At 38.1% G+C, this 62,787-nt stretch overlaps 1 protein-coding gene across 1 annotated transcript; it reads left to right on the top strand.

Moving 5' to 3' along the window:
* Positions 1 to 17,676: 17,676 nt before the first annotated feature.
* Positions 17,677 to 42,494, top strand: Oprk1 (opioid receptor, kappa 1). The gene is made up of 3 exons (XM_013009281.1): positions 17,677 to 17,978; positions 33,516 to 33,868; positions 41,875 to 42,494. The coding sequence occupies exons 1-3, from the start codon at positions 17,722 to 17,724 to the stop codon at positions 42,405 to 42,407; spliced, it is 1,143 nt and encodes a 380-aa protein (XP_012864735.1). The 5' UTR covers positions 17,677 to 17,721; the 3' UTR covers positions 42,408 to 42,494.
* Positions 42,495 to 62,787: the final 20,293 nt, after the last annotated feature.

Here is a 62,787-nt window from a genome sequence, read left to right as displayed (position 1 = left end):
TACAAGTTGTCATGTCCAAAACGAGCTTTACAATGTCGGTGGGGGGGGGCGGGGGAAGGGGGTGGGGTGGAGGGGGGAAGGAGAAGGATTGGGATGGGGGGATGGGGGAGGCTGGGAAGGGATGAGAAGGGTAAACAAAGGAGGAGGCTGCAATGCTTGGTAAGAAATATACTCATTTTCCTGCCCATGCAATTGTAACCCCTCTGTACAGTATGTTTACAAATAAAATAAAATAAAATTAAAAAAAAAACTAAAATTAAAAAAAAGAATCAGTGTCCTAGAATAAAATGGAATGATCTATGTAGTAGTGGGTCAATCTATGTAATAACAGTTGAAAGCAGGAGAAAAAATGTAAAATAAGACAATTAGTGCCTAATTTATATTGTCTTGGAGTAAAAGACATCACAGGAGGTTGTAAAATCAATAATGAATCATAAATGTATTCGAGGTTGTAAAATCAATAATGAATCATAAATGTATTCTTCCACCCAAATGTGAGCACAAAGAAAAATATTACTGACTAAAATCGGGTAACGGAAGGAGATCAGAAGCACACCAGTTTTTATTATCTAGGGAACTGCATACACTTTCTATAGCTGCCATACTAAATGACCACAAGCCTAATAACTTAAAACCATATACATTTACTGGATGTTGAAGATCCAGTATCATTTTCACCGGGAAAGTGAAAGTCAAGGTGTTAGTAGAGCTCTGGAAGTTCTGAGGAGGAGGTCATTTTCCTTGCCTTGGGCTATCACTTTGCTTAATTTTTTACTCTATAACTAGAATTTTTTAAATGTTTTTTTCACCTTATATACATTTACAAAAGATAACCACATTTAAATGACTCTTGGATCAAGGAGGAATTATAATTATATTAGAGAATTTCCTGAAAATAAGACTGTTAGAATAAAATAAAATTAGACCTCAAAGAGAAAATTAACCTTTAATAAATTAGCCTGTTAAGATGAACTAAATTATCTTATAAGTGGAGAAGTTAAGAAAACATCAATGGATTAACTCTCCTGAAAAAAAATTAAATGAACAATGAAAGAATTATTAGGGGGTAAAAGCAGAAGTTATAAAAGTAACGAAGGAAAAATAACAATAGATTCAGATTTAAATCAATGAGATGAAATAATAATATAGGAAAATCATTACATAACGTAGTTTGGGAAAGGGAAAAAATAAAGTATAAAATTAATCATAAGGTAGGAAATATGAAATGATTTCTCAAATTTCCCAATTATAGATGGGTAAGAAAAGCAGATTCCCACTAAACAAGTATCTATGTTGCAATGAAGCTGAAGTAAGAAAAGTGAATCCTATGAAGTCATAATTCCTTGCCAACTAAAAACTATCTGAATTTCAATTTATAAAACATTACTAAATTATAATAGTTGCAAATTACTTTAAAACTTTTAGTGAGTAAGACTGATGCAATAAAAAAAGAACCAGATCCTGATTCATGGCATTTGTCAGTTAGTGTGGTATAAATTCTCCTGCTTTGGCTAAGTTTGGTCCTAAGAAGCTTGCTGTTAAACCATTTCCCCCACATCCACAAAACCAATCTAACCCCAGAACATAGATTTCAGTATAACAAAACAAAACAAGCAGGAAGAGACTCAGTTGAGTATGAGTGTCTAGTACATTTGTTTATGATTTTATTTAATCAAAGTTTATGTAAATTTAACAACTAGAACAAAAGAACCCCCAAATTTTAATAGATAATTCTACTCTCCCACTGTAGCTACTTTTTTTGTGATAAAATCAACCCACCCAGGGCAGTTTATCTTAGAGATTCTTTTATTCTTGCACAATGACAATAGTACAAATGAAACATTGTGGTAACAGAATCCAAAAACAATCTAAATTTCTTTTTCTTATTTTTTCTTTCTCTTTCTTTCTGTTTTCTTTTCCCTGAGGCAAAATATTGCTTTCTAGGCTGGTCTCAAAGTTCATATCTTTCCATCTCAGCTTCCTTATTATTGGAATTAAGTGGGTAAACTACCATGCTTGGTCCAAGTTGCTATTTGTGAAGAAGTGCTTACCTATACTCTACTATAAACATAAAGGTAATGCTCTGAAGGAGTTAAAACTTTTTTAACTGAATAAAAAACTGTATCTTCTGATAGTGCTAACTCCTGTGTTTTCAAGCATATGTTAAAAACATAACATGGAACAATGAATATGTTTGTATAAAACTGCAGTGGAGGTTTCAATTGCATTTGTAAAAAGACGTATATATTTATGTGAAAATCAAAAAAGTAGTTTACTTGGATGGGATGGGGAGAGAAAGGGAAGATGAGTATGAGAATAGAGGTAGTAAGAGAAACTTCTCAATATTTTGTGTTTTGTGTGAATACATTACCAAACTCATTAACAATCATTTAAAACCAGTAAAAAAGAAATCTTTGCTTATTCTGAAGTTTACTATCCTCAACTTGATAAACTATACTACATTTATAATTTTAGGTTTGTCTATCAAATGTGCTATATAATCCTGTTCATAACAATTTTTCCCCCAATCAACGTATTTGAAATAGCCTTTTTTATAGAGCAGCTCAATATACGGAACTAACATTAATGCAATTTTCAACAGTAATTTCCATTAAGACCATTTCTCTTTGTTCAGAAAAATGTATTAGCACATGCGCAGTAAAGACAATGAAGCTACAGTTTGTGCTTCAGTTTTAAAGGGAACACTTGACATCTTTCTCACATTTTAATTTTGCTCTTGTGACTCATCTGTGCTTTCATTTCAGCTGAAAGTTTTGCTCAACCTGGTAAGGTGAAAAGGTCACTGGGGTGGAATTCAGAAAAATGATTCTGTTCCTACTTCCTCTAGTTATTAGATGATGAAACTTGCATGGCTTCACTCCTCAGAGCCTGTTTTTTCAAATTATAAAACAGATAGTCAAGATTAAAAAAATTTTTTGTACAGAATAAGGAAATTATCATGACCAAATGAAGTATTATAGGAAATGCTTTGATGAAATCAAAGGCATTTTACAAATTCATGAGCATCTCATTTCCATGACCACAAAGAGGCAGTTTAATATGTCATATAGATCTTGCAAAGGAAAAAAGTACCTTTGAAATAAAGCTAGATTCAGATTTTTGCCACACTGTTGAAAATACTTTTGTGAGTTCTTTTGCTTACTTTTATCTCTTTAGCAAAAGTATTATTTTACAGTACCTGCTACCTCTCGGTCCTATGACTTTATTTTCACATTCTGTTCATTTGAGAGGAAAAAGAAAAACATAAAAAGATCAAACCATTCACGTCTGCCTCATCGACACCATTGTCTCTGAGGATAGAGATTCAAACATTCTCTATCTTCCCTCTCCCCTAGTTTGTAAAACTATGCTTTGATCTTTTAAAATATCACTTTGAGTGCTTTTGATTTTGATGGCAGATATCGTAAACTGCTGGAAATTGAAGATCTTTATCTCGTAAGACAAAAATGTCAGAGATGGTGTATGTGGCTGTCACAAGCAACTCTAGTTTCTGCACTCAGGGTTTTTTGTTTCTAGATGCTGAGTGCTTACTGAAAATCACTGCCATGAGTAACATTTTGGGCAAGCAATTTCTTTAGATACATAGCTTGTTCTGAGTCTAACACCTCTCAAGTCTTGAACTCTGGGTTTTTCAGGGCAAGGTTTAAAGAATTTATTGATTTTTCTTTCTGTCTGTCTTTGTCTGTTTCTCTGTCTCTGTCTTACTTGGTGTGCTCTTACTGGGACTTGTTGAACTCAGTGCCTTACTTTCTTGGCTTTTTCACTCAATGCTTGTGCACTACTTTGAGCTACAGCTCCGCTTCTGGCTTTTTGCTGATTAACTGAAGGTAAAAGTCTCAAGGACTTTTCTGCCTGGCTGACTTCAGTGATTTTCAGATCTGAGCCTCCTGAATAGATGAGATTATAGACCTGAGCCACCAGTACCTGGCTGAACTTACTGATCTCAAATGTACACAATGGTAACTAGGACTCAAAGAAATACACCAACTTCTTTTCTCTATATTCATTAGAGTTTTATTACTTTATAATTTTGCCTGATGCTGTATGTAAGAAAAGGAAAAAAAATAAGTTCATAAGTCCAACCAAAACACTATCTCAGGGTAATGTCACCTTTCAGACACATGCTAATAGTGTATTACCTTTGTTTCTGGCCCCAAGCCTATCTACTTTCTTTGACTTCTTCACTGTAACATTATTCTTTTTCCCCCCACATTATTTATTAGCATCAGTCATTTTTGACATATCCATATGTGATTACAGTGTACCTTGGCCAGACTCATTCTCTCACTATACCAGTCATCACTCTTCATTCAGTCAATATATGTCTTGCTCAAAGGCCTAGTATCCAAAATGTATGAGAAGATCAAGAAATTAACCCCTTCCAAAGCTAATAAACCAATCACAAAATGAGCAAAGGAGCTAAAGAAAGACTTTTCAGAAGACTTTAAACTGGCAAAGATACACATGAGAAAATACTCATCATCCCTGGCCATAAAGGTAATACAAATCAAAACATCAGTGAGATTCCATCTCATCGGTCACCAATGTTAATTCCAACAATAATGTTGGTGGAAATATAGGGGGAAAAGGAACTCTATTCTATTGTTGGTGGGAATGTAAACTTATAACTCTGAACAGCAATCTGGAGGTTCCTCAAAGATCTAAACACAGACCTTCCTTATGACCCAGCCATACCATTCCTGAGCATCTACTGAGAACATCATGAGCCAGGATACCATAAAGACACTTGCCCATCCATGTTCATTGCTGCACTATCCATAATAGCCAAGTTGTGGAAACAACATAGATGCCCTACAATAGATGAGTGGATCCAAAATTATGTAACTTATACATAATGGAATTTTACACAGCCATTAGAAAGAATAATATTATATCATTTGCAGAGAAACCTAGAAGAAATCATGTTATGAGATAAGCCAAGCAAATGGCAAATGACGCATGTTTTCTCTCACATGCAGAAGCTAGATCTAAAATTGATAATTATGCAAGTCTTGAGGCATTCACACACAGTGAAATCAAAGGAGAACTCTCTTAGAGTAGGAACATAGACGTGCAGTCTTTCTGCGCCTCTGAACATATAAAGTAATATTTATCTAAAGGAACTCCAGGAAATGAAAACAAGGGTGTTTTTTTCCTTTGTTGTTGTGCTTGTTTTAATTTCTTTTTTTCTTGTTTGTTCTTTTATATGTCTTTGGGAGGGTAAGAGGAGAAACAGAAATGGAGGAATAAAGGGTAAACAAATGCAGTAGTAGTGCTCACTAGATAACATGTTGAAAATGAACTCTACAACTTGTGAGTGGGGAAAGGAGAGGAAAAACTAGGGGAAAGCAAGGGAAAGGATGACATTGTCCAAAAAGAAATATACTCATTACCTGACTTATGTAACTGTAATTCCACTGTATATTATCTTTTTAAAATTGTTATTGTATAGTTGATATATAGAGGGATTGCAGTTACATGAATCAGGTTCAATCAGTACAATTCTTTTTGAACCTTGTCTCTCCTTTCATCACTCTTTCCTAGTCTTACTCTCGTGTCTCCAACCATAAGAGATCCAGTTCATTTTCCACACAGTATCTAATGAGTATCACTGTTTTATTTGTCCATCCCTTGTTCTACCTTTTATGTACCTTTCCTTCCCTTCCAAAATATAAATAAAAAAGGAAACAAAAACAGCAACAACATCAACTAAAGAATGTCTCTGGTTTCCTTCTCTTGGAATTCATTTCATAGAATATTATTTCATATAATCATCTGTCCATAGCTATTGAGCTTTTGTTCACCATGCCTATGTATAACCTCCTTTGGAATCTGTATGTTAATGAGTAAATTCCTATATAATTTATCATGTCCTAGTGTTACTTATTTTAGTCATTCAGTGTGTTTATTTGTAGATTTATAGGCACATTCTAGTTACTACAAGTGAGGGGAAACATACAGCCTATGTTTCTTTGGCTCTGGCTCACTTTACCTCATATAATTTTTTCCAATTCTTTCCATTTCCTTACAAATGGTACAATATTATTCTTTCTGATGGATGAGTAGAATTGTGTGTGTGTGTGTGTGTGTGTGTGTGTGTGTATGTATGTATGTATGTATATATATATATGTATATCACATTTTCTTGATTTATTTATCCACCGATGGACATCTGGGTTGATTCCCTGTCTTGGCTATGGTAACCAATGCTGCCATTAACATGTTTGTGCTGGTGGCCTTGGTGTGACCTGGTTTGTGGTCCATTGGACAAATGCTCAAATACTGGGTCATAGGGAAGCTCTGTGTTTCATTTTTTTTTTAAGAAACCTTCATACTGCTTTGCAGAGTGGATGAACGAGTTTACGTTCCCACCAGCCAACAATGTAATAGAGCTCCCTTTTCACAGTATTTGTTATTGTTAGTTTTCCTGATAATGACCATTCTAACTACAGTGAGTAGAATCTCAATGTTGTTTTGATTTGCATTTCTTTTATAGCTGGAGTTGTTGAACAGTTCTTCATGTGTCTATTGGCCATTTGTTTTTCTTTTTCTGAGAAGTCTCTCTTTAAGCCTTAGCTTAAAGAGATTGTATTGTTGAGTTTTTGATGGTTTACATTTTCTGGAGTTTAATTTTTTAGCTCTAAGTATATTTTAGATCTAAGGCCTTTGTCTGATGTATATGTAGTGAAGAGTTTCTCCCATTCTATAGGCTATTTATCTTGCTAGCTATGTCCTTTGCTAAGCAGAAGGTCTTCAGTTTGATACAATCCCATTTATCCAGCCTTTCTTACATTTTGTTGAGATTCTGGATCTGTGTTTAGGAAATATTTCACTGTTCCTAGAAGGCTTAAGTTTTCTCCTACCCCTTCCAGTAATGTTTTCACAGTGTCTGGCTTTAATAGTAATTCTGCCAAAAGCAATATATAAACTGAATGCAATACCCATCATAATCTCAACAACATTCTTCAAAGAAATAGAGAAATCAATCCAAAAATTCATATGGAATAATAAAAGACCCAGGTAGCAAAAACAATATTTAGCAGGAAGAACAGCACTGGAAGAATATCAAAACCAAACTTAAAGCTTTATTACAAAGCCATAGTAATAAAAGCAGCTTAGTACTGGCACAAGAATAGACCTGAGGACCAATGGAACAGAATATAAGACCCAGAAATAGGCCCACAAACATATAGCCACCTAATGTTTGGTAAGAGAGCCAAAAACACAAGTTGAAAGGAAGACAGCCTCTTCAACAAATGGTGATGGCAAAATTGGTTATGTGTAGAAAACTGAAGCTAGATACCCATATATCACCTTGCAAAAGAACCAACTCTATATATCACTTTTATAATAACAAAAAAGAATTCATTATAGTAAAAAGAGCCAAAATAACTATCAAAAATATATGTCTTGGGGCTGGAAATGTGGCTTAATGGTAGAGTACCTATCTAGCATGCATGAAGTCCTGTGTTCAATTCCTCAGTACCACATAAACAGAAAAAAGCCAGAAGTGGTGCTACAGCTCAAGTGGTAGAGCATTACCCTTGAGCACAGAAAGGTTCAGGGACAGAGCCCAGGCCCCAAGTTCAAGCCCCAGAACTGGCAAATATATATACATACATATATATATATATATACATATATTATATATAAATAAAATGTGTGTATATAATCAGATCAATACAAATATTTATTAAGTCAACAAACATTTTAATATTTACACACAAGATAGTAGTTTTGGTACATTTAAAGCAAAAACAATGAATGGAATCTCAAGTTCCAGATGAGTAAGTTTCCTATGCTTGGGAGAGAAACAGTAGCTATGTCTTCCCTCTACAGAGCTGCTAGTGCACACCACTGTCTTGTCTGAATATTTTTCATACCAAAAATTGTCAGGAGTTACTGGGTGCCGGTGGCTCACACCTGTAATACTAGCTACTCAGGAGACTGAGATCTGAGGATCACGGTTCAAAGTCAGCTCGGGCAGGAAAGTCCATGAGACTCTTATATCACCAGAAAATTGGAAGTGGCACTGTGGCTCAAGTGGTAGAGCACTTGCCTTGAGCTGAACAGCTGAGGAACAGAGCCCAGACCCAGTGTTCAAGCCCCACAGCCAACAACAACAACAACAAAAAATGGTTATCTTCTCATTAAGAGGTAAACCAGTTGATGTGACCATCTCTCTTGCTGGCTGGGCCATGCACCAATAATGGCAATAATTCCTGAAGATAAAAAGCCATGATCTTCTTGTCTTCCCTAAGACTCACATCTTCATAAATAAAGTGAAACCCTAAGATTTTCATGTAAACTATGGGCAATGCTTTCACTTAATGAGTGGGCTGTGCACTTTCAATGGCTTTTTGGATTCCATTTTCAGAAGCTGAAGAAGAGAAGTATCCACAGCTGCCTCCAAACTGATATTGTGAAGGCAGTAAAGATAGCAGTGGAGAGACAGCCCTGTCTTCCAGATCTCTTTGGGAAGGACTACATCAGAGGTACAGGATGGATTCAGACAACATTAGTGAAAAGAATCCTAAGAGTACTTACCTCTTCACCTGATATCTCTTCTTAGGCAAATGAAGAGCCTACAGGTACTGGGAAAGAGCCTCATGCCCAGAAAATCTTAGGAAAAGTGAAGGTAAGGTATTGATTGGGGTTTGGTATAGGAATAGGTAATTATTTTGACCTGACCATAAAAGGAAAAAAAATCCCTTGGAAATCTATCTTTACAAAAGGATTTCAAAGAAATAAAACAACCATCAGAACACTGAATCATGAGGAGCTTTTTCTTTGTCTCTGCAATAACAAAGAAAGGCACCAGTTGGTCTCTATCCAGGCTAGGAATGACCTATAGTGTGGACAGTTGACTATATTTTAACATCAAGGAAAACAGTGAATACCAACAATTAAAGGGCAGCATAGGCTTCTACTTTGGGCCATTTCTATTGACATTGTTTTGTAGCACTAGTGAATTCTTGTTACTTGTCCATAGCAAGTAACTCACTAACAAGCTCTTCCTTCAAGGAATTAAAAAGGGACATAACAGAATCTTCTTAGGTTCATTTGGGCTATTCCAAGATAGATGACCAAACACAAAATTTTACTCTTTGGGGCTGGGAAGGTGATTCAATGGTAGAGTGCTTGCCTTGCATGTATAGGGTCCTGGGTTCAATTCCTCAGGACCATATAACAGAAAAAGTCAGAAGTGGAGTTGTGGCTCAAGTGGTAGAGCACTAGCCTTGAGCTGAAGAACTGAGGGACAGTGCCTAGGCCCAGAGTTCAGGCCCCATGACTGACAAAAAAAAATTTTACTCTTTGGAAGTGAGCTTAGCGAAAGCCACACAAAGTTACTACTTTTTGAACGTGGGTTAACAATGTCCAATGCTTGAGTTGCAAGGCTGCTCAGTTCCCTCTTTGCAACAGGTGAAACGCCAAATCCAGGTATACCAGAGAACACAGGCCCTCAGTCTGGACAGTCACTCCTCACAATCAGCAACTGAAAGGAGTTTAATAAAATGACATCTATTTTTTGGTGCCAGTACTAGAACTTGAACTCAGGACCCTACACTCTGGCTTGCCTTTGTCACTCAAGGATGGTGCTTGAAAAATGGTAATTGAGCCATATTTCCACTTTTGGCTTTTGGCTGGTTAATTGATGAGTCTCACAGACTTTTCTGCCCTGGATAGTTTCAACCAGGATTCTCAGATCTCAGCCTCCTGAGTAATAATAAAGGGACTATTTTTTGGGGGGACGGTCCAGTCGTGGGCCCTGAACTCTGGGCCTGGGTGCTATCCCTCAGCTCTCTAACACTTGAGCCACAGCGCCACTTCTGGCTTTTTTTTCTCTGCTTATGTGGTGCTGAGGAATTGAACCCAGGGCCTCATGCATGCAAGGCTAGCACTCTACCACTGAGCCACTTTCCCAGGTATTTTCAGGTATAGTAGGAGCTTGAGAAAACCGGCGAAAGATGAATTCCTTCTCCCAGTAACAAAAACAAAAGCAGTTTTAATAACTTTTACTTGAAAGAAGAAGGAAATATTGGTGTTCTGAGCAGGTTACAGTACTTGTCTGGAGCTTTGCCCTCCAGGTGGATGTGAGGGCTGAACACAGAGCTCCATCTGGAGAGAACTGGGGTAAACAACTTTGCTCTCCACCTGTCATCTGATGTCATAATTGGCCCACTCCATTGCATGAAGAAACTAGAATCTTCACCAATACAGGGGAGGAAGAAAAGATGGGAAGTACATTAGCCAGGGGCAGTAGTCCTAAATTCCAAACATTACATAAACCCATAGCCTGTGACCTTGTCTGGCAGAGGAAAAGCATCTGCTACTCTTAATCACCTCTTTGGATCTAAATGCCCTTAACCTTTCCTACACTTACTCTTCCAAGCATTAAAAAGCCCTACATCATGCACATACTTAATTCCCTCCCCAATGCCTCCAACATAGCCTTCCAGAACCAGAGTTTATTAGGTTCTACCAATGCTTGCTGTGATTTCCAAATTTCCTATTTCAGTTAATGATACCATCCTTCACTTGGTCACCCAAGCATAATCTTAAAGAAATTCAAGGCTCTTCTACAGAAATTCAAGGCTCTTCTACCCTCTCTTAACTTTGAAATGCATTCAAAACTGCAAGTCTTGCCAATTTAATCTCCTAGATCATTCTCAAAACTGTCATCTCCTTAGTAATTGTGTTGTGTTAGTGCTGAGTTCTCTCTCACCTAGACCATTAGGAGAGCATTACAACTGTTCTCTGCCCAAACACGAAACAATCTGCCCTCATCCATCAACCTCCCTTCTTCTTCACAGCCATGCATAATCCCTCACAATCTGTTCTCTGCTCCTGCCTGAGCCCTGCTATCCTGGCTGCACCACTTCTGGCTCTTTCCACCCTCTTCAGCTGGTATCATAGTAAGTACTGACACTGAAGACCACACAATGTGCCCAGCCCTCACACCTTGGCATGTGTGCCTCTGATACCTTTGCTGCTGCTGCTCCTCCTCCATCTCTTCCTCCTCCTTCTCTTTTGTCTCATTATTTGACAGCACTGGTGTTTGAGCTCAAAGCTCAGAAAATACTAGACAAATGTTCTACCTTATTTAACTACACCTCCGGCTTTGTTGCTAATAGTTATTTTGGAGATGGAAATCTAGCAAATGCTTCTGCTCAGACTGATCTCCAACTGTCTTCCTCCAGATCTCAGCCTTTAAGTAGGGAGGATTAGAGATGTGAGCTACAGGAACAGCTTGGTGCTTTTCCATTATGGTGAATTATTGCTGACTTTTCTGTCCCCAATTAGTTAGCACTATTTTCCACTGCCATGGATATGCCTGGCCTTTGGATGAATTCTGCCCATGTCGGCTGTGTCCTTCCTGCCTTGTGTTTTCTGACCTTCTCTACCCTGGTGTCTGACATGGGCCTGACAGTGAATTTTCACATAGATATATTCAACTCACTCAAGTTTCAGTATAAAAAATTTCAAGAATAAGTCTGGGATTATGGGAAAGTTCCTAGTTTACCCTTCATTTATATAGTGTCATCCTGAGATGACTTTTGTTCTGGAGATCCTCACATCTTTTCACACATTCAGTTCTTCCAAAGACAAGCAGGGTTTCAAAAATCCAACTCTGAGGTAGGTGCTAATGGTTCATGTCTATAAGCCAAGTTACTGCAGAAGCTGGAACTTGAGGATTATGGTTCAAGGCCAGCCTAAGCAAGAAAAAGTATGTCAGCTTTTTTGTCTTCAATTATCCACACAACAAAAAGCAAACAAACAGAATTGGGGGACTGGGAAGGTGGTTCAGTGATGGAGTACTTGCTTTGCATGCCCTAGGTTCAATTCCTCAGCTCTACACAAGCAGAAAAAGCCAGAAGTGACACTGTGGCTCAAATGGTAGAGGGCTATCTTGGAGCTGAAGAGCTGAGGGACAGCACCCAGGCCCAGAGTTCAGGCCCCATGACCACAGAATTGGAGCTGTGGCTCAAGCGGTAGAGTGCTACTCTTTAGGAAAAGAGCTCAGGGACAGCTCCCAGGCCCTGAGTTCAAACCCCAATATCTGTGCACAGGCACACACACACTCACAAACACACAAATCCAACTTTGAGCATAACTTACTCCTATCTCAATTTTTTAAGTAGCACCTTAACTCTTAGCTTGAAATCCAAAGTAGTTAGCAGGCACTGAGATCTGCAGTTTTGTCTTGTTCCACAAAGCCCTTGAAAACCAGATTCGGGGGCTTGGCATGTGGCTTGGTGGTCGAGTGCCTGCCTAGCATGCACAAAACCCTGGGTTTGATTCCTCATTGCCACATAAACAAACAAAAAGCTGGAAGTGGCACTGTGACTCAAGTGGTAGAGTGCTAGCCTTGAGCAAATGAAGCTCAGGGACAGTGCCTAGGCCCTGAGTTCAAGCCCCAGGACTGGCAAAAAAAAAAAAAAAAAGAAGAAGAAAAAGAAAACCAGATTTGGGTACCTTGGCCATGGTGCCACAAATGGGCCCTCACCGGCCTACCTTTCTCCTTCATATGTGCTGTTTCTTGCCTAGGATGGCAAGAAAATAGCCATTAAATGTCAGCTTCAATGTCACTTCTACAGGGCAATGTCCCTGATGCTCCTTTTCTGATACCTGTCTTTTTCAGCTCCCCTACACATATGTCCAAGTTGTATACCAACCGAATATGCAATATCTCTGGATGCCTTTTCTCCTGTAACAAGGTAGAATTCAATATTTAACATGAGATTTTACTGAAATATATAATTAAAATATCTTTCAGAATGAGAGCTATTTTAAAATATTTATACAAACCTGCTGTATTGGTTAAAAGTCAACTTCCTATTGAATACCCTACATTCATATTAGAATTGGCTATATTTAATAGCTATTTACAAAGTGTTTACTGTTTAGGTCTGCCTCTCATACCAGAATATATATATATATATATATATATATATGCATATATGTGTGTATATATATATTGCCTTATTGAGATTATTTCACACTCTCCTGGCTTTTCTTTTCTTCTGTCATTTGTGGACACTCATTATTATATGCCTAGGGGAGTGAGCTCACATCAACTCTGTTAGTGAGCTCAGTAGGATGGGGTGGCTACAGCTAAAGTCTTAAGAAACAGATCTGTTCCCTTCACCTCTGCCCTTGTGGTTGGTTTGGGTCTGTCAATAGAGCACAAGAAAGCAAGGTAATCACAGCTGGCTGATGAATGATCCAGTCTACTGACAGAAATGTCACAGCTGCTTACCACCCAAAGTGCTTTGAAGCATTCAATAAATTTCCAACACGTTCAGATTTCAAAGTTCTCTTCTTGCAGTTACAAGCATGTTTTCATTGAATAGATGGGCAAGTAGAGATAAAGTAATGATAACATTAATCCTAGTGTGTAATAGAGTACAGAATTTTAATAGTGTATTTTTCCCAGTGTTTTATGAGGTTTTTACCCAAGAGCATGATAAAAATCTCACCCTCCGGAGCCTCGCTTCACCAAAACAGCCACAGTCCCTGCATTCAGAGCATCAGGCAGGTTCCCCTGGCAACCAGAGCCAACTGAAGGTGTCTCAATGTACTACCTATCTAGACTTCACTTTATTTTGTCATTAATTTGGTTAAAAAAGTGTGGTGGGGGGGAATAGAGGGATGAAAATGAAACAGATTGCTTTTGTTATAATTCTTGTAATTGTTTTTCTTCAAAAAGTAACTCAAAGATTCACTATAAATAATCAGAATTTCAACCTTATCTTACAGTTTAGAAGTCTCTGATGGAGTTCTAATCCTGTGTTAGGAAATTTGTGCCATGCCTCTAAATCTATAGTCTATCCTCTCTATGTATGGGTCCCATACCTACAGATTCAACCAAATGCAGATTGATTTTTTTTATTTTTTAATTTTATTGTCATGGTGAAGTACAGAGGGGTTACAGTTACATCCATAAGGTAGTGAGTACATTTCTTGTGGAACTTGTTACCCCACCCTCATTTTTCTCCCACTTTTCCTCCTCCCCAACCTCCCCAGTTGTACAGATCATTTCCAACATATTGTCTTGTGAGTATCACTGTTGCATTGGTTCCCCCTTTGTCCTTTGTCTCACCATTCTCTTGTTCCCCTTCCCTTCCCTAAGAAAAATATTTTTAATATATGTTGTGTCATTAATTCTTAAACAATATAGCTTGTCAACTATTTAGCATTTATAATTGTTTTAGTATTATGAGCAATCTAGAGATGATTTATATGTATAAAGTATATGATTTATGCATTATATGTAAATACTACATAATGTTACATAACCGACTAGAACATTTGTTGAATTTATTATATAGGGATTCTGAAACCAATCCCTTGAAAAATGATTAGCTATATATGTGAGAAAAAGACTTGAAGAATGTGAATTTTTAGAATTGTATCATCTTAGAAACTTCATTGTCTGTGTGTGTGTGTGTGTGTGTGTGTGTGTGTGCGTGTGTGTGTGTGAGAGAGAGAGAGAGAGAGAGAATACTAGGGCTTGAACATAAGGCCTCTTGCTCATCTCTTTTCACTTACTGCTGATACTCTTGACTTGAGCAATTCCTCCTGTTAATTGGAGATGGAGTCTCAAAGATTTTTCTGTATGGACTGTCTTGGAACTTTGATCCTCCAGGTTTTAGTTTCCTGAGTTACCAGTGCCTGGTCCATTTTTCACATCTTTAAAACTTTTTCAAGAAGTTTTTAGGTAATATATTTTCCTATTTTCTTTTCTATCTTTGTTAAATATCTCCCTCTTAATTTCATTTGTTTTAAGGGGAAGAGAAGCTCTGTATTTGTTTCCTCACTGAAACAGAATTACCTGTGTTTAATCTCCTATCCAGCATTACCTGTTTGTGAACCATCAGCATATTAAATATAGAAAGAACCAATGTGGGAATGAGTAACATAGACACACTTCAAAAAGGTGTGGCACAAAGGCAATATATCTTTTTTTTGCCTGTGGGGCTTGAACTCAAGACCTGGGCCTGGTCCCTGAGTTGCTCAAAGTTAGTGCTCTACCACTTTGAGCTACAGCACCACTTCTGATTTTCTGGTAGTCAATTGGAGATAAGAATTTCACAGCCTTTCCTGTCCAGGCTGGCTTTGAACCTTGATCCTTAGATCATTCAGTCTCATGGGTAGCTAGAATTATAGATGTGAGCCACCAGCACCTGGCTGGAAATATATCTTTAATGCATGAAATCCTAAATAAATAGATAAAAAGCAAATAAATAAAAAGTAAAATGGATAGATTTGCTCTTCCCCAACATTTTATTTGATATACCATTTTGTATTTATTTTTCAAGTTTAATACTGCTTCTTTTTTAGTTTTCAAGAGAAACATCTCTTTTGGACTGGTTTTGGTGTTAGTGGGTGATCACTGGCAGGAAGTAGCAGGTAATATATTTTCCTTTCTTCTTTTCTGTCTTTGTTAAATTTTATTGGTATTGAGGGGAAGAGATGCTCTGTATTGTTTTCCTCACCTGAAATAGAATATGTAGAGGACTACTCTGGCTGCCGTCTTGCTTCTATATAGTATATGCATAGGTGTGTGCAACAAGAGATAGCAAAGAGATTTGTTAATAGTTCTCCAAAGTCAGAATTGAAGGAATATTTCTGGCTAAAGACAAGCTTTCTATTTATCTTCACATTATGCTGCTTCAAAGAGTTGTGCCTTATTAGACTATGGGACGACTCTATAATGACCAAATCTCCTTTGGGGTCAGTGTCTTGAAAGAAGTGGGTGCTTTCTCCTATGATCAGCTGGTGGGTGTATGTGCTATTATAGTGTCCAGGTGTGGACTTGAATGTGAAGCAGTAAGGACCTAGGTTGGTCAGGCTGAGACTGAATCCACTGGGGGAATCCAAGTGTCTTAATTCTAATCTGATCTGCAGTAACCACTGGGAAAGGTGAACTTCTCCATTATATCCCAAGATCTTCCTCTTAATATCTGCTGGATGCCCATCTCTGTGCTTCTATCCCTCATGTCACTTACTCAAGAAAATCCAATAAACAGAATCTGAGAAACAAAAAAAAAACCCTCTGATATACAGAGATCCTTGGGCTGCTAAAGTTACACAACAAATTTGTGTTGAGTTTCTCTACAGAGGTTAAGAATCTTAACCTTTGTCCGGTGCTGGTGGCTCATGCCAGTAATTCTAGCTACTTAGGAGGCTGAGTTCTGAGGATGGAGGTTCTTAATCAGCCAGGGCAGAAAATTTCAGGAGACTCCTATCTCTAATTAAGCCCAAAGAGAAAATATGGCAAGCAAAAAAGACAAGCAAGAGCTCCAGCCCAGAGTTCAAGTCTCAGTGCAAGAGGTGAGGGAGAAGTGGGGGAGAATATGATGCCTGCTGGGATTAAGGCAAGACAGTCTCTCCCATCTCAGGACAAGGGATAAAGCCTGGGTTAGGACAGTGCTTGTTTCCATAGGTAATATTGTTAGCATGTAATATTGTTAGCATGCAATATGCTTAGCAGCTATGAGGTGTAGTTTAAATGCAACCTGACATCCAGTTAAAGCAGACTGAAAAGGAACAGAATGCACAAAATATCCTCTGTATGCATCTTGAGTCATTACACGATATTTTATGATTGGCTCTTATTTTAACTGGATCGTTTTGCTACTTTATTTGAATCGCTCCAATAAATAACAGTCAAAATCTTGAGGACTCTTCTCCTTATCTGAAAAAAAACCCAGACATATCCTGTGAACTATGAAGACAAATTCTGAAATAATCCAGTTGCACACTAAATAGGCATGCCTTTTTCAGTGTTGGGCCTCTGGGAAGTCTTACAAAGCTATGGAAGCCAGGCGGTGTGCACCTTGGGACCGAGTCCACTGGGCGATCCCTGGGCAGATGGGGCGCGGGACTGCCGGACTGGGGGCCAGATCTGAATAGGCGGGGCGGGGATGGGCGGGCCTCAAGAGCGGGGGCGCCAGCCGGGCTCTTAGCCTCAGGTCCCCTAACGCCTGGGCGGCCACATCTCAGCTGCGCCCCCGCCGCGCTGAGCCGGCTCCAGTAGTTGGAGCCGAGATGCGCGCGCGCTGAGCAGCTGGGACGTGGATCGCGTTCGGCAGAGTTAAAGCCCTCTGGCCAGAGCTGCTGGCTGAGGTTGGACAGAAGGGGACGCTGGGCGGCAAGTGACCGCCGCAGTGATCCGAAAGACTGAGCGCTGAGCGGAGCCGGGGACGCGCGGTTCAGCAGCCTCCGCTTCACCTGTCTCGAGAAACCAGGGGTGAGCTCGGGGCTTTCAACGTGTATCCTAGCTATGGCTTGATGCTGGCTGCTCCCGGGAGTCGAGGAGGTGTTCCTTATCCTTGGAAGCCTAGTCTGGGGACAGTTCCACCAGTGCCAGGGGAGGGGGCATCTCAGCTGGAGGAGACAGGAGTTCTCTCCACTCCTGCCTGGTCCCCAGCAGCCCCTCAGATGACAGGAGTGTCAAGGAGAGGTCACTGATCCCTTCTGCCCCCCGCCCCACGCCGGGATGTGCGGCGGGATTGGGTGACAAAGGGCTGCCAGTCTGCATCCTCGCCAGCCTCTGCACGCCGGCAAAGTTTGCATCTGAGTCTAACCTGTCCTCTCTCTCTCTCTCTCTGTGTGTGTGTGTGTGTGTGTGTGTGTGTGTGTCAGTCCCGCAGGTGCTGCTTTTCCTCGCTCTCCAGCAACAGCCGCCCCACAATGGACTCCCCAGTCCAGATTTTCCGCGACACGCCAGGCCCCAACTGCGCCCCGAGTGCCTGCCCGATCCCCAATGGCAGTGCTTGGTTCCCGGGCTGGGCCGAGTCCAACAACAACGGCAGTGCCAGCTCCGAGGACACGCCGCTGGAGTCGGCGCACATCTCCCAGGCTATCTCGGTGATCATCACCGCGATCTACTCCGTGGTGTTCGTGGTGGGCTTGGTGGGCAACTCTCTGGTCATGTTCGTGATCATCCGGTGAGCACACAGCTTTGAGGATGCAGTTGTGACTGGGCGGAGCAGGGACCGAGCCAGTTGGGGTGATGGGGACTCTCTGCCCTCCAGGGCTCCGGGAATTCTAAGAGGTTGGCATCTTGAGAGGTGATGGAATTCCTGTGAGAGTTTTTTAAGTGGGGATTCTAGGCATTCTGCTACAGTGAATCTGAGAGCTGCTGCCTGAGTGCCGAGGGCGATTTAAGAGCAATCTGCACCCCAATAGAACCCAGGGCTCCAAGTCATTGCTGGAAACCCTGTGTGGGAAAGTACAGGGGTTGAGAGCAGTCTGTGGGGAAGGCAGCTGGGTTTAGGCCCTAAGTTTAAAGTCTCTTGGTAAAGAAACTAGTTGATCTGCATGGCCTTAGGCTTGGTGGCCGCTTCGGTTTACAGCACTTCGGTTTGTCCTTTGTAAATATTTCTGGAGATGAATTTGAAGTCCACCAAATGCACTGGAGACAATTCAGACTTGCCTATGAGTCATCAGACTAGTGTCATGGCTTATGAAACAGAAGCCAATATACTATTTAGGGTGGTTGATACACATATGGCACCCTTCTTATTTCTTCTGCGTATCAATGACTTGTAAATTAACCAGCTAATATTTATCTTCTAAACTGCCTCTGTGCGCATTTTCAAAAATTGCTTTACTATTTTTACTATTTTTCACCCTTTCTACCCTTCTATTGTTCCCTTGTGTAATTTTCTTAATGTTACCTTCCTCTGATAAAATTCCAACTATTTACATACACATTAACTTTCTGGTAAATGAAGTGATTCTTTTTTAAAGACAGAGAGAAAGGAGGGGAAAGGGAAGTGGGAGAGGGGGGGAGGAAAGGAAGGAGGAGGGAGGGAGGCAGAGAGAAAGGAAGGAAGGAAGGAAGGAAAGAAAGAAGGAAGGAAGGAAGGAAGGAAGGAAAGAAGGAAGGAAAACGTGTTTTGCATCAGAGAGACCCAATGCTTTGGCAATCTGAGAATGAATACAAAGCTTACATTTCTTAGACCAGTCTCCCCCTACCCGCTGCCAAATGAAGGGAGGATACAAGTCACTCCAGATTAGGGACATTGAAAGAATGAAGAACTGATTTTTTTCTTGTTATTCATTTTTATTCTGACTTTAGTCTTGAGAAATATTCTCTATCACGAATTTTTAGAGTATTATCTACAATAACATGAGTTTTTCTCTTGGGAAACCATCATAATAAAAATAACTATTCAAAATATTTTTATTTGTCTTTGTAGAGGTGGTAGGTCTTTGGAATGTTAGGCCTTTTTTTTTCCTGGGCTTGAACTCAGGGCCTGGGCACTATCCTGAGCTTCTTTTGCTCAAGGTTAGCACTCTACTACTTGAGCCACAGTGCCTGCCACTTCTGGCTTTTTCTGTTTATTTGGTACTGAGGAATCTAACCCAGGCCTTCGTGCATGCAAGCATTCACTCTACCACTAAGCCATATCCCCAGCCCATGTTTATCTGTTCTCTAAAACTAAGAACCATTATTTAGTCACATGCTAGTGGCTTATATCTGTAATCTTAGCCACTCATGAGGTTGAGATCTGGAAGATTGTGTTTTGAAGTCAGCCCAAGCAGGAAAGTCTCTTAGATTCCATCTCCATGTCTCCAAAATAATCAGCAAAGTATTCTCAGAGTTGATCACCATTAGAGAGAAGATCAAAGAAAAGATAACTATTCTAGATTACAGTTATTAAGAGATCTAAGTAGAGAAGTCATGAGGTTGGAAATGAAATATTGTTACAAAAAAAAAGAGGATTCTTGATGTAAAACATCAGCTCTCTTCCTTCTTATATAATAGTAAGTATGTAAGTGAACAGACCCAACTTATTGTTACTGGAATGAGCACCTAAACTCTTCACTTTGAAAGGCTGTATCTCTAGTTGATCTGTAACATGTGTTTGGTGTGTGTGTGTGTGTGTGTGTGTGTGTGTGTGTGTGTGTGTGTGCATATTGGTACTGGAGCTTGAACTCAGGGCTTGGACACTGTCTCTTAGCTTTTTTGCTCAAGAGTGGTACTCTACAATCCTACAACTTGAGCCCCAGTGTCACTTTTGGTGGTTCATGAAGACAAGAATGTCACAGACTTTCCTGCCCAGTAGCTAGGATTACAGGTGTGAGCCATCACTGTACCTTTTTTTTTAATGGTTCTCTAGACCAAGACTAAAAAGAATGAAAAAAATCTAAAATAGCCCTTAGATACTATGCACAAAAAAAGGACTGAAATTACAGGCATGCACCACCTTGACTTCACTTTTTTATTAGAAACAAGACAGCTGATAATGGAACTAGAAAATGAAAAAAAAAGAACAAAATATTCTGGCCCAAGCTCTTTCTAGAGTGTTTTGTTCTTTTCTTTCATCTTGGGAAGTAGAAGTGGAAGGATCACAAGTTCAAGACCACCCTAGGCTATATAGTGAGATCTTGTCTCAAAAGGAGAAAAAGTGAAGAGTAATTCACTGAGACAGAGTCCAGTTGCTAAGCCCCTTCTCACATGCATGCTGACAGCAAGTGATTCATCTCAGAGGAAAGTCACATCACTTTCCTTAACTTCTGCTCCTGTGTTTTGAATCTCACTGTCTCCTGTGGTTTTGCTGTTTCATTTATATCCTTCCTACTCCATCTGCTATCTCTCTCTGCCATCGATTCTTGTTCCTTTCAGCACCTGGACATACTCAAGTATCTCCTATCCTACTAAAAGCCCAATATGCACCAACTTTCCCTTAGCTACGGTCTTTTCATCCTGCTGCCCACTACAGGAAGGTAAGCTCTGTGGAGGAATGATCCTTCTTCATGTCCTTGTCTCCTCCCACTTTCTTCAGTGATCTGTCCCTTGTATTTGGTGCTGACCTTGAAAGTCCTTTACTATACCTTATTGCTCCTGCTTCAGCCAATTGCTGCTACCTTCTCTGAAGGGTTGGGCATAACTGACCAATCTCAGATCCTTCAGTTCTCTTACAGAATTGTCTCCTCAGTTTTCTCACTCTCCACTGCTTTGGAGGCTTTTCTTTGTTCCTCTTCTCCTTTTCCCCTTCTTTTCCTGTGATGTTTCCTATGTGATGGAATTATTCTCTGTTTTCTCCTCAGCTTTTTTTTGGTCCTCATTTGGCACATTCTCTGCTTGAGTCAAGGTTCAGCCAGAGAAGTGGAACCAATACTGGAAATATAACCAAGAGAGTTCTTGCAGAAAATTGGCGTAAGAGATTGTAGAGCTGGCAGGAAAAGTAAGCTGCCATCTGCAGGTAGAATTTCTTCTTTTTCAGTGAATCTTAACTCTGATCTTCAGGCTATATTCCCCTGATGGATCTCCCACATCTTGATGTTCTAGGACCATCTCCTTTGCTGAGTCAACTGATTATAAACTCTGATCACATCTAAAAAATGCCTTCATAGTAACACATTTGTGAGCGTGTGAAAACGTGGGAGCTATAGTCCAGCTTAGGTGACACATCTGACTGGCACTCACACTCTCAATGACTTCATCTATTGTTTTATCCATTTTTTCAGGTTCATTGTGGAAAGTCTTAAATTCCTATCTTTCCCTTCCAGTTACCACTCTCTTTTTAAAGACTCTGCTAACTCCCTCCCTTCTGGATGGTTCTATGATTCTTTATTTTCTAGGTCTGCTTAGTTAGTCTGCTAGGTCTACCATAACAAAGTACCACAAACTTGGTGATTTACAAAACAAAAATTCAGTTTTTATTTTCATTATTTTTTAATATTTGAGACAGGGTCTTGCTATGTAGCCCAGATTGTCTTTGAACTCCTGATCAATGCTGGAATTATAGGTGTGTGTGTCACCAGAGTTGGCTCAAAAATGTATTGGTTCATAGTTTTGGGTGCAAGAAGTCCCCTGAGTGTCAGTATCAGCAGTTTCTCTGGAGCCACTCGACTCTTTGTGACACTTACAGATGGCTGTATTCTCCCTATGTCCTCACATGGTTTTCTCTCTGTACACAACTGTCTCCCAATCTCCTCTTTTTATAAATACATCAGTCATGTCAGATTACGGGTTACCCTTATGATCTCATGAACTGTAAGTATCTGTTGAAGGCCTGATCTTCAAATAGTCACATACTGAGGTGCTGAAATCAAAGGTATTACTTCAATATGCAAATTTGGAAAGGACCTAGATCAGGTCCTTCTATGTGGGGTCTGTTCCTTCCACGTGTAATCTCTTATCTGCCTCCTCAAAGTATTTGTGAATATATATATATGTATATATATATATGAGAGAGAGAGAGACAAGGAGAGAGAGAGGGAGAGAGAGAGAAAGAAAGAGAGATGTAGGCATATCTATAGAGATAAATATTAGATATCTATATATAAATATCTAGTTATATGTATATCTGTATATGAGATATCTAGATATCTGGACATCTAATATCTAGATATAGATATGGAATATTAGATATCTATATATATAGATACTAGATATCTATACATAAAAATCTACATATAATCTATAGCCTATCTATATAAGCTATAGATATAGATATATCATTCACAGTCTTTAGTGTTACCACCAAACCACTGCACTACAAAACACTAAGGTACAATGGTCATTCCTGCATAATTCATCATTTTATGGTCCCTGTTGAACATCAGATACCTATTTTGGAATGTTTTTAAGCAAAAATAACAGGCTTTAATTTTCCTGAGTTCTGTCTTGGAATCAGTATCAAACTTTTTCTTTAATGCCAATGTAGCAAAAATAACTTCAAAAATAAGAGCATATCATTCATTTCTCAAGCAATTTGTACATGTTTGACAACCTCTTTAAATAGAGAGTCAGTTTCATTGCAACTGCTTTTGTGGATTAGCTAAAATTGTTTCCTTCTCTGCAGGATGCATGATCACAGATGAAGGCTGAAACCTTGTTACAACCATTTTAAGGAAACTAAACAGCTGTAGAAAGGAAAGGAAGGGGAACTAAGGGAGAAAGAGTTAGAACCTATTTATAGATTCAGTGTACAGCTCTTAAATTTTAATAGACTATAGACAAAAAATTATTTCTTGATTCTATGGACTTTACAGTTTCTCTGGTGTTTGTCTCACTAGTACCATTAGGAGGGGTTTATTTCTCCCCAAGAAGGAAGAATTCCTCTCCATTAATCTATCTTACTGCTGTATCTCTTGAGCAGCAATATCTTGGTATGACTGTGCAGTTAGTACCTCCCTGCTCCAGATTAACTTCTGGATGCACTCAATTGTTCTTGTCCCTGGAGGTTCAATGCTCACTAAAAACCTAAAATAATGATATAGTTTCAGTACAGTTGCCTTTATAAAGTTTGGTTTATGTGGGCTCAAGTGCCCAAATAATACTGGCTTAGAACTATCTTACTCAGAACAAAGAAGGTCTAGAATAAGGTTTATTTTTTCAACAGAAAACTCAGCCAGTAGGTATTTCTTTCTTTCTTTAGAGAGAATGCTGTATATATCTTAGAATACATACATTTATATATGGATAGATTTATTGTTGTTGTTGTTTTAAGACAGGCTCTTGCTAAGTTGAACAGGCTGATTTCAAACTCACTATCCTGCCTCTGCCTCCTGAGATGTATACTTCCACACTTGCCAGAATAGATTCTAGGGATGGGATAATAGTGTATAACTACTTGTGAATTATTGCTTATTTATTTGTTTAAAACTTTTTTGACTTGCCAAGCAAAATCAAATTTAAGTGAAAGATAAGGAAAACATGATGAATGGAGAAATCCCAAAGGGACTGGCTAGCAGCTGGACAAGGAGGCCTTGGTATCAGGACTGACATAATCAGGAGCATACATATATCAGCACTGACCATAGGAACAATCTTCTGAGTTCCTGTTGGACATGTAGACCACTTATTATCACTTAAAGAAATGAAACTACAGAGGGCCAAGTGTCTATCTAAGGAACCATAGTTTCTGCATTACTAATCTAATATCCAGGCCTAAGTCTGTTCAACTGTAATGCTCACTCTGTTCCCTGATGCTTTTCATCTCTCCAAAGGTTCATTGGAGAATGGGAAACTTTGGGCCTCTACTTCCAGCCTGTGGTTTGACCTTCCCTAAATTGTATGTCTGTAGAAAGACAGAGTACTATGCTTGAATACCCATATATTTCTAAGTATCCAGGTAGGTGCACACTAAGAAACACCATACGACTTAGTGACCTGCAGTTTTATTCTGGGCACTGGTATATAGAAGCTTTTTCCTGATATGAGAGACTGGATATGTTAGAATATTAGTACTGTGAGTAACATCATTATGTAGCATCAGTATGCTGCAGTTACTACTGAGACGAAAGGCTGAGTCATTCCTGGGACACTGGCGAGCCTCCTTTCCTAGTCACAGCCCTGCAGGACAGACTGCCTCTTTGGTATGAAGCAACTGTGGTGAATTGGTAACTATCTGTGTGGGAACTGTGATTCTATGGCTAGGAGCTCTCTTGCCCATGCACATGGGAGAGCAAGTCTGGGGAACTTCCAAGGCCTGATGCACATTTAGAATGCACAGACTAAGGAACTGTCAAAGTCAGGTCCTTTCAGAAACAATGACTGAATTTCCTTTCTTTTCTTAAAAAATGAATTACCTCCTACCCTTTCACAAAAAATAATTTCAACAGCAAGCAATATTGAAGAATGTTTTGCAAATTAATTTTGTAACTGAAAATATTGGAAATCTAATGGAGCAAACACCTATTTCCAAATCATTGCTGAGAAGTCACATCAAGATCATCATTATTGTCCTTGATCATTTTATTTGTATTTAATATATATTTTTACTTTTTAAAATTTAAATTTTAAAGGTGATATGCAGAGAAGTTACAGTTACATAAGTCAGGTAATGAGTACATTTCTATTTGAACAGTGTCACCTCCTCCCTCATTCTTTCACTTCCCCCTCCTACCTTCCTCAAGTTGTATAGTTCATTTCTAGCATAGTGTGTAGTGGTTTCACTGCTTAATTGGTTCGCCCTTTGTCTCAGCATTTCTGTGCTTTGTCTTCTTATCCCCAAATCAGATAAACTTATATAGAACACAAAGTGTACAGAAATAAAAAAACAGTGACAAAAGGGAATAAACCAAAGGAAAAAAGAAAAAATATATTTGGAAACTGTACAATGCAAAACCTCTTGTTTCCTCTAAACAATAATTTATATTCATAGCATCACTGACTGGCAAGTACAGATTTTCTATATACTATTTGCTCTCTCATATTCAGTCTTTTTGTATTGGGAGATGCTGTGAATATCCCTCTAACTAGAGTTGGATGTTTGTTAGAACTGATGAGTGTTCATTGACACAGCATTATCATCCTGAGTCTAGAGGTTTGTCCATCTACCCCAAGCTTGACTGAGGTTTCACAAATATTGTATGCATTCAGGGTGTACAATTGGTATGATGGCACATGTGCATACTTCCAATACTCAGAAGGCTGAAAAGAAGATTTGAAAGTTCAAGTCTAGTTTATCCAACATGCAACATCAGGTCAAGGAAAAGTGAGAAAGGAAAAAAGAGGGAGTAAAAGTGAAAAGAAACAAGAAAAAAGGAAAGAAGAGAAGAAGGGAGGAAAGGAAGAAAGGAAGATAGGAGAGAAAGAAAGGAAAGGATGAAAGGAAAATATTAAAAAAAGAAAACTGTTTACAGAAATAAACATGAAGGTTTGTGGTATAGTTTGGTTCTTGAATGTCTCTTAAAAACATAAATGCTTAGAGTGTTGGTCACTAGCCTGTGGTGCTAGTGGAAGGTGGTAGGACATTTAAGAGACAGGGCCCTGGGCTGGGAAGGTGGCTCAGTGGTAGAATGCTTGCCTTGCATGCATAAGGCCCTGGGTTTGCTTCTTCAGTACCACATAAGCACAAAAAGCCAGAAGTGGCACTATGGCTCGAGTGGTAGAGCACTAGGCTTGAGCTGAAGAGCTGAGGGACAGCGCCCAGGCCCAGAGTTCAGGCCCCATGATGGGCCAAGAGAAAGAGAGAGAGAGAGAGAGGGCCCAGTGGGAGGAAGTTAGGTCATTGAGAGTACCTTCAGAAAGGGATATTGGGACTCCTGCTCCTTCCTCTCATTCTTTTTGCTTCTGGCTGCTATGAAGTGAAGAGGCTTCTTTTGCCCTATGCCCCTGCCATGATTTATTACTTTACCACAGGCTTCTCCTCAAAATAGGCCAATCAGCCATGTAAAACCCTCCAAGAAACAGTGAGCCAAAATAAACCTTTTCTATTTACATGTTATAGATAGTTATAGATAGTTTGTCATGGTGGTTGCTCCTTTGTACATGTGAACATATATATAATGAGCACCTTGAAGAGCTGTTTTCAGCAAATTTCAAGTATTCAGTTCAGTATGATTAACCCTGGTCATTATTCTGTACATTAGATCCTCTGAATTTATTAATCTCATAACTGAAGTTTTTTTAATTTTTGACAAGTACTTTCCCTTTTTCCTACCCCTTTTTATCATTTAAAACATAAAACTTAGAACATTGTCCGTCTAGAAAACATATCTAGGAAAGTGAATTAAGCATGCTTATTACAAAGCAGAGAAAAGAGTTCCCAAGTTTGCTTCTCATCAAGCTAATTTCCCATTGTCTTTTAGAAAGGTCTGCCTTCCCTGGTGTTATATTCCTATTGAGTTTGGTCTTTCCAGTGTTTTCCAGTATTGTTATTGTTTGTGTTGAAATTGGCACATTGGGGTTTGAATCAGAGCCCCATACTTGCTAGGCAGGTATCTACCACTAGGTACTCCTTCACCCCTGAATTTTGTCGTGGGCAGGAATAATATGGTGAGAAAGCTGACAGGTCCCAGGGTTTGGTAGCATTTGGCCACACTCTGGTTTTTGGTTGTTGTTTTTTTTTAACTGACCAATATTTCTTCAGGTATATTCCATGGGACTGTAAGTATTTGCAATATATGAGTCCACTCAGAAAAATGACCACTAAACTTTAAAATTGTTCTTCCTTCTCTTGTGTTATATTGATACCAAGATTTGAATTCCTACTCTCTCAATAGTTGTGATTTTAGTCAAATTATCAATTTCCTCTGAACCTTTTTTTTTGTCTCCAAAATGTGCACAGTTGGCCTTTCATATCTTTGGTTTCCTTACAGATGTCCTATCTTGCCTTATCAAGTATAAGCTTCAAAAATCTCACTGTACTCTATGCAGAATAGTAAATGACTATTTACATAACATTTGCATTGTTTTCAGATATTATAAATCATCTAGAGATGATCTAAAGTGTAGAGGAGGGTATGTGAAGGTCACATGAAAATAAAGTATTATTTCTTATGAAAACCTTGAGCTTTCATGGATGTTGGTATCTGTGGGGGTCAGGGCACCAGCCTCTGGTAGATTCCAAGAGACAGCTGTATTACCTATGGAAATCTGAGATGCCATGTTTGTCCCACAGGGCATCCCAGTAATGCTTTATATCAGTGTTCATTCTTGGATTGTGTCCTCTCCTCATATTACATGTTTCAGATACTCATGATGCACACTTAGCTCCACTAAGCAGAATCCTTTCCAATTTTTAGCTTCCAGAATTGGCAGAATTCATAGAATTTCATTGTTTCTGATAAAAATACCTGATACCTTAAGAATCTTTGGAAATGATATCCCTGATGGATTTAATAGATAAGGATTCTGAGAACTCCTGAGAAACTTGGTGAATATTTCTAAAACTTTTCTTCTCAGACTTTTCCTTTCCAGAAAAGCAGGATTAATGTCATCCTTTGGGCTTATCCTATGAGCTGGTAGGTAATTAATAATGACAGGAAAGGCAGCAGCAGTAGCTGTAGCAAGAATCACAGTGATGGCTGGCATCCACTGAGCAATTATCAGGAGCAGGCCCTGTGCTAAGTCATTTTATGTATATGTCATTTAATCATCATGACAACTTTATCAGATAATATAAAATTCCTAAAACAGTGGCTGTCACATCATAAGTTATCAATAAATGCTTAATGAGATTGTCTCCTGGAGTCCAAGGTTATTCTTGGCTCAGTGCCATAATTCCCATTCAACAGCCTCTTATCACTTCTCAGCTGTGTGTGTGTGAACTGAAAAAAATATCACCACCCTCTATCCCCTGTGCATTAGCAATCAGGCCCTTCTTTTTGTCCAACTTGATTTCAAAGCTCTAAGTTCTGCCAGGTTCTCTCTTTTCTAAAATACGCCTTAAAATTTCAGATCCTTCTCATCTGTGTATCCTTTTAGTTCTCATTATAATTTGGACTACATTTAAAGCTCTTAAAGGCTGAAGTCTATATGTTGAATTTACTTTTCAGACTTTCTCCAATGCAACAGGTTGCTGTCCATAGGTTAGGCCACTTTGAGAATATGGTGAAAAAAATGAAGTGAGCAGACAGCAGAGAGAACAGGAACACACTGGAGGGAAGAAAGAGGGTGTGTGGACATCAACAGGGGCACAGTGCAGGTAAAGGCTAAAAGTGACAGCAATCAATAAAGCTGAAAGGATGCTGGCAATCAGTCATCATGATTAATGGGTTATTGTATTCCTGTCATGAGGGTGAAATGAAGTTCCTGATTAAAGAAGCATAAATGAAAATTTAAAAAACAGAATATAACCTTGAGCAATATGCCTCTCTAGCAAAGGACACCAATAATGCAATCCTTATGTTTTCCACTTGTACATTGTCTGAGCCCAGCAGCTACAGGGAGGGGATTTGAAGCTCTGAGAACCCCGAATCATAAGATCCACATTCCTCCTGTTTGTGCCTCAATTCTAGCATAGTTAGTATCCCAGTCTCCGATAAAACTTTGGTGGATATTTAATCCTAACATCTCAGCAGATAACTTTGTTTCTCTTACTATCACCCAAATGTCTGTGGATTCAGATTTAGAAGCCATTCTTCCTTTCTTTTGTGAAAAGAAGCCTTGAATTTAAATGTCCTAGGGGAGCATTTCTAGCTCCCTGAAACATCCTCCTCTGAGGCTCACACCCTGACCTCTCTTCTTGACCTTTCATCATGATCTGGTTTCTACCTTCTGTCCAGTGCACTACACTGTAGATTCCAGATTTGTATTACCATCCTGTTTAGTAAGGACAACTCCCAGGCTTTGCTCTTTTTGTGCCATATGCTCCTGCCATGTGTATGCTAAAAAGTGCTACCATTTGCTGCCAGACCTCCTCCAGCTTTCCACACAAGCCCAAGCTTCCCACCCAGATGATGCCATTTGACTTGACATACTTGTGAATTTTTACAAAGCTTTGTGGATGAAAAAGGAAACAATTTCATTTCCTGTCATACCAAGAAAGCTTATGTGCTTTTCACCAGTGGATCTATAGTGAATGGAAAGTTTGTTAAAGGTTTTGTTGTGGTTAAATCCAATTAACACCCAAGGATTTAACCAGACTCTGTCTGAGGGAAAGGGTCTTGTTTTAGATTCATATGGTCATAGTATACAGTCTAGTATAGCACGTAAAAGACTATCAGCAAATACTTATTGAACTTCTGGTTTATTTGTGTGTGTGTGTGTGTGTGTATGTACTGGGGCTTGAATTCAGGGCCTGGATGCTGTTTCTTAGCTTTTTCACTCTTGACTAGCACTCTACTATGAGCTACAGTTCTACTACTGGCTTTGTGGTGTTTCACTGGTGATAAGAATCTTACCACTTTCCTCCCTGGGCTGGGTTTGAACCAGAATCTTTGGATCTCAGCCTCCTGAGTAGCTGAGAATATAGGTGTGAGCCATCAGTAAGTACCAAGCTATTCATTCATTTTAATTATACCTGTGGGAGTCTCCTCTTCCCGTGTTGCAGGTTTGTGATTTGTGCCATTAGACCCCTATTAGAGCCAACCTCTAACACCTCTCCTAGCTTCTCCCAACCAAGGTTCCAACTCAGCTACCTAGGCTACAAAATCCTCTGTGTTTCCCAAATTTGATTTTCTTCAGCTATCAGGAGGAAATCACATAAATCTAAAGGGTCAAGTACAAGGGCAGTTGTAAAAGTCAGATATAATACATGGATATTAAAACACTAAATCTTATAAATGAAAAAATGTTGAAAAGAGATGTAGGAATATAAGAATTCCTATTAAAATTTTAGGACTTGAATTTCTGTTCTGCCTTTTATAACTATTACTTGGAGGAATTTTAAGAAACTTCTGTAATTCTTATCTATAGACTCAGGATATTAAACCCAACCATGTGGGACTTATTGTGAGAAGTAAATGAGATATACTGAGATAAATAAATAAATGAGATAATAAATAAACAAATAAATAAATGAGATAAAGTCCATAGAACAGTTCACAATGCCTGAGTAAGTTGTCATTTGATACTAGTCATATTCATAGCTCTCATTCTGAGATCTGATGACATAATTTGAACTCTTGATAAGTATAGATCTTATGTAGTTTCGTATTTCTTTTTGTTATAAATATGTAGAATGGCAGACTGCAAGATATCACTTAATATGTGATGAAGACTCATGTTATATTTTATCAAATTTATATATTATTCCATTTATATTCTTCCAGGATATCAGCTCCCGGGTTCATTTTTACGTCTATCTTTTATGTGAAAACTAAATTGGGTAAATATAACCATGAGCATTACCTGGAAGCTGTATTTCCATCTGTTTCATGTGCTATTGTGTCCACCGAAGAGGAGGAGGAGGAAGAGTTAGGAAACATTAAATAAATTAGACATGTTCTCTGGGTCAGGTCATTTTCATTAATTATCTCTACAACTTTATGAGGTAAATATTATTTTCCATTTTATAGATGGGGAAAATGATGCTCAAGTTGGATAGTGACCCTAGCTAAGACTGGATCTTGAGTGTCACTGAAAGACCCACGTGTTAAATTCTTGGTCCCAACTTGGTGCTGTTGAGAAGTGGTGGAACCTTTAGGGGGTGGTGCTTAGTGGGAGGTAGTTGTGTTATTGGAGGTGTAGCCTTGAAGGGGATTTGAGGACCCTAGTGTCCTTCTTATAACTCTTCCCCTGTGATGAAATGGGTGGTTTAGCTTCTGACATGACATTCTGCTTGCCACAGTCCCAAAGCAACAGGGACAACAAGTTGTGAACTAGGACCTGCACAACAAGGAACCAACTTTAGCAACTTTATAAGTTGACTATCTTGAGTATTTGTTATGGTAATGGAAAAGTTTAAGTTGGAGGGGGAAAAAGACTATAACCCAGCTGTAGTCTAACCATAGCCTATGCCTAACTTTATGAAGTATGAAATACTGGTAAAAGTTCATAACGAAGGTCACAAAATGTAAAAATAAATATCAAGGTTACTTCCTGATGGACCTTTTGCTAGTATCTAGGAGTTGAGGAGGGGGAGAAAGTTGAAAGAGTAGAAGTTATTTTGTAAGATGTATTTTCAAACATAAAGGCATATTTTAAGAAGATTGCATCTGAATAAATAATTATATTTTAATCTTTATATTGGTAACATTAGCTTCCTCTCAGTAATTATACTTGCTTAATTATCTGTGCTTTTAGAAAGCCTATGCTATAAACCTTTGGCCACAGATTTTTCTTTTCTTTTTCTTGTTTTAAGTCATAGGTCATTTAACAATACTTAGGTAAAAACATGAAAGCCAAACATTTTAAAATAAATTCTTCACTTCCCAGATTAAATTACTCCTTTGTTAACAGAGCACCAAAATGGATACCAGTCTTTACAATGTTCTATTTCTGAATGAGAAGAGAAGAGAGATTTGATGGGCAGGAAAGACAGTGGATAGTGAGGATGAAATGTAGCCTATATGTCAGATCCATTGAATCAGGCTATCTCTTACCTTATCTCATCATTTCCAAGTTGGGGTTTATTATTATTTAGCAAGGACTAAGAATCAGGAGGTCATATAGTGATTCAAACTCAGCCTGCCTGAGGGCATATCATACTTTCCTTAATCCAAGGAGATCACTAAGTGTTAAAAGATGTTTCTCATGTGGAATTTTGGTATTGAATTTAGTCAGGGATAAACCCCTTGTGATAAGATCTAAAACCTGAGATGTGGGGAAAACAATTAACACATGGCTTCTAAAAACTTGGTAAGATCATATGGAATGTTTACTACTAAATTGATTTCTAAGGAAGCATTCTCTTAATTCATATTTAAGTGAAAATAGAATTGTTTTAAACCACACATTAAAATATAACAAATAATTGGCTGGGTACTGGTAGCTTATACCTGTCTAGGCAGAAGTCTGGGATCTGAAGACTGAGGTTCAAAGCCAGCCTGGGCAGAAAAATCTCTGTGTCTCTTATCTCCAATTAGCCAACAAAAAAATGAACCAGAAGTAAAAGTATAGCTCAAGTGGTAGAGCACCAGCCTTGAGGGGTAAAAGCTAACGGACAGCGCCTAAGACTTGAATTCAAGTTTACTCTCCCTGCCACCCAAAACATGTGCAAGAAGAAGCTAGCCTAGTGCTGCCTTTAATCCTGACTACTCTTGAGGCTGAGATCTGAGGATCATGATTCAAAGCACTTCCAGGCAGGAAACTCCATGAGACTCTTATCTCCAATGAACTACCAAAAAGCCAGAAATGGCGCAGTGGATCAAGTGATAAAGCATTAGCCACAAATGCTCAAGGGTAGCAAGGAGGGGGAGGAGGAGAAGGAGAGAAAGAGGAGGCAGGTGGCCATGGCAGAGGCTGATGGTGATGGTGATGAAGTTTTTGGTTTATCTTGAAAATTACTGTCCCTTTCTTTGAAAGATAAGACAAAGTTTGTGCCCTAACATCTCTCAAAACTAAGTGGAGTAAAGAATGACAGAATTATTTCCCATGTACTGTGGTGTTGCTTCGTAAGTGAAGAACTCAGCTTGTTTTATTTATATAATATACTTAAAATAAATGACAGGCTAGTGACAAGCTGGCAAACAGAAATCAACACACCTAATTGTGTTTTGCTATTTCAATTGGACAGATTTTAAAATTCCATTTTGCATTTTCCAAAGCTTGAATAATTACAATGATTAATTTCTCAAAAAAAACCTTAAAAAGAAATGTTTATCTCTGTTTTACATGTTTTTAAAAAAGTACTTTTTAAAAATTGCTTCAAATCAGCAACTCTGAAAGGAATAAAATGAATTATCAGTAAAATAATCAACTTTACTATAAGGCTTATATGTATATCTACCTATTTATTGATGTTATATTTTATCTTAATATTTTTATTATCTTTAAGTAGTTGTACAATTCAACATGTCAATTTATGAGTACCAAGAATCTTGATCAACGTCACCCCTTCCATGGTTTCTCCATCTCTCCCAACCCCACCCATTTCCTCAAGTGGCTTGATTCCTTATATATTTTATTTAAAAACTTTGAACAAAGCACTAAAATAACCAATCCTACATTCTTGTCCAGTTTTCCTACTATAGTTAATATCTAGAACAGTCCTTTTACATAAGACAAACTCAGTGATTAGGTAATGAATAAGTGCATGAATAAGCAAAATAAATAAGCCAAAACATGTTACAACCCCATTTTCCTTATGAGTTTAACTGGTAAATGGAGGGAAACGTTATTATTTTTTGTCTTTCAGCTATACAAAGATGAAAACAGCAACTAACATCTACATATTTAACCTTGCATTGGCTGATGCGCTGGTTACTACCACCATGCCCTTCCAGAGCACTGTCTACCTGATGAATTCTTGGCCCTTTGGGGATGTTCTGTGCAAGATTATAATTTCCATTGACTACTACAACATGTTCACCAGTATATTCACCCTGACCATGATGAGTGTGGATCGTTACATTGCTGTGTGCCATCCTGTGAAGGCTTTGGACTTTCGTACACCCTTGAAGGCAAAGATCATCAATATCTGTATTTGGCTTCTGTCATCTTCTGTTGGCATATCTGCATTAGTCCTTGGTGGTACCAAAGTCAGGGAAGGTAAGAATGAGCATTTTCATCCTATCTAAAAATGCAGACTTGTAATTATGTGAGCTTTTTCTTTGAGAATGAGTAGTGTGTGTGTGTGTGTGTGTGTGTGTGTGTGTGTGTGTAATGCCATTAAAATTTAGAAATGTAATGCCTAAATCCAAGCAGTATGAGAAATACACCATTTTTTGACCCTTCACTTCTAAATGCAGAATGAGATAATCATATCAGAACACAGATGCCCAAGCTGTCTCTGATTCTGGAAGGGCTTTTTAGAATCTAGAGGGATTGTGAAACTGCAAAATGAAAATCCAATCTGTAGTGGCTTCTTATTTACTTGTCTCCCTTGCTAATTTTTTCCTACATAGAAGAGACTAGATTTTTCAGAACACATTTTGGGAAATCATAGCCTTTTCTATGTTGATATTTTAATTAAAAATTTGATGATCAAAACTGACTTCAAGAATAATCTTAAGGGCTGGGAAGGTAGCTCAGTGGTAGAGCACTTGCCTTGCATGCATGAGGCCCTGGGTTCGATTCCTCAGCACCACATAAGCAAAAAGCCGGAAGTGGCACTGTGGCTCAAGTGGTAGAGCGCTAGCCTTGAGCTGAAGAGCTGAGGGACAACGTCCAAGCCCAGAGTTCAGGACCCACAACCAGACCCCCCCCAAAAAAGAATAATCTTAATAGTATTTTGAAGGTAACAAGATAAAGGAAGAGAGATATGTGAATATTGTCTTCCCGTTGCCCTCCAATCAAACTGTGCTCAATAAGTTCCTCTTATTTATAACAACAGCAACAAAATCTTAGGTATGGGTATGAGGCTGCATTATGAAACCATAGGATACTGACATTCATGATCCTGGCAACTCTGGTACATACCTTTCCTTTTCTTTCTCTCTAAGGGTCTAAATCATTAACATGCTGGCTCTTTCTCCCTACTCCTTCAATGCTGGTCCTATCACTATTTTGACAGCTTCTTTGGCTGTAGGCCATTCAAACACAGGTTCACAGCTGTATGGAGGTTACAGATAAGAAAAAAAAATCCATTGCATTTTTGGACATGTCAGTTCTTTCCTCATGCTAATAGGATGTTTTACCTGTATTTTCTCGGTCTGGATTGCATTGGAATTTGCTTGGGTTCTTACTCATACACTGCTGCCTCCATTCTACCTCTGGAGGGTCTGGTTGAGTTGACCTAGATATCAAGATTAAGCTCTCCATGGGGATTGCCTTGTAGCCAAGATGAGCAGTACTGCTTCAAGAATTTTGCTTTATTAATAAAAGATGAGGCCATAGAATGTATTTTAGTCCTGAGAAAAACTCACTAAGGGAAAACAGAAGAACAATCACTTTTAATTTTATCGCTGCTATTGAATGATCAGGCAGGTAACTGGATGCTCAGGGAACTTTGTATACCTGTAAGTACTGATAGGTGAATGTGAATAGCAAGGACTTTCCAGGCCTTAGTTAAGGCTAGATACTGTTGAATGTGGTGAGTCAAGCCTGTCATCCTAGCTATTTCAGATGTGGAGATCAGGGGTCATCAAGGATCAAGACCAGCTTGCAAAACAAGATCATAATACTCAATGTCAGCCACTGCTACATGTTATGGCCCAATTGTGGGAAACACAATGGCTGGGTACAGTGCTGAGTGTCTGCCATTCGCAGTTACAAGCACAAGTAGGAGGATCACAGCCCAGACATAAAGCAAGATTCTACCTAGAAAGTAACAAATGCAAAAAGAGATTAGGGGCACAGCTCAAGTGAAAGTTCAATCTTCAATATTACAATAAATTAAAAATAAGTAAATACATAAAGGCTAAAACTATCATTAATTTGCATGATACAAGAATAGCTTATTTCTGTTTGTTTTTAGATAATTGTTTTAGAGCATCTTTATGTTCTGAATGGAAAAATATTGGGAATTCCCATTTATTACTCCATCTTTTCCCATGACACACATGGTCTCCCCTATTAGCAACAACCCCCCCCCCACACACATTTGTTACAACTGATGAACCTACTTTGACACAAGATTATCGTCTGAAGACCTTACCTTACATTAAGGGTTACTTTTTGTGACTACTTTTATGTTTCTGGACAAATGTACATAATGGCATTTGGTGGTTGTTTTTAAATGAAAGTCGATTGTTTCTTTTCTGAATCTCAGGTAAATATCTAGCATAGCAACAGCAAGTGATAAGCTGTTATACTTGACAATTTTTAAGAAATGCTCCAATTTATCACACAAGCATTTTAAAATACGATTAACTTCAAACTGGATTTTGCTTCTTCATGCCTATAAGAAATGGAAATAAATTTAGGACAGTTCTGAGGTTGGAGATTTGTTCATCCCATTTCAATTCAAGAGCCAAGTATCTGTATACTAGGCAGAGGAAGAGAAGCATGGGCTAAATAATGAAAAAAAATGGGTCCTTTCCAGGACAAAGAAGAACTGATTTTTATATTTCAAGTTACACTTGTACATTTAACCACTATACTTCTTCTACTCTTTGTCAGAAAATGATATCTTAAAAGGAACAGGTTTCAATTAGGCCTCTAAAAAAGAAAACAAAGATAGACTTTTTTTTCCAGGAAGACACTGATAGAGATAAATATCCACCACTATTGTAGAAGATAGATTTGTGTATCAAGGAAGAGAAAATGGTGAAAAATTAAAGTAAGCTTTAAAAAATTTTCTAAAGCACATTTTGTTTATATGGTGCAAGACATTCAGTTTAGCATTCAGTATAACATTCAGTTTGAAATGCTGTGCCTCACTGTGTGGTTAGACTCCTGGATGACCAGGAGCATTTTAGGTAATCTCTAATTCAGGGTTTGCTGGCATTGCTATTCAGAGGATTCATGTTAGCATGTAATTCAACAGAATGATCTTCATAAGCCCAAATTTATTGCTGTGTTTATCAACATCAGTGTTTACCAGTATTTAATACTGAGTATGATTATCCACAATATTTTTCTTTCATGGAAATAAAATATTGAATCATATTTTATATGTATAGGTATAGGTATTTGGGGATTGCATAGTCTATTACAATTGTTATAATAGCTTAGAAACCATTACAGTATCTATACTTACAAATAGAAACAGTTATTCCTTTTTTGTTATGAAAATAACATAAGGAGGGGTTACAATTACATGGGCAAGGTAATGAGTACATTTCTTATCAAGCATTGTTGCCTCCTCCTCTGTTTCCCCTTCCCATCCCTTCCTATCTTCCCCCTCACCTCTAGCCCGCTTCCTCCCCCTCCACATCCCCCCCAAAGGTGTAAAGTTTGTTTTTCTTTTTTTATATTTGTGATTTACATTTTTTATTGTGAAAATACTGTACAGAGGGGTTACAATTACATGGGTAAGATAATGAGTACATTTCTTATCAAGCATTGTAGCCTCCTCCTTTGTTTCCCCTTCCCATCCCCCACCCCCCCTTATCCAATCCCCCCCCCACCAAAGTTGTAAAGTTCATTTTCGACATAGCAGCTTGTACTTCTCATTGTTACAATGGGTCCACCTGTATCCCTATTTAAACAATTTTTTTCCTTCCCCTCCACAAATTATACCAACATCAAATACAGTGAAAACAGAGGTTATACCGTAGGGGAGGAGCATACAAAGGAACAAAGAAATCATCTTATAAATATGTTAGAAACAATTGCAAGAAAGAAAAAAAATTGAGTCCTTATCTTAGAGTTCATTTCACCTAACATCAACTTATCTAACCATTTCTGCTTTTCTCAGACATATACTAGTAATTGTAAATAAGGGAAACCATGGGACCTATGTTTCTTTGGGCCTGGATTACTTCACTTAATATATTTTTTTCCAAGTCTTTCCATTTCCTAACAAATAGGGCAATGTCATTCTTTCTGATGGAAGCATAGAATTCCATTGTGTATATATATACCACATTTTCTTGATCCATTCATCTACTGAGGGGCATCTGGGTAGGTTCCATATCTTAGCTATTGTAAATAATGCTGCAATAAACATAGCTTTGCTGGTAGCTTTAGTATGGTCTTGTTTATGATTATTTGGGTAAATGGCCAAAAGTAGGATTGCTGGGTCATAGGGGAGCTCTATGTGGAGTCTTTTGAGGAAACTCCATACTGCTTTCCAAAGTGGTTGAACAAGTTTACACTCCCACCAACAATGCAGTAAAGCACCCTTCTGTCCACACCCGCTTCAGCATCTATTGTTATAGAGTTCTTGATTTTAGCCATTCTAACTGGAGTGAGGTGGTATCTCAATGTTGTTTTGATTTGCATTTCTTTTATGGCTAGAGAGGTGGAGCATTTCTTCATGTGTCTATTGGCCATCCTTCTTTCCTCTTCAGAGAAGTTTCTCTTTAAATCCTTAGCCCATTTATTTATTGGGCAGTTGTTTCTTTGAGGATTTGTTGTTGAGGGATTTAATTTTTTGAGTTCCAGCTATATTTTTATATGAGACCCTTGTCTGTTGTATGGCTAGTGAAGATCTTCTCCCAATCCCTGGGCTTTCCATTGATCTTGCTAGATATGTCCTTTGTCATGCAGAAACTCTGCAATTTCATGCAATCCCATTTGCCTAACCTTTCTTTGATTTATTGTTTCTGGGTCTCTATTAAGAAAATTTCAGTCTGTGCCAAGGAGACCTAGGGTTTCTCCTATTCCATCCTGTAATGTTTTCAGAGTGTCTGCTTTGACCCTGAGGTCTTTGATCCATTTGGAGTTGATTCTGGTGCAGGGTGATATATGTGGATCTAGCTTTAGTGTTCTACAGGTGATTAACCAATTTTGCCAGCACCATTTACTGAAGAGGGTGTCTTTCTTCCATTCTATTTTTTTAGCTCCCTATAGGTCTATAGGTCTGTGGGTTCATTTCTGGGTTTTCAATTCTATTCCATTGGTCCTGAGGTCTGTTCTTGTGCCAGTACCAAACTTTTGATTACTATGGCTTTGTAGTAGAGTTTGAAATTTGGTATTGATATTCCTCCAGCACTGTTCTTTCTGTTAAGGATCGTTTTTGCTATTCGGGGTCTTTTATTGTTCCATATGAATTTTTGGATTGCCTCTTCTATTTCCTTGAAGAATGAGGTTGGAGTATTGGTAGATATCGCATTAAATTAGTAGATAGCCTTGGGAAGTATTGCCATTCTCATGATGTTGATCCTTCTAATCCAGGAGCATGACAGGTTTTTCTACTTTCTAAGTTCTGTTTTAATTTCCTTTTTCACGTTTTTAACGTTTTCATCATAGAGGTCCTTCACTTCTTAGGTTAAGTTAATTCCTAGGTAATTTATTTTTTGTAGGGCTATTATGAATGGAGTTGCTTTCCTGATTTCAGCCACACTTTTCTTATTGTTGGCATGCAGGGAAGCCATTGATTTTTGAAGATTAATTTTATACCCTGGTATATTGCTAAAGTTTTGAATCAGCTTGAGTAATTTGGGAGTGCAGTCTGTAGGATTCTTTAAATACAAGATCATGTCATCTACAAAGAGGGAGAGTTTTACTTCATCTTTTCTTATTTGGACCCCCTTCACATTTGCATCATGTCTTATTGCTGTAGCTAGGCATTCTAATACTAGATTGAAGAGAAGTGGAGAGAGTGGTCATCCTTGTCTCATTCCTGAGTTAAGAGGAAATGGCTTTAGTTTTTCAACATTAAGTATATGGTTTGTCATATATAGCCTTTATTGTATTGAGGAATGTTCCATGGATTCCTAATTTTTCCAGAACCTTCATCATAAAGAGGTGTTGGATCTTGTCAAATGCTTTTTCTGCATCTATTGAGATTGCCATGGGGTTCTTATCCTTGCTCTTGTTGATGTGATGAATTATATTAACTGATGTGCGTATATTGAACCAGCTTTGTATCCCTGAAATGAATCATGTTTGATCATGGTGCATGATTTTTTTTGGCTGAATTGTTGAAGTCAATTGGCCAAAATTTTGTTGAGAAGTTTTGTATCAATGTTCATCAAAGAAATGTGTCTATAGTTCTCTTTCTTTGATGAGTCCCTGCCTGGTTTTGGAATGAGGGTTATGATGGCTTCATAGAATGAGTTTGGTAGTGAGCTTTCTCTTTCAATTTCATTGAAGAGTTGGAGAAGTATTGGTGTGAGCTCTTCTTTGAAGACCTTGTAGAATTCTGCTGTACATCCATCTGGTCCTGGGTTTTTCTTAGATGGGAGGTCTCTTATTGCTGTTTCTATTTCAATGCTTGATATGGGGCTGTTAAGATGGTTTAACTTGTCTTGGTTTAGTTTTGGCATGTTGATATTTGCTAGGAAAAGGTCCATTTCTGCCAGGTTCTCACACTTATTAGCAAAAAGGTTTGAGAAGTGTTCTGAATCTTGGTTGTTTGTGTGGTGATGTTTCCATTCTCTTCTCTGAGTTTATTTGGGTGTGTTCTCTTCTTTTTCTGATAAGATTTGCTCAGAGTCTGTCAATTTTGTTAATTTTTTCGAAGAACCAAGTCTTTGTTTTATTGATTTCTTTCTATGGATTTTTGGACTCTAATTAGTTTAATTCTGATTTAATTTTAATGATTTCTTTCAGTCTACTGGATTGGGGTTCATCTTGCTGCTCTTTTTCAAGGTGGTTCAGATGTCTCATTAAATTGTTGGTTTCAGATCTTGCCAATTTGTTGATGTAGGAACTCAGAGGTATAAACTTGCCTCTGAGTGCTGCCTTATCTGTGTCCAAGAGGAGCTGGTAATTTATATGTTCATTTTTGTTGACTATCATGAACGTTTGAATATATAGCAGTTTCACTACCCTAAATAATTACTTGTTATTGTACTATTAAAAAATATGTGTCAGTGCTGTGGCTTGAACTCAGGACCTCAAGTTCTATCTTGTTTGATTGGCTCATGGATGGCACTATGCCACCTGCTCCCCACCTCCAGTCCCGCATTTTGCTGGTTAATTGAAAATGGACTCTGTAGGACTTCACTTCCGAGGCTGGCTTTGAACTGAGATCCTGCAGCTCTAATCCTCCTGAGTATCTAAAATTATAAGCATAAGGCACAAGGCATATTTTTCCAATAAAAATACTTTTATGATAAAATTACACTTATGATATTGGTAATGTCATGTTAATCTGTAAGGGATGAGCAGTGAAAACAAAGATATGTCTGACATGTGCTCACTACTGAGACAGGAAGAGAAAGTAGGGGCTGGCTAGTGCTTGGAAAGCCTGGGGGACCATGTTCATGGACCACCTGCCCATCATGAAAGTAGTTTAAGATATATTGATCTTGGGCCCATGCTCTTTTTAATACTAATGTCATTCCAAAGGAATATTGGTGAGGAGAAGCAGAGCCAATCAAGCAGTTTTCTTAGTAATCATACATTCATTTATCTGAGTTAAATAGTAATACTGGCAAAAATGAAGAAAGTGTCTGATTTATTTAGAATTATTATTCATGATGATTTATTTGTCATTTTACTCCTCTTATTTTCTCCTTCTCTTTTTATTCTCCTTCATGTTTCAGCAATTATAATGAATATGATCGTTCTATTCATTCACAATACCTTGATCATATTTAGATAGATTCTACTATTGATATTTAGAAGCACACATAAACAGGGAATATTTAGACAAGTTGGTATTTGTTAAATTCAATGGATTGATTTAAAATATTTAGCCATTTATTTCAAATGAATGTTAATTTCCATTCCAACAGAGTCTTTAATACACAGAAATAACAAATAAGTGTCCATTCTACAGTTGAGCAATTTTACTCTCAGGCAATCAATGTCAAATTAGCTTTCGTTGCTAGACAAATCATATTTGCTAACTAAGCACCATCAAAGATCTATAGCATTGTGCATGCTAACAATAGATAGTGGTTTTCTAGCTTCATTGTTTTATGTACAAAGATTGGATGGCTAACGCTGTAACCCATCCTGATTGGACCTTTGAAATTCTGACTATTCAAACTCTCTTTTATAACACTGTTACAATACTACTAATAATAGGTTTTGTTGGTTTTAATCACCTCCTTCAGATTTGGATATCATCGAATGCATCTTGCAGTTCCCTGACGATGACTATTACTGGTGGGACCTGTTCATGAAGATCTGTGTCTTCATATTTGCCTTTGTGATCCCTGTCCTCATTATTATCGTCTGCTATACCCTCATGATCCTGCGCCTGAAGAGCGTTCGACTCCTTTCAGGCTCTCGAGAGAAAGATCGAAACCTGCGCCGGATCACTAAGCTGGTACTGGTGGTAGTGGCAGTCTTTATCATCTGTTGGACCCCGATTCACATTTTTATCCTTGTGGAGGCTCTGGGCAGCACCTCTCACAGTACAGCTATTCTCTCCAGCTACTACTTCTGCATTGCCTTGGGATACACTAATAGCAGCCTGAATCCCATTCTCTATGCCTTTCTTGATGAAAACTTCAAGCGGTGTTTTAGGGACTTTTGTTTCCCCATTAAGATGAGGATGGAGCGACAGAGCACTAGCAGAGTCAGAAACACAGTTCAGGATCCTGCTTACACGAGAGATGTGGATGGGATGAATAAGCCAGTATGACTAGTCGTGGAGATGTCCTCTTATTGTTCTCTGGGAAAAGAAGAGTTCAACGATCTAGGTTTAACCCAGATTACTACTGCAGTTTGAGGCAGAAAGCTCTAGTTTTAACATAAACTTTTAGAAATCTCATGGTCTGAAGTCATAAGGTACAGGCTGCATTAACAATCCCGGCCAGTGGAAACATGTAGGCTGTAGAGGATGGAAGATGGAGGGCCACGCAACAAAAGGAACCCTTCTCCAGGGCAGGGAAGCTAGGCACACTCCCAGTCCCTTTGATGAGCAAAGGAATATGGCTTTTTCTTCTGGCTCTCTAGATTTAGTTCATCTCTATCTGCTGTGGCTTTCCTATGCAATATGATTTCAAAGCTCTGTTGACAAGAAAAGGAAAAGAAAACATTGGTTTGGAAACTTGGTGATATCCAGTCTAGTTTTGTTCAATACTGACAACAACCACCTCAACAAGGAGAACAACTTCTAGGACTCACACCCAGCTCCATTTTTGCTGGATGGATATGTATTTCATGTGCATGTGCAGAGAAAATTCCAGATGCACACATGCTGTATCTGATGTTCACCTACACTAGAACATCACCTTGACATTTATGAACATATTTCAGGTATGAAAAATGGCTTCTGACATAGTTGAATATCTTGAACACTACAGTTTCTAGGTTGGCTTTTTGTTTTCTAGGATGCTATTCAGGGAAATCATCTTATAAAGCATGGATTGATACCAAGAAGCAGAATGTGGCTTAAATACCACTGTAGGTGTACATAGGTTTATCTGTAAATAAAACCCTAGGTGTAAATAAAGAGTGAGCTTTCTTGCCAGCCAGCAATTTTCTCAAGGGCACATTAATGATATCCCTTGAGGCATTAAGAGTTCATGGTAACATTTCATTGCAACATAGCTATTCTCTGGGAGTTAGCCATGGATGGTGTGATTTCTTCCTGATTCCCTGAACACCATTTAATATTTTAACAATGTTCAGAACTCAGTGTTAATGAAACTGTAAACTCTGAACTCATTCCTAGGTTGTATTCTTGGCAGAATCATTTGTTTGTGGCATCTCTTTATGAATATAGAATTATTAACAGATTCTGTCTATTTTATAGGGAGTAAAATGTTTTGATTATATGCAACTTGGGTCATTAGTTTGTGGCTTTCAACAGGAGGGAAATTGTTCCTAAATGCATACTGGATGAGCATGTGATACTACTTCATGCCCAGACATAACCCATGCAGTTTTCTGCAAAGGGTGTTCCTGCTGAGGATAATCTCCTAAAGAGCACATTTAGGATAATTTTGTTAAAACTTCTAGATGACATATAAATCTCCTCTTCTTTCCCCTGAAACTCGTGGTTTCAGAGGTAATAGTTTTTTTTCAGTAATTTTCCTGGGAAGAAGAGAGGGATAATTTAGAAAAAATACCTATCTCTAAGCATACATCTTATTAAGCCATCGCCTTTTGGAGTTTAATAGTCCCTCTAATGTGTAGACCTATCTAACCATACACCCCACTATATCTACGAGTTCTGCTTACAAGGTGTTTTTTCTCTGATGAGTAGCCCCTCTTTCTGGGAACAAAGCCTTGTATTTAGGTTTTACATGTGGCTTCAGAATTTTACTCAAGTCTTGTTTGTCTCTGTTATAGGCATTCATAGTCTTTAACACAGATGGCATAAGGCAAGGATTTTTTCCAAAGGATCTTTTGAGTATTTCTTAAATTTTATTGAAATTCTTAGGAGCACTTGGATTTGTATAACTGAGTGTAAACACGAATGGCTTAAATAGTGGTTGACATTGTATGAATTACCTCTTGGCTATCATATAAGAGAGACGTCTATGTACAAATCCAGTTACAAAAATACAAAAATGTCTTTATGAAACAATGAAAACTAGGAGTTTTTTGGTAGATTCTTATATCAAATATGATAGAGAGAATACAATCAAGGGATGAAATTATTCGTGTTTTCTCTAAATTAGCATTCCACATACTCTTTAAAATTTCTTGCCATTACTAGAGTCTAGACCTTTATCTGTTCTCTATCTCTTCATGTGTACATTTGCAGTCCTAGGACAGAAGAATTAGTTTTAATACCCATGAGTGATCCTTCAATCTCCTAGGTCATTCTTAACACTGCTTTCCTCAAACTATTGGAGGAGAAAAGATTCTGATATAAATTTCGAGCACTGTTTTACAGAATGATAAGGTGAGTCATGTATGGCAGTAAAAAATATCACTTAAGGCTGGAAACTTTCTTGGCCAAGGATCAATTGGGTATTTATAATGATATAAGTAGACAATATAGACAGAAGGATTAAGGAAAGCTGAAGAGAAATATTAGCTATCTGTCCCTGCCATGTCCCAAATGTGCACAAGCGTGCACATGTGTCCTACTCCAAGGCATTGAGCATGTGACTGTTCTTTCATGCTTCCAGATAATGGATCTGCCCAAGACTCACCACCTGCAGGTATCTCCTCTCTCCTGGGGCTCCAGATTTCCCATCTCACAGTATTTCCTGTTCTGTTTGAGGCCTGAACTATAGGTGCCTCATCTTGAGATTGACTAAATGAAGGCTATCTCCCCACTTAATGAGGCGTCAGAGAATGTTCAAAGCAATGCAGGAGGTTATGAGAAGCAATGAGGACCGAACCCACAACTCTAACTAGGAGAATTAATATATTAAACTGACTGTGAAAATAGGGGGAACTATTAGGCCAGGAATTAGGCGTAAACTCTAGGCTTAATACACAAGTCTGAAAAGTCATTTGGAGTGGGGAGAATCAAGGACTTTTCAAATTTATCTTGAGAGAGTAGTTTCCTTTGGTGATATATTTTTAAGAAATAAAAGCTTGTATCTGATCATTTACAGTCTTTTCATTCAGTCCTGGGATATAAGATAAATAATAGAGAAAAATAGGAAGCTATTGACTGTTAAGTTGTATGTCCATTTAGTGAAATACATTTTCTAAACAAGAATTGCTTGGAGTATTCAGCATAAATGTGAAAATCTCATACAAGAAGAATGTAAGCCAACTTGCCCCAAAACAATTTTATACTGGGAAATATATGATGTGTATTATTTGCATCTTGTACTTTTAGAAAATGATAATTGTGTACATTGTATATAAAATTGTGTGCCTTGCAATAAAATGAAAATTGTACCTGCTACAAACTGAAATTGTGTTATTTGATAAGGCATTAATTCTTCAGTGACTTCAATGACAGTGTACATGAGAAATAACATTAACTCTTTCAAAATTCTAAGTATCACTTTAATTTTCTATCCTCATGGGGAAAAAAAGCAAATAGTCTTCTAATTTGATCATAAATCCCATACTAATGGATTCACAAGAAAGTTTGCCTATTTCTACAATCACATTCTCAAGATCATAGAACCAAAGTTAAATATTGCCTTTCCAATGAAAATCCACTTTTTCAATATGAAAAACATGCAAAATCCAGAATAAGTCTGTCTAACCAACAAAAACTTAAATAAATCAAACACCCTGTAATCACATCCAGTTTTCTGGCCTGCTGCGCATGGAATGCAACTGTCCCACTGCTATGGCCCCTTTCGAACTTCATAGCCTTCAGACACTAAGCAGAGTAATTTTAAAATTAATATGTGTGTATGTGTGTGCATACTATTTTATAACTTACAGAAATGCAATGCTGTATTTCATTTTTATTATTGAGTAGTTGTATAAAGAGGTTACAATTCTGTAAGTCTGGTTATGAGTACAATCTACCTTTTTCCCCCCCCTTTTTTGGTGTCAGTACCGTAGCTTGATTTCAGGGCCTGGTCTCTGTGCCTGAGCTTTTGTGCTCAAGGCTAGCACTTTACCACTTCTGGCTTTTTAGTGGTTAATTGGACATAAAGTCTCACAGACTTTCTTTCCCAGGCTGGCTTTGAACTATGATCCTCAGACCTCAACCTCCTAAGTAGGTAGGATAACAGGCATGAGCCACCACTACCCAGCATTTCTAAGCTTTTTTATTCATAACTGGTGTTCTATCTTTGAGCTTCACCTCCAGCTTGGCTTTTTGCTGGTTAATTGGTGATGGGAGTCTCACAAACTTTTGCTGCTTAAGCTGGCTTTGACTCAGAATCTTCAGGTCTCTGAGTCCTGAGTATCTAGAATTACAAGTGGTAACCACCGTGATTATTCAGCTAAAATTAATATCTTGACACTAGATTTCTATAAGCAAAAACAAAAAGCTAAGGAAATAAAAAAGGACTAATCTTGCTCACACTAGCAACAAATTTCTTATTCCTGTTTATCCTTAATTGATAACTCATTTTCATAGATTTAATAATGCTCTGAGTTCTGGGCTGGGAAGGTGGTTCAGTGGTAGAGTACTTGCCTTGAGCTGAAGAGCTGAGGGACAGCACCCAGGCCCAGAGTTCAGGCCCCATGACTGACAAAAAAAAAATAATAATGCTATGAGTTACCCCTTTCCTCATTTCAATGGATACTTTGTTTTATTTAATAAAATGGGGTCAAAAAATAAATGTCTAGGGCATAATGATATAAATGGCTTTTTATCTGAAACAAAATTCTTTCCTGGACAATATATATTGGGTCATATAAATGACTATATGTGGGAAGTGATCAGAAACCTATATTTTAAGGAAACTGATAACATGTTTGGAAAGAAAACTCAATATGTTATAAGTTTTAGGAATGATGATATCTTGTGTTCATAATTATTTTATACATACTCTTGCTGATGGTCTCTAGGTCTAGTGATAACAATTTCAAACAAATAAACACCATGATTGAATTTTTCCATAGCCAGTACTTGAGAGAATGGTATTCATACAAATACCAGGAACTATACTAGACTCTGGATAAGCAGATACCAACAAAAGTTACACTTTCAAATTAAGTAAATGTTGTAGGTTGTAAATGAGGCAGGTAACAGTAGAGTGTACCCACCTTTAAAAAGGTAAGCTATCTTCATCTATTTAGGTATATTTTTAATTACCTTTATTTATATATCATACTTAAAGTTACAAAAAAGTTTAAAGTAACAGTTACTCAAATATTTGGAGACAGTTAAATTAACAATTAATGGTAAATAATCTAAGTGACTTATTTGTGGTTGAATTAGAAAAGAAAGCCAATATGTTGAAGGCCAAATAATTTATGAATGAAACACCATAAAATAAGATATATATTTTATACTTTATTTAAAATTTATATTAATATTTATGTTTATTATATTTATTTTATAATTTATTATCTGTATTATATATACACACAGACTAAACTATAGGATCTAGTGTATTACTCTTAATATTGTTTGTTGGAATGAGGGGGAAGAAGTTAAATAGGGAGTCTGAAAGATTTCACCTATTTTGGAGGGAAAGAGAATAGAAGTCAACTGTCCCTCTAATAAATAATGATGATTGGAATAGTATGGGAGAGAGATTTTATTTAGACAATGCCCTTAGCAGGATAACTTAGCTTTAGGATTACACTATAAGCTCACTCGTTGGGTGGGGGAAAAATGGATATCTTTGGTAGCTTAAATGATACCTTTGCTGTTTCAAGTGATCTAAAAAAATTATTATTAGTTATACAAGGAGATTACAGTTCCATAAGTCAGGTTAAGAAAAAATACAATGCTTCTTGATCAATGTCATCCCTTCCATGTTCTCTCCCATTATTTCCCTTCCATCCCTACCTTCAAATTACAAAGTATAATTTTTTTGGTCAGTCGTGGGGCTTGAACTCTGGGCCTGGGCACTGTCCCTGAGCTCTTCAGCTAAAGGCTAGTGCTCTACCACTTAAGCCACAGCACCACTTCTGGTTTTCTGGTAGCATCACATGAACTTTCCTGCCCAGACTCGCTTTGAACGGTGATCCTCAGACATCAGCCTCTTGAGTAGGTAGGATTACAGGCATGAGCCACCAGTGCCTAGTCAATATATATAATTTTTTTATTGTGAAAATACTGTACAGAGGGGTTACAATTACACGGGCAAGATGAGTACATTTCTTATGAAGCATTGTAGCCTCCTTCTTTGTTTCCCCTTCCCATCCCTTCCCATCCTTCCCCCCACCAAAGTTGTAAAGTTCGCTTTTCCACATAATGATTTGTTCAAAATATAATTTTTAACACAGTATTCTTCATTTTTATTACAAAGTATAATTTTATTGTTATTATTAAGATGCTGTATAAAGGAGCTATGAATTCATAAATCAGGTAATGTCTACATTTCTGTTTTGGACAATATCACCCATTCCTTTGCTTTCCCCCAGTCTCCTCTCCCTGTAGTTCAAGTTTTACATAATGTAAATGATTGTATTTGCTCATCCCTGAAGTGATGGTTAACTTCATTAGATCTTCAAGTGCTATTTAGGGGAAGAGAGTCTATGGTAAATATTGGAAAATAGGACTTTCTAGTAGGACATAAAAGTTACCTTTTATGTCCCACACATTTCTATATTTGATCCAAGCTAGACATTTCATGATCCTAGATTTACCTATAATACTCAATATTTCTAGGTTAGAGTATATCTCAATCAGAAGTTCTGGCTGAAGACATGCTTGTCAAACCTGAGAACTGTTATGCTTTGATTTAAAGGAACAGTGTTGCTGTTGCTAGCACCAATAGTTATAAAATCTATTGACATACAAAGTGTTTCATATTTCTACATTAATACTTTCAACAAATCTATGATTTTAGTTATATGAAATTTGGAAATATCAAATGTATTTTCCAAGGCCATCTAGTAAGAGGGTACATATGGGATTTCTCAGGGTCAATGTGTTATGGGAACCTGGTGAACTGGCATGGATTTTACCAGGAGGATAAAAGCCAGTAGGAACTTGGGGATTAGACACTGAATTCAGTTCTCAGCTCTATTTGGGATCTGTGTGATTCATATAATGCATTAGCTTTTCCTCACAGTGCCTCTTCTGTAAAATATTGATAACAACAATATCTACCAGATAAAAACATTGGGCTCATAAGACTGTAGTAAGTACTCAATAAGTGTTCAGTAATATAATAACAATTATGACAATAATAATTTTAATTAACCTCATTGCGAAGGTACAAGGTTTACGTATGCCTATGGTTTCTTCTGCATCTAAAATTACATGATCCTGGATTGCTTGCAGGGGGGGGGGGCTTTACATTACAATCTGACACAAAGAACCTAATGGGTCCTGAGAACATGATTCATTTTTATTATCATCTTGTCACCAGTAGTTGCCTAATAAAATTTGGACACTGTTGTGAATAACTTTAGAGAAGAAAACAAAATCTTAAATCATGCTTCTCATTATGCAGAAAGACAGATGACCTGTAAACCCAATTTTTATTCTTGGGAAATGGATTGTCTTATCACCATTGTTTGGTTCCCCTGGAAACAAAGATTTGTACTGGGAAGGGGAAAGGGTTGGCCCAATTATTCTCTCACCCAAGGAAATAGCACATGGACATAGGTTCATATGGCTTAGGGAATTCATTTGCGGTCCAGCTCAGGATGCTGAAGGTCTCAGATGATAGTTTCAAATTGATTCAATGCTCGAACAATAATATTAATATCTCTCTTCATTCATTTTCCCAATGTCTTCTTTATTGCCTTCATGCTCAAAATCTCTCTCTTCCTGCACAGCATTGTAAGCCCCAGGCTCAAACTGTCTTCATAGTTTACAATAAGTGAGTAACAGAGACTCTTTTTTCTGGAATCCACAACTCCAAGGAAGAGATTCCTAATTCGGAAACAATCATTATTATTATGAAATATAGTGTTCTAATTGGCCAAGACTCATGAGTTCTTCTTGCTGTGGTGTGTGTGTGTGTGTGTGTGTGTGTGTGTGTGTTACCCGGAAGCAATCAGCAAAGCTTACTGTTCTTTAGATCCATACCATGGATTTCTTTTTCTTAATTTGTAAAGGTGATGTACAGAGGGATTACAGTTTCATAAGTCAAGTAATGAGTACATTTCTTTTGAACAGTGTCACCTCTTCCCTCATTTTCTTTCTGTTTTTCTCTCTGTTTTTCTCTCTATCTATCTGTATATTTCTGGGGAGTGTGTGGTGAATATTACAATTTTTGTGCCAGGATTTCTGTTGTCCCCTTTCTCCTGTGCTACTCATATGACTTTGTTTTTGGAGTGGAGTTTGGATCTTGGGCAGGGGTGGGAGGTGTGTGTTCGGCGGGGTTTGTCAGGGTGGGGCTTTTAGGCTTTTTCTCATTGAGGTTTTTTTTATTTTTGTGGGGGGTTTTGGTGTTTGCCTTCCTCGTGTATTTGTTTTTTTTGTCCAGGATGTTTATCTTCCTCTTGAGTTACAGTTCTTTTCTGCTTTTATTTTTTGCATGTTTATTGATGCTAAGATTTTTTTTGTATTTTTTTTCTTTGGTTTGATTGGTTTGCTGTTCGTTTTTTTTCTCCCTCCTTAGTAGTTTTAGTTCGTTTCTGCCGGGTATATTTTATTTTTTTTGGTTTGGACATTTTGTTGGTTTTTTTTCGTTTCCATTACCAATCCTTTTTTCTATGGGTGGCTTTCTCTTCTTTTCCCGCAGTCCTATTTTTGGGTCTTTACGTTGGTGTTCATCTTCCTGTGCCTAGTTTGGCTTCTTTTTTTTTTATTTTTGTTCTGGGCTTTTTCCCTGAGGTTCTTTTGTTGAATGATTGCAGTTTCCCCTTTGTGGCTGAGTGGCTCTTTTTTCTTTTTCTTTGTCGTTTCTTTGTGTTTCTCTTTTTCTGTTTTTTTCTGCCTGCTTTTGTTTTGTTCGGCTGTGGTCAGTTGTGAGCCTCTTGTGTTACTTGGATTAAGTGTGAGCTACTGGTGTCTAGGTCGGTTTGTTTCTTTTCTTTGTGTTGGTTCATACTTGTTTAATTTCTTCTTATTATCTTCTGGGTGAAGTTTGGCTGTTTTGTATACATTTTTTTAATCCCAGTGAGTCGCTGTATCTGGGCGTGTGTGTTGTTGTTTTTTTTTCTGTTGTTTGTGGTTTTTTGTTTTTTTGTTTGTTCTTCCCCGTGTTTCTTTTTATGTCTGTCCCGTGTTGTTGCTGTGTTTTTTTTGTTATCTTTTTTCTTATATGGTCTGTGTCCTGTGGCATAAATGATCATACATAATACTCTCTGGTCTCAGACTTCCCAGAAATATGTCAGTGATACCACACTGATAATCAACTCTCAGTTTATACAAAGCCCAGGTAGACTTGAAGGGGCCTCCACTCATCTCAGGAGCATCCTTCTCAAATTTTCCAGTGTTTCTTTTATTGATTCTATCATGTTTGTAGATCAGCTGACCAGTAATGGTAGATTTGCCAGAATCTATGTGTCTGATGAGGACATGGTATCAATCTGTTTCTTTGCCATTTTGACTTCAAAATTAGTTGTAGTTTTCACATCTGTATTCTGACAGCCAGCCAGTTTCAAAACAAAACAAAATTTTGTGTCCTCTTCAATGAATCCAGGAACCTGTTGGGGGAAGCTTTGAAAAGAACATGCATGTGAAATGTCACTAGAAGTGGAGTGTGAGCCAGTAAAGACAAAAAATAGCAGTATTTTTGGCAGCCACAGAAGTAAGGCACATGGCATTCTGACAACCCAGCTACTTTTACCTTCTGTTCTGGAAACTGGATTCCAGATTTGTGTATTGCCAAGAAGAAAACCCACACTAAAAGTATTATTTATATCTTTGGTTTGATTCTAAAAAACAATTAATATCCAAATTTATGCATTCAGCATTAGCAAAAGTGAAGAGAACATTCTTAAAATTAGTAAGTAAAATTGAACATGTGATATTTTTGAAGCATTTTTACTATTGACATTCTATAAATAATACACAGAGACAGATGTTAGAAATAAATGTATATTTACAGTTGTTAGGAATAAAAAAATCTCTAAAAATAACAGGCTACCACAAAACACAGTGTACAACAATTGCTCACCTCTGCTGACTAGATTAATATTTTTCTTATACTTTCCCCAAAGTTGGGCTCTTAATCATATGGGATTTCATCATTTTGTGTCTCTCTTTTCCAAAGTTTATCTATAATGATATGGTCTAAATTATATACCATTTTGAAAGGCTTGAATCCAAGTATGCTTTAGCATAGAAATGACATTATGATATAGACAGAGAGAGAAGAAAACAGACAAAATAACATGCCTTCATTTCTCCCACAGAGAAGAGGGCTGTGTCCTCCTCTTTGTAAGAATATACAACACTATGACCCATGCCAGCCGGGCTACACTTCATTTTTAGAATTACAAGCGTTTGTATTCTGTGAAATAAAATGGAATACCAGTAAATATTGACTATGTTTCTTTTTAGTGGTGATTTTTTTGGCAAAGTACAAGGCATTTTGCTGCAGTGAGTTTTCATTGTAAAGTTCTGCTCTGATGAACAGAGTATAACAAATTGATCCCACTCAAGGAGCTTCAGTCTATAATGTTTTCCTCCAAATTTATTCTCAAATGTAAAAATAGTCTCAGTCTTGAAGTCATATTTTGAAATTATTATTATGGTGTGTTAAATGTCCCCCAAAGGCTCAGATGCTGAGTCCTTGATTGCCAGCATTCTAGAAGGAAGGGCTCAATGGGATGAAGTTAGGTTACTGAGAGTGTGCCCTTGAAAGGAGCATTGGAATCCTAGCCCTTTCTTCTCTCTATTTGCTTCCTTGCTTCCAGAAGCAGGTGAGCAGTTCTGTTCTCTGTTGCATTACTATAGGTATACAACGAAGGGGTCTTGGGAGGGATGGTGAGGATGATGAGAGGGCAAATTGGCCGGGATGCCTTGTGTCCACAAACTGCTTTGTTGAAGGGCAACATCTTTGTAAAAGTACATGAAGATAATAAAAATGCATTTAAAAAAACAATGGGTCAAGCTGGGTGTGGATGGTTCACACCTGTAATCCTAGCTACACAGGAGGCTGAGATCAAATGAGGTTTGAAGCCAGCCCAGGCAGAAAAGTCTGTGAGACTCTTTTCTCCAATAAAAATTACCCAGAAAAAGCCAGAAGTGGCGCTGTGATTCAAGTGGTACAGCACCAGCCTTAAGCACAGAGAGACACAGGGACAGTGAGCAGGCTCTGAGTTCAAGCCCAGGTCTGGCAAAAAAAATAAACAAATAACAAAACAAAACAAAAACTACAATGGGTTCAAGTGACCATGGACCTCTGAAACTGTAAGCCAACATAAACCTCTTTCTTCTTCTAAGTTTTTCTCAGGTATGTTGTCACAGTGAAGGAAAGCTTCAGAAGAAAACACAATTACTCTATACAAAAACATTTGCTTCTAAACAATTGTCTTTTAAGGGTGAAGAATATTCCACTTAGAGCAATACTCAGGGAATAGTATTGGATTTATGGAAAAATCACATCATAGTAGAAAATTAGACATATATTCTATACATTCATTTAAGAGAGAGAGACAGAGACAGAGAGAACTGGACATAAATTTGTTAAAGAACTTGAGTCAATATTTTCTTTACTCCTGAATTGTTCTGGTCATGTTTTGAGGAATAGTTCTGTGACATGCAACTCAGGTTTGTGTGAAACTGTTTTATCTTCTTGAGCAGCCTTTGCTCACCATTGTCATGGAACAGATCCCAGGGACTGGCAGTCAATGAATAAATTAGCCTGTCTTAAATCACACTTTCTGGATCATAGGAATACAGAAGCAGCCAAAATCTAGTCTTGTAAAGAAAAAATATTCAATCAATTTTCACTGGCTTTTAGGATCATGAGATGAATAATTTAACTGGCAAATTATCCCAGAACATTGTTCTTTTATATATATCTCTGCCATTGGAAGATCACAAAGAAAATAAAATAATAAAAATATAATTTAAAAATTCTGATCTACAGTGGCAGTGTTGCAAAATGCTACAATAGCTGTCACTGTAAGTCATCTTTATATAATGACTTTGGTGCTTCTCTTTTGTAGTGCTGCGTCTATGTCCTTCTCCTAAACCTAGATAGAACAGTGTCACTGCCTAAGTCCACAAAGTATGATAAGCCACAGACCAAATCAAAATACATCATGCACTTCTGCATTTCTTAGAAGGTTTGCTCCAAGATGGAATCAGCTTTTACCTTGTGAAAAAGTCTAAGTAAGCACTTATGGAAATGCCACATGGGACAGCTCAGTCTGGGACCCAGCTAGCATGTGGCAACATCTATCAAACTAGTAAATGAAGTCATCTCCATATGATAATGGCCCCTCCGCAGGCAGTGACTCTTACCCCTTGAATCTTTTAAACTGAAAATTTAGAGATGTGAAGAAGATCAAGCCATCCTTACCATTTCCAAATCCCTTATCCACAGAATCAATGAGAATAATAAAATGGCTATTTTATGCCACCATGTTCTCCAGTGTTTTGTTAGGCAGCAAGAGCTGGAACATACACAGATAGAAGACAGGCAAGTTTTACCACTTCGTATCACTCAAAATCTTCCTGCTCTCTTCTACATATTTCACAAGTAAAAATTTTCTCTGTTTTGTGATAAAATAAACATCCCAGAGACATTTTTTCAGAATCTTATTTGCTCACTAATTTATATCATTTTTAAGGAATAACAATATGACAAGACCTGTAAGAAACTCTCCTAAAACCCATCCTTTCAGCAATTGCTACACACAAACAGCAGATAACTAAAAGTATGGCTGAATTCAAAACAATGGCAAATGTAAAATAAATGGCTATAACCGATGACTATACTCACTTTATCAAGACAGAAATAATTTCTCTTAGATAAGAGTAACATCATAAAAAGGAACTTACATGAAAATTAAGTTTATTGTTGCATTTTTTCAGATTTCTAAATATTTTTGGATAAAATTTATATAAATATCACTGATCATATCATAGTAAAGAAGGAAAATCATATTTTAGGAGCTAGAAACAAATTGGTCATTTATTGGTTTTATAACCTGGACTGTGATGTGTGTGTGTGTGTGTGTGTGTGTGTGTGTAACACTGTAGCTTAAACTCAGGGCTTCATGCGTGCTTTACTTTCTTGCTGAAGGCTATCTCTCTACCACTTGTGCACCATCTCCATTGGGCCTTTTTTGGTTAACTGAAGATGAAATCACATGAATTTTTTTGCTGGAACTGGCCCTCCAACTGTTATTCTCAGATCTCAACCTCCTGAGTAGTTAGAATTAGGAACATAAGATACTGGTCCTTGTTTAAATGTGTTATTTAACAGTTCTCAGCTCTAATTTCTTAGTGTACTAAAAAAATTTTAAAAAGAAAAGAAATACTTATACTTTGATAATATGTTATCAAATAGATTGAAGTTTGGAGAGAGAAATCAAACATATAAAGATATGTACCATCTGTACTGTGCTAAAAATGTATTTCCCAAAGTCAAATTATATGCATTTTAATAAGTTGAACATAGCATCAAGGATCCAGTAATTATTTGTTCTCAGAATAATGGCAATTTATTCTGAGTTACTGGTAGTGAGGCTTTTAGATTACATGACCAAATATAAGAGCAAGTTCATTAAAGTTTTCCTGAAGAGAAAAGCCAGGGAGCTTAGAGTCAGATTTATAAAAATCAAACTGTTTGGAGTGTAGTTTAGACTGACTCCTTGAAGACCAATAACAGATTGTATGAAAATCCAAGGTAAAGTGTGTGATTGGGGTGGGGTGCAGACTTTTATTTCTATTTTTCCCCAGAAAGAGACTACAGCTGACTTACATTCATGGATCCATTATATATGTGATATATATATATATATATATTATATATATATATATTATATATATATATAATAACCCATGGGGCCCCGATAATCAGGCGTGGCCCCGTGGCCTGGCCTGCTGGAGGGGTGGGACATCAAGAGGCGGACCTCACCGCTCCACAGACCAAGCCACTGGATAGAGCAGAGCTTTGAGAGGCTGAAGTCAAAGCCCCACAGGGTGCTGCCACAGAAAGGGGGCGGGGCATGCTACTGGAGGGGTGGGGCGTCGAGCGCCACATGGTGAGCTGACAGGAAGTGATTGGACAGTGGGCAGCCTGGGGGAGGAGCATGAATGGCAGTTGGAAAACCGTTGTGGGAAAACCATTAGTTACTTAGTGAGTTAAGAAGTTAGGTGGAGGGTGGGGAGGAGTAGGAGTGGGGGAGAGAGGGCAGGAGGGGAAAGCCTGCTGGATCAGGGCAGGCCTGTGGAGGACAGGGCAAGCCTCGGGAGGCATTTGGGGTCTCTTCTGGAGGTCATTTGGGGCTTCTACGAGGGGTCATTTGGGGCCTCCTCTGGAGGCCATTTGGGACCTCCCTCTAGAGAGACCGGTGCAGAGGCACCTCCTGGAGCAGAGCAGGCAGGCCTGTGGAGAGGCCTGCAGAGGAGGAGGAAGGGAAGAAAGGGAAAGCCTTCCCCTACGGAGGTGTGGAGCTTTGGAAGTCTGAGGTTTGGAGGTCTGAGGTTTGGAAGTTCACAGACCGACTAATAAAGGTCGGGGGTCAGGGCTGCCTGTTGGAGGCTTGGAGGTTTGGTGGTTGAGGCTGCTCTTGGTTCTGGGTATCTAGCCCAGGACAAGGTAGTCAGTCTCAGGACCCCTTTCTGATGTAAATAGTGTAAATGAACTTCTTTTGTCCACCTTTCACTGTCTGTGCCTTGATGAATTGTCTTGCTCTCTGTAGGTCATAAGTATATATACACACACAAGCCTATTATTTCTGCACACACACACACACACACACACACACACAGAAAACACAGCTCCAGTGTAGTTCACACATTTGAAATAATTCTATACCATGTGGCAAAGATAATGAGCTGGCATCCTGACAAAGGTTGAGAGGTGGCACAAATGTAGACAGTCTGGACAGCACAGAGGTGGAAGTAGTAGAAGAGTAGGAAGTAGAAGGGGTTGAAGTGCTGCCCCTGCCCTTATTCTCCTATGATCAGGGACAATGAAAGGGATGGAAAGCAACAGCATTGAAACAAAGTGACCTGGGACCTGTGGGAGACTCTGTGAACTAGAAAGTATTCTTCCTGCCCAGACAGCCATTCTCTCATCACAACCAGTGTACATCAGTAAGCCAGTGAGGATCCAAGCAATGCACTAGGCAATATGGAAAAGAAAGTCTAAAAGTAATTTGGAAATGTACCAAATGACCTGAACTTATATCACTTGGAAGGAAGTTTTAACACACACACACACACACACACACAGATATTCAGGCATTCATCTTTACACCCATAAAACGAATTTAATTAGAAATAGAAATTATTTAAAATTTTAAAATAGTATATTATGTTTACAGATTAATTTACATTACTTTTTATAAATATTCCTTAGTAATATCCCTGCATTTATATATATATATCATATATAAATACATATGTATACATGGATACTACTAAAACAAGAATACTAATAATGTCACTTGATTGGGAGGATTCACTAGTTGATAAGTAACTGATAAGGTTATTTTTCCTGCTGAATTATTTAATGTCTTATAATTACCTATCTTCACAAACTGAATGTTTAGTGTATTTCAACCTTCTTTCTACTAGGATTGAGATAATTATTGATTCTTCATGGCTTTTGTTGAGAAGCATTAGACTCTTGATATTGATCAGTTGTAGAAATCTTAACCTCAATGGTCACTCCATCAGGAAGCATTTCTTTTTTTTTTCCGTTTTTTTTTTCTGGGTCCGGTCGTGGAGCCTGAACTCTGGGCCTGGGCGCTGTCCCTCAGCTCAAGGATAGCGCTCTACCACTTGAGCCACAGCGCCACTTTGCTTATGTGGTGCTGAGGAATCGAACCCAGGGCCTCAGGCATGCAAGGCAAGCGCTCTACCACTGAGCCACCTTCCCAGCCCAGGAAGCATTTCTTTATCCTGTCTGTGCATTCAAACAATACTTGCTCAATTATCTAGAAACATTTGGGAACACCATTAACCACCTTGACACAATCATTCCTTCAAAGAATAAGGAGCAGTGTGGGTTAAGAACTTCCAGTCTGGGCTCTGTTCTTAACTAGCTGGGATATTAGTCTTCCAACATGCAACTTTGCTCTGTACAAGGTCATTCTGTGAATAAGGCTAATTTTTATCTAGGCCTTATTGCTCTCAGATATACTTTGGACACCCCGAGAGAAGGGCATAATGGTCATGAGGTTTCTTCCCTGGAATCATTGGTCTTGGTAAAAGGAGGTATTTTCCTTACCCCAAGGTTGATTTGAAATGTTGAAGCAGGAAATGGTCTAGAAAGCTGCATGGCCCTGCCAGGATCCTCTGAGTGCATTCTTGAAGTGGACAAAAACAAAACTTAGCCTAAGACTTTCACTTCTTATTTATTTACTTGTTTATTTACATATTGATTTTGGTGCTGGTACTAGTGCTTAAACTCAGAAGAGTCACAAGAACTGACTTATAAACTAAATCCTCAGATCTCAGCCTCCTCAGTAGCTAGGATTGTATGTGTGTGCCACCAGTGCTAGGCAGGGAGACATTTTTTTTTTGCCAGCTGTGAGGCCTGAACTCTGGGCCTGGGCACTGTCCCTCAGCTCTTCACCTCAAGGATAGTGCTCTACCACTTGAGCCACAGTGCTACTTCTGGCTTTTCCTGCTTATGTGGTGCTGAGGAATCGAACCCAGGGTCTCTTGTATGAAAGGCAAGCACTCTACCACTGAGCCACCTTCCCAGCCCAAGGTGATAACATTCTTTAGAACTTAAATATGATCAATAGGAAGCCCACAGATTGGGAGAAGATCTTCACTAGCCAGACAATGGACAAGGGACTCATATTTAAAATATACTTAGAACTCAAAAAATTAAAATCCTCCAACAATAAATCCTCAAAGAAACAACTGCCTAAGAAATAAGTGAGCTAAAGACTTAAAGAGAAACTTCTCTGAAGAGGAAAAAGAATGGCCAATAGACACAGGAACAAATGCTCAACTTCTCTAGCCATAATAGAAATGCAAATCAAAACAACATTGAGATTCCACCTCACCCCAGTTAGAATGGCTAAAATCAAGAAATCTAGTAACAACAGATGCTGGAGGGGATGTGGACAGAAGGGAACCCTACTGCATTGTTGGTGGGGCTATAAACTTTTTCAACCACTCTGCAAAGAAGCATGGAGGTTCCTCAAAAGACTCTACATAGAGCTCCCCTATGATCCAGCAATCCCACTTTTGGGCTTTTACCCAACTGATTACAAGGCCATACTAAAGCTACCAGAACACAGCATTATTTACCATAGCTAAGATATGGAACCAACCCAGATGCCCCTCAGTAGATGAATGGATCAAGGAAGTTTGATATGTGGGAGAGAAGGGATGGTAGAGGAAAAACAAAGGAGGAGGCAACAATGCTCAATAGGATGTGCTCATTACCTTGCTCATGTAACTGTAACCCCTCTGTACAGTGTTTTTACAATAAAAATGTACACAAAAAGAAAGTGATAAGTGATATATATATATATATATATATATATATATATATAATGAAATTCTGCGCTTCCACCAGAAAGAATGACACCACCCCATTTGTTCGGAAATGGAAAGACTTGGAGACTACTATATTAAGTGAAGTAATCCAGGCCCAAAGAAAGATAGGTTCGATGGTTTCCCTTATTTGCAATAACTAGTATATGTCTAGGACAAGCAGAAAAGGTCAAAAGCCATGTACATATGACCATAAAAAATGATGCTAAGTGAAATGAACCCCATTAAGGACACGAGGTTTTATCTTTCTTGCTGTTATTTTTAATGTATTTATTATAAACTATGTGATTTTTGTGTTCCTTTTGTATGTTCTTTCCCCATGGTATAACCCCTGTTTTTACTGTATTTGATTCTGGTGCCCTGCATCTTGTTTATACATTTTTCTTATTTAGGGAGGGGAAGAGAAATAACAAAATGCTAAAATAAGGATACAGGTTAACCCATTATAACAATGAGATGTACTAGATACTGTGTTGAAAAAAAAAAAACTTTAGAACTTTGGGGAGTGGAGAAGGAGGAGTTGGGGAGGTGGGAAGGAAAGGGATGGCAGGGGAAAAACAAAGGAGGTAACAATGCTCGATAGGAAATGTACTCATTACCTTATTCATGTAACTATAACCCCTCTGTACAGTATCTTTACAATAAAAATCTATACTATAAAAAAGAACTTAAGTATGATTAAGCAAGCCAAGGTATTTTCAGAAAATTCCAAATTTATAATGTTTCTTTTCAATAAAATGTCTCAATTTTAAGAGAGTGCATTTTGTCAGACTGGTATCATATGATTACCTATCAGGGCAATTTCTGATAAGGACACATCACACTGATTGCCAAAATAGAACAATGAATATGCCATGAAACACTGAAAGGCAAAATGACTTTCCAGGTTTCCAGAGCAGTAGTAACCAGACTAGCATCTATATTTTACATGAAATTGTCATTAATACTAAATGAGCTGGTTAAGAAAAAGTATTAATTCACTGTGAAGAATATTCTAGAGGAAAGAGAGATACTAATATAGTATACTTCTCTGCATATTGTTACATTCTATAATAATTACTGGTACAGAATGAAGCATTTTCTATCTTTTGGTAGAATCATAGAATATTGGTACTGTAAGTGATTTTAAAAAATCTCTTTCTTACAAAGCAATCTACAACTCAGGTTTTGTGCCCTGAGATATTTGTTCAACTAAATTGAAAATGTATGTCCACATGCAAAAATAAATCTAAATGATCAGAGTAAATTTATTCATTTATAGTAGATTTATTCACACTTTATAAATCTAGAAGCAACCAAGATATTCTCCAGCAGATGAGTAGCTAACCTGTAGCATATTAAAAACACTATAGTGATGACAAAAGAGCTGTCTCACTGCAAAAAGACCTGGATGAGACATAATTGCATGTTATAAGTGAAATAAGTTACTACGAAAGACTATGTACCAGCCAGGTGGTGGTTCACACCTGTAATCCTGGCTACTCAGGAAGCTGAGATTTGAGAATCATGGTTCAAAGTCAACCTGGGAAGAAAAGTCTCCACGAGAGTCTTATCTCCAATTTACCACCAGAAAACTGGAAGTGAAACTGTGGCTAAAAGTGATATAGCACTATCCTTGAGCAAAAAGCTCAACAAAGGAGGGGGTAACAATGCTTGATAGGAAAAGTACTCATTAATTTATTCATGTAACTGTAACCCCTCTGTACAGTATCTTTATAATAAAAATATATGTATATATAAAAAAGCTCAGCACCAGTGCTCAGACCATGAGTTCAAGCCCTAGGACTGGTTCAGAAAATAAAAAAAAATCATAAAATACTATGTACTATATGATTCCAGTGTTATGACAACCTGGAAAAGACAAAGCTAAAGGAACAATAAAAATATTAGTGTAGCTGGATGGAGTGGACTCAAGCCTGTAATATAAGCTATTTAGAAAGCAGAGATTTGTGGATCACAGTTTGAGGGAAGCCCAGACATAAAAATGATGAGACAGCATCTCAATCAATAACTGGATTTAGTAATGTGTGTCTGTTATCTCACCTATGCAGAAAGCACAATGACTGGGTGTAGTGATGAATGCCTATCACCCCTAGCAACATGGGTAAAGAGAACTAGGAAGATGAGAGTGCAAGTCAGCCAGAACATAATGCTAGACCTTACCTCAAAACAATCCATGCAAAATAGGGCTGGAGGTATCCACTTCAAGAGGTAGAGTGTCTGCTTAGCAATTATAGGTCCTGAGTTTAATCCCCAGAATCTCAGAAACACCAAAACAACCATGTCTATGCTACACACACACACACACACACACTCACACACCCCACACACATACATACACACACAAGTTGGTGGCCAGAAATTTTAAAGGAATGAGAAGAGATTTTAAAAATGAAGTACAGCCCGGCACTGGTGGCTCACACCTGTAATCCTAGCTACTCAGGAGGCTGAGATCTGAGGACTGTGGTTCAAAGCCAGCCAGTGCAGAAAAGCCAGTGAGACTCTTACGTCCAATTAACCACCAGAAAACTGGAAGTGGTGCTATGGCTCAAGTGGTAGAGCTCTTGCCTTGAGCTGAAGAGCTGAAGAACAGCTCACAGGCCCAGAGTTCAAGCTCCACGACTGACAAAAAAAGACAAAGGGTTCAGAGCAGTGACAACAGGGAATAAAACAAAGGGGAAAAAAAGAAAGAAAAAAGAAACAACTGCAAACCACACAATAAAAAACATTTTTTTCCATTTCTTGGAGTTCATTTCAGCAACCATCATTTTATTTTTTTTAATTTTTATTTTTTTATTGTGAAACTAATGTACAGAGGGGTTACAATTACATGGGCAAGAAAATGAGTACATTTCTTATCAAGCATTGTAGCCTCCTCCTTTGTTTCCCCTTCCCATCCCTTCCCATCCTCCCCCCGCCC

The sequence above is a fragment of the Dipodomys ordii genome, unplaced genomic scaffold (assembly GCF_000151885.1).
Source record: "Dipodomys ordii isolate 6190 unplaced genomic scaffold, Dord_2.0 Scaffold9, whole genome shotgun sequence".
NCBI lineage: Eukaryota > Metazoa > Chordata > Mammalia > Rodentia > Heteromyidae > Dipodomys > Dipodomys ordii.
Note: the sequence above shows the minus strand (reverse complement) of the source record. Positions and strands in the feature narration are given on the sequence as shown.

Excerpts from the sequence above, each read along its gene's own strand:
- Oprk1 (XM_013009281.1), top strand. The coding sequence starts at position 17,722 with ATGGACTCCCCAGTCCAGATTTTCCGCGACACGCCAGGCCCCAACTGC. Across the intron at positions 17,979-33,515 it reads GTCATGTTCGTGATCATCCG|CTATACAAAGATGAAAACAG; the intron begins GTGAGCACACAG and ends TTTGTCTTTCAG. Across the intron at positions 33,869-41,874 it reads TGGTACCAAAGTCAGGGAAG|ATTTGGATATCATCGAATGC; the intron begins GTAAGAATGAGC and ends CACCTCCTTCAG.